Source organism: Bos taurus, chromosome 3 (genome assembly GCF_002263795.3).
Source record: "Bos taurus isolate L1 Dominette 01449 registration number 42190680 breed Hereford chromosome 3, ARS-UCD2.0, whole genome shotgun sequence".
NCBI lineage: Eukaryota > Metazoa > Chordata > Mammalia > Artiodactyla > Bovidae > Bos > Bos taurus.
The window spans coordinates 45,207,716-45,279,804 of NC_037330.1; the positions used below are offsets into that span (position 1 = coordinate 45,207,716).

The 72,089-nt window shown below is 36.9% G+C and overlaps 1 non-coding gene and 1 pseudogene across 1 annotated transcript; one reads left to right on the plus strand and one right to left on the minus strand.

The window, feature by feature from the left end:
* Positions 1-33,374: 33,374 nt before the first annotated feature.
* Positions 33,375-33,476, plus strand: MIR137 (microRNA mir-137). The gene has a single exon (NR_030862.1). It is a non-coding gene; the product is annotated as a microRNA mir-137 (primary transcript).
* A 21,224-nt stretch (positions 33,477-54,700) lies between these two features.
* Positions 54,701-55,976, minus strand: LOC112445874 (zinc finger CCHC domain-containing protein 17-like; annotated as a pseudogene).
* Positions 55,977-72,089: the final 16,113 nt, after the last annotated feature.

A 72,089-nucleotide genomic window follows, 5' to 3' on the forward strand; every position in this document is an offset into this window, starting at 1 on the left:
CTCTTGTTTCTATGCACATGCCTCTTTGCAGTATCACTTTGCTGTTCCTTCCAGCAAAAGGTAGGGTCGATTTCTCTCCCTGCATATAGGCTTAGTGACTCATCTTGATCAGAAAAATGTGATGAGCTTTATGTTATGGGGAGTTCCAAGTCTATGCCTCAGGAAGGCTTACAGCTTCCATTGTCACCTCTTTGGAAACCAACCACCATAAAAAGAAGCCTGAGCTAGACTTCTTGATATTTACAGGCTACAAAGAGAGGAGTGGAAGGAGTCCTATCAGCAGCCAGCTGTAAGACCATCTTAGGTCATTTCTTCTGTTAAGCCTCCATATTACTTCATTCACAAGAATGACCTCAAGTGAGACAGCAGAAAAGCCACCCAGCTGATCCCAGCTAAAGTTTCTGAACAAGACAATGAGGAGCAAATAAAATGATTATTTCAGGCTACTAAGGTTTTTGCTTTAAGTTTTTCTGGAAAAAAAAGTGGCATATTTTAATGATTCTCAAAAAAATTCTCCCAAAGATTAATACTACAAGTTTAATATACATTATGAGCAATTATAACTTTTATACACAAGGAAAGCCAGGCTGTATGAAAATGAGTCAGCATCTTCTGATTCATCATCCATAATTAGCTGTACATCTTCTACTTCTGCTGGGGCATGTTTTGAATTCTATTTTTCTGAGTAACGATTGGACAAGGGTAACTAGCAAAGAACTTTGGCATTTCAGGGATACAATGCCTTCTTCAAATTTTCTAGAGGTTCTTCTCCCTCTTCTTATAGAGTTGGCCATACTCTAGTTTCTAACAATTCCTTATTGTGGTCATAACTTCATGTCTTATTTTGTTCTATTTTTTCTGATCCTACTTCAGAAGAGTCTTCTTCATAAAATACAAAAGAAGCCCAAAACTGTTGCCTAAATATCTGGTTTCTTTAAATTCCAGTCTACATCTTTACTTTCATTTGTGAAAGCAATCAAATATGAACTAAAGAAAATATTTCTGATTCCTTTAATGCTAAATATCTGCTTTACCAGACAGAAATAAAATGCCACAGCTGGTGGGGGAAAACATTAGGTCCTTCTCTCTAAAACTGATTTTAATAACTTCAGATTGGTAGGGTTCAGGGTATTTTATGTTTGAATAAACATATTGATATGTAGTTCCAGCTAATTAATGTTGAATCATTTCCTTGGTGAAACAGAAATTGAAACTTACCAATCATAAATTTTACTTATTTGTTGTTGTTCAATCCCTAAGTCATGCCTGACCCCATGAACGGCAGTGTACCAGGCTCTCCTGTCCTTCACTAGCTCCCCGAGTTTGTTATAATTCATGTGTCACCTAGTGACTTAGAGACCAGGCAGACAATAGAAAAGAAGTCTTTACACAAACTGAAAAAGTTTTTTTTCCATTGGTATGCAAACTTATCATTGTGACAGAATCACTGACATAGCTTACAACAATGGGCACAGCTTCCCCAAGCCACCATCATATTGGGTGATGTGTTATATAGCAGGCTGCTGCTGCTGCTGCTAAGTCGCTTCAGTCATGTCCGACCCCGTGCGACCCCATAGACGGCGGCCCACCAGGCTCCCCCATCCCTGGGATTCTCCAGGCAAGAACACTGGAGTGGGTTGCCATTTCCTTCTCCAAGGCATGAAAGTGGAAAGTCAAAGGGAAGCCACTCAGTCATGTCCGACTCTTAGCGACCCCATGGACTGCAGCCCACCAGGCTCCTCCGTCCATGGGATTCTCCAGGCAAGAGTACTAGAGTTGGGTGCCATTGCCTTCTCCTATATAGCAAGAGACAACTGATATTAATCCACTAAGATGGAGTCACCAGATTTCAGAGAAAGAATGCTAAATAGAAAGACGGTACTCTGGCTTCAAGTCCTGGTTGCACCATGGATTAACCGTGTAAAACTGGATGAGCCTCTTAACCTCTCCAGACCACAGGGTCTTCTTGTGCAAACAGATTTCAATAGATTTATCTTTTAAGTCACCTGAGCTATAAAGTTTATGCTTCTAAATTACTATAGCTGACAGCAATTCTACAATTCAGCAATTACAAATTAATGGAAGCTTTGGTTTCAGAATACTGCTCATAACTGACTAGAGAGCCCAGATTCTCACCTGCTAAAGGAAGATGACATCTGTTATCTCTTTGAAAGCAATGATTCTGCCAAAAGTCTAAGGGAATTTTCTATTTTTGGAGATAGTTTTCTTTTATGAGTTGAATAAATGTAGTGTGATCAGGTGAATAGTACTCACCTGTATCTGCAAACCTAACACAAAAGGTGAACTTACAGAACTTCGTAAATTGTCCCTATTTCAAAGCAAAGTTTTTTCTAAAAATCCTTAGCCACAGCAATAAATCTAAGCTAGAGGAATCTTCAGAAATACAGAAATATTTGACTGAAAAATGCTGTACCAAATTTTCAGAGTTCTCATTTCTTAACGTTCTCATATCATTTATGCAGCAAGAATCAAAAATGAAAATTTTGTACTATCCAAAATTCAATTCAACTGTAGACAGACATCATTGAATCTACTTATTCATAGCCAGCTAAACATGAATCTAGTGTTTTAAGTGTAAACATTTTTCAAATAGACAAAATATTTGTAACTAGCCTCAGGAAAGCCTACAGTATCAGTAAAAGTGTGTCCTTAATCTGGAGCCAGATAGTCACAGCTCAGTCTACAATCTGTCTCTTAGTTATGTTACTCTGGACAAACCACTAACCTCTCTGAGGTATAGTTTCTTCATCTGTACAAAAGCAATGATGATACACCCAAATTGACCATTTCGTAAAGATACGGTGAGAACCAAATCAGACGCTTCAGTGAAAAGGCTTTTCAAAATGCTCTATGGCTAATCCCCAGAGGAAAGGAAAAGTGAGAGGCCCAGGCAATTCTCAATTCAGTGCAATGCCTGAGGTCTGCTGCGTGTACACAAAGCTGTACAGTTTTGGATAGAAATGATTAACACCAGAAGGAGATTCTGTGTTTTCTATTTTACGATCATTTTCTCTTGTCATTGATTTTTTTTTTCCCCCATCTTCATTCTCTGCCCTTTTGCTTTTCATACGATGTGGCCTTCTCACTAGCATTCAGTAACTCAACCAACAAACATTTACTGAGCTCCTAGGGAACATGGAAGGCAAAGATGGTCAAGATTCGACCCCTAGTTTCAAGAAGCTGACATTCAAATGGAATGTCACACAAACAACTCATCTCGAGGCACTAAAAACTGTAATAAATACATGGCCTAAACACTAAGAGAGCACAGAGGAAGAACAGGTATCCTTTCTGAGGTGTAGAGGAAGGACACTCTGGACAGAAAGGATAGAAAGGATACTCTCAAGGGAAGTGGCATTTGAGCCATATCTTGAAAGACGAGAATTTTTCTAGGCAGACAAGGGACATTTGAGGTAAATCATAATATCATAACATATGATAAGAGCTGAAATTAATTATGTTTAAAAAAGTAATTGGGAGAGCTAACATCTATCAAGCATTTGTTACATACTAAGGAAGGAGTTTGGACTTTGTATTTTAAAGGAAAGGGAAGATAACTGTTCATATTGTTTAGAGTATTTCGCACATCAAATATTCAATTCCTGATTTTTTATTTACATAATATTTTGGCAAATTAATGCCTCTAATTGGCACCTCAGTACCATAAAGCCCTCCAATAAAAAGCTACCTCAAGGCTAAGATGCATTTAGTAGTTTTTAAAATGCATCCTTTAGTTCAATGCAAAAAAGAACATAAGTGATGATTAATTATTAACAAACAGAAGTCATAATTAAATAATAATACATTCTAGGAATCTAGTCTGTTTATAAGGTGTTTAATCTTTCAAAAAATTGCTAATAAAACTAGCTGTTGGAACCATATCAATTTAACTTGCTTTTTCTCTGACATCAGTGAAAGGGTATTATTTATCACACTAAGTATATATTATAATCTTCTGTTGATAGTAAAAGATCAAAGATTACCTTGCATCAAACAGAATTATGATGCCATAACATTTTATCTTGTTACAGCTGATATCAATCACTAGGTGACAGTGAGCCGCAGAGCAGAGTTTTCAGTCAATATCCCTGACATGTTCAAACATCTAAAATACAGCAACCAACTTCCATGTGCTTTGGTTGTGAAAGCGAAAAACGGAGCATAAGCAAACAAGTGCCTGATTGCAAATATCATATATGTTGCTCAATACCACTTGGTTTCTGAGCACTTAACTGGTATTTTTACCTAGAATTTCATCAAAGGAGAGAAAAGTCAGTGTCAATAAGAGAAAGTGGAGTGTTGTTTTAAATGGAGACGTAAGAGTGGTAACATCTTCAATCACAAGATTAGGGCAAAGACTCCTCCTGGTGTAACTCTCTGGAGACACATATATTCCCACTCTTTCATCAGAGAGCTATACAAGGCCCTGGCTGAAGTCACAAATCTCCCAAGTAAATCCTCTTTCTCAGGAAGGGTCACAGCCTCTTTCCTGCATCTATTTTGAGTTATATCATGTGCTCACGCAATGGGTAATCTGGGCCAACTTTTCCCCTTCCTTGTGGTTTCGTAACTGTAGACGACTATTCCTCCCTTCTCATTATGTTGGGGCTTTGCTTTTTTAGAAAAAGATAGTGCAGGGTCCTTGAGTTTTTGCAACACTCAGTGTGCATTCAGTGTTATCAAATACTTAAGCTACAGAAAGGAAAACACCACATTTGTAAAATCTTTGTTCATCTTCATGTGTAAATTTTGTAGCTTGCTGATTCGTGTCAAAACTCAATACTATATTTATTCATTAGTCATACCAGCTTCTTAATATTTCTTTAACTGAAATGGCAGAATAAGAAGACACTTATTATAAATACCAAACTTTAACCTTTCCAAGAACCAACTGTATAGTTTACTACATTCTTTAGAATTTAGTATTTTTATATTACTTAACACAGCAGTTGTTTACTCTGTGAATTATAAAATCATTTGCTTGAAAATTTTCTTTTCTCTTTTTTCCTATGTTGAGATGGTCACACACTACATCACAGAGAATACAGCAAAATCCTCCCAAACTTGCAAAATTATTGGATGGGGCATTCATCTTTATGCAAGCTATATGCATATTCATACAAAACAGTCTGAAAAATGTATCAGATATAATTAGCATGTTTATGAATCTATTTGCTCTGCTATTAAGTAACAAATTTGTAGTAACCATGGCAACTGCAACATCACAAGCATAAGTTCTATTTTTGTAATAATATGAGTACCTTACTTAAAGCAACATTCATGCTCAAGCTCTACATTTTAAAATTTTAAAAGAACAGCTTTTAAAATATCACTTCATTTTTCATTATATAACAAAACATTTTGATTTTATTTTAAATTAAAAGCTGTTTCTTTTTTGTTGTGTGTGTGTGTTTGTGTGAGCACCAATAATACCATTTAAGTATAAAGGGAAAAACATGGAATATCAGGGGCAGATTAACACAGGTCATTATAAGATCATTAACTTTTAAAAATTCCACTACATTTTAAACAGTAAAAGTATAACTGTGTTCCAAATTTTTAAACATCATATGTGGATTTCCTATTTGATTTTTATTTAAATTTTCACCAGTACCTGATGGTCTAGTGTTTAGGATTCAGCGCTCTCATCTCTGCGGCCTGGGTTTGATTCTTGGTCAGGCCTTTCTTCTTCCTCTGCCCCTGTCACCTACCAACCTCTGATATGACTATACCACCCTTCAGGCTTCCCTGGTAGCTGAGCTGGTAAAGAATCGGCCCGCAATGCAGGAGACCCCGATTCGAACGCTGGGTCGGGAAGATCTGCTAGAGAAGGGATAGGCTATCCACTCTAGTATTCTTGGGCTTCCCTGGTGGCTCAGATAGTAAAGAATCTGCCCACAGTGCAGGAGTTCTAGGTTCAATCTCTGGGTTGGGAAGATCCCCTGGAGAAGGGAACAGCAACCCACTCCAATATTCTGGCCTGAAGAATTCCATGGACAGAGGAGCCTGGCCCATGGGGCCATGGAGTTGGACACAACTGAGCGACTAACACTTTCATTCAATCTTAATAATTATCTTTTCAAAATGTAAGCAGTAACATTTTTCTCTCTAGCCAATTTGGGGAGGTGTTTTAGCTAACATTTTTGTTCAAAGTACTTAACTGAACTATTATTCATTTTTATCATCTAAGTACTAACACTTCTAGAAATGTCACCTTGGGCCTTTTATGTGATCATTTCAAACCTCATTTTGCTTCCCTATAAAATGGAAACAATAATAATACCAACATTATTGGATTCTTGAGAAGGTAAAAATCTGAAAATGCCAGTATGATGAACATTCTCTGCTGTTCTTTTGAAATTACAATTTCATATTCAGGTATATTTTGTTATAAAAATCAAATTCCAAAATGAACAGTTTCAAATAATACAAACCCTACAAACATTGGATTTCTTCATTTTCTCGAAAAGTGGCAAACATATAACTGATGTCTGAAGAGTTGGGATGGTGGGATTGGGTATAGGGATTGTGTAAAAGCAACTCTTTCCTTTTTAAAACATTTCTGGCATGGGTTTGAGCCCCAACTCAAACCTCCCCAAGCCTCATTTCCCTCAACTATATATGGAAGAGTAATATCTATTTCCTTGTATTTTTACATGCATAAATATAACATAAAGCGGCCATCATAATTTATGACATAATATGTCAATGAAAGTTGTTTTCTTAATCCACATTTCCTTTCAAAATTGTATAGACTTGAGAAAATTTAGAGTGTTAAAGAGAAACTAAGAGTTGAGCCTTTCTAGAAAAAACTGGAAGGGAATTTCTCTCCACAGACCCTGGTGGAGCTAGGATTTAGTTGGCTTTGAGAAGAATGTCTACAATTCCAGCTGAAAAAGTAACACTGTTGCCTGGATGGAAAGGTCCTGCTCACCCCTGAGACAGGGGAGAGGGCTCAGAGTCAAACTAGAAGGTAAGAGGAAAGAGCAAAATGTAAACACACGTCAGTGATTTGGAACTCTGGCTAGCAAGGAAAGGAGAACCCAGCACAGAGAGGGTCTGTACATCTGTAATCGCCCTCATCTTACCTCACCTCCATGTTCAACACCATCATGACGATTCGATTTAAAAATTTCATCCCCTAACAATCCTGTTTCCCCTTACTTTCTTGTTTTCTTCATAGGACTTACCAAATTGAAACAGGCTCTAAAATCATATTCAGTGTCCATCTCCACCCTCTGAGATGTAAACTCCAGAGACTTACAGTTCTTTCTTCACTACTGTGTGCTCAGTACCTGTCAGACCCTCAGAAAATATTTGCTCAATGATTGTTTAGCATGATGTTTGGCACCCCGTCAGCACAGAATAAAGATTTGTCATTACTACTATACTTGTGTGTGTGCTAAGTCGCTTCAGTCCTGTCTGATTCTTTGTGACACTATGGACTGTAGCCCTCCAGGCTCCTCTGTCCATGGGATTCCCCAGGCAAGAATATTGGAGTGGGTTGCCGTGTCCTTCTCCAGGGGATCTTCCTGACCCAGGGATTGACCCACGTCCCTTGTGTCTCCTACACTGGCAGGCAGGTTCTTTACCACAAGCACCACCTGGGAAATCCACTACTATACTTATTCTTTTTTTTTTTTCTCAAAATGCCTAAAAATAGTCTTTCTAAAACTAAAGATATTGGAAATAATGAATATCTACCTTATCCTTTTTATGACAAAGAAACTAATTTTGGTTAGATAAATCACTAACAAAAGATTTTAACATAAATAATTGCCTAATCTTTGAAAAGACTATAGTCCATAGCAGACTGACAACAAATTAATCCATTAGATTATCTGATCAATTTACTTTGTTAAATCAAAAAATTATACCTGATTATCCAAATTGGATGAATCTCATATTTGCCTATTTTTTTGGATACCATATACATTTTATCTCTTTATGATGTGTTCATTTACAAAAAATAAATAATTTGAAGTTTATCCCTTTTGTTGTATAATAACTTCAAGGCTGAGTTGCTTACTCTAGAGTAGGTATACATTTTAACTGATTTGTTATCATTTAGAAATTTAGGGAGAAAATTAATGATGATGGTAAGTGTGATTAAGTCTAATTTATCTCAGCCAATGCAGTAGACATAAATTCTCTCTAGTCAAAGTCAACATTTGTCAAGCTGACCTACCTTGTCTTATTTTCTGTGTGTATTTCAGAGGCATAGAAATAGAAGTAATTTGCTGAGCAATAATGTAGTTAGTGATGTACTAAACAGGACTTATGATCTTCTTAATGACAGAAGATGCAGGCTGTGAATAAAAGGGAGAAGGAGCATTGTCTGTATCTCATGAAGAACTGGAAAAGTGATCCTGTGGCAGGGTGCACTCCTAGCAATTGGTGATACAGTTGAGATCTGATTGTAAGGTCAGTAAAACAACAGGACCATAAACCAATTGGTTGTATTTTAGTAGATTCCTTATAGGAAATTTAGAAAATAAAGTTCTCTCTCTCTCTATATATATATATATAGATAGATAGATATAGATAAATAGATAGATAGATAGATATAGATAAGCAAAGGGAATGGGAAATGCCTGGATGCTTACAGAACTATTTCAATTCAGATAACTCAGTTCAGTCTCAACAGAGTTAGGCACTGGCTACAAACCATATATCATGATGGTTGAAAAGAATTATGTTTGGTTATACTGTATAGTCAGCTGTTCTGATAAAAAAAAATATTTCAAATGCATATGTCTCCACTTAATGTTTATTCCCTCCTTTTAGGAAAAAAAATGTGTTGGTTAAGGTTAAATTAGATAGCAATAATATAAATTATAAACAATCAATGGTTTCAAAAATAAAGTTAACAAATGAAAAATCAGAGTATGAAGGGCCATATAGATAAGGTAGAAAAATTAGTTTTAATTCCTTCTCATGCTGTGTTGAAGGCTGTCCTTAAAAATTTCTACCCAGTAACTCCATTCTATCCTTCCTTTCCCTTGCCTTTAGACTGTGTCTTTTTCTCCTCCATAGAATGTCAGCAAAAATTATTGCTGTGAATAAGATATGCTACTTTCAAGCTTCATCCTTGAAGTTCCCTAAACCAGCCCTCTAAATTCTTCCCTCCATCCTATGGGTAGGAATGACAATGACTTCAGATATCATGCATTTAAGATGGTATCGTTGTTAACAGCCTGGATCCTCAAATGATATTCATTCATTCAACAAATATATATTGAGTACTTCATATGTGCTCTGTACTATATTTTTCTAATAATTTGCAAGATTATATTTATTAATCAAGATGATAAAAATATTTTAATAATTGAATGTCATCCAAAAATGTGATTTTATAACATACTTAAGATGTGAGAAATGAGTGTGATAAAATTTAAACTCAAAAAAATACAAGACACAAAGTTGTCTATATGGTGTAATTCTAACTTTGTTTGATATTAATAAGGGTTGTATAGGCTTTCTCAGTACCCACTCCCTTCAGTGATAGAGGTTCAAAACCTAAAAATGACCTACTCCGTATCTTCCTGTAGCTTGGTTTCTCTTTCATTTGAAAGGAGTTATGAAGTCAGAGGGAGAGGAAGGGTGTGAGGCACCCATTCTGGTTGCAGGTGTGCATCAAGGTAGTAGCAGGGAGATGGTAGAGCCAGCAGCCAAGAGGAAAGCTTCCTTAGTGCGCAGTTTCCTGAACTTGGCACACATAGGAGTTCTCTTGGTTCTCCTCTGGTTTCAAGTCACTTCTGAAAGCTTAGACTAGAGGCTTTTTTTTTAGCCTTCCAAAAATTGTGTGATCTTCCTATACAAAATGTGAAAGCGTATCTGACTCTTTGTCACCCCATGGACTGTAGCCTGTCAGGCTCCTCTGTCCACAGGATCCTCCAGGAAAGAATAATGGAGTGGGTTGTCATTTCCTCCTCCAGGGCATCTTCCAGATCCAGGGATCAAACTCATGCCTTGTGCGTTGCAGGCAGATTCTCCACCAGGAAGACCTTCCTAAGTTCTCTAGTAAAGTATTTCCTGCTTAAACTGCTTAAAATGGCATGAGTGTGTGTGCGTGTGTGTGTGTGTATAGTTATTTATGAATTCTTGGATTAAGGATTTCTTAAAAAAATTTTTTAGCCTAATCCATAAACTCTTGGCATTTATCATTATTTTGATTACATACAAAAGGCTCATTCTAAGTATGTTAACTACAAATTTAATGTCTTCATTGTTTCTGAAATTATTCTTTAACCATATTGTAGTCTTATACCACTATTTTGATAATACGGAATTACTGAAAGTCTAACTTCACAGAAAATGTTGTAACATAAAATATTTATATTCATAACATTAACTACACTCCAAAAACATTTAACTATATGCTTTACACTTTGAAAGTCCTTAACAAAAAGCATTAACACTAACTGTAAACTCCAAAGTCTGGGTCTGGCATTGGTACAGTGAAGTCAAATAAATTGAACACTCTAAATAATTTTATTTTTTATTAAAATGATAATTTTAATAACAATCATCCAGAAACTTTTCCAATCATATGTTTAGATATTATATGTGCATGGTTTTATAATAAATTTATTCTTATTAAACAGACATTTGTAGTGCATAGGTCATTTATACTGTCAACCTAAATTGAAAATGTACTGGCTATCCTAGCACAATTATAGGCAGACTTCTTAATTAACACTTACATCATGCTAATAATATACTCGATTGGTATTTTCATGTTAAAAATTGACAGGTGCCCCAAAGAGTAAATAATAATAACAATAATGATGATGATGATGACCAATTTCTTTTGAATAAGAAACAAAACCTCCAAACTATTTCTATTTCCATAATTCTATCACCAGCTTAAAAGAACTGATGTTTTAGAGGGGAAATGTTATAATTCATGATTATATAAAATATTGTATAACTAGAGTTACAACTATTCTATGTAAATTTATTAGAATAACTGTCATTTGTTTAATCACTGAATATGCATTGATTGTCTATTTTGAACCTGTCATTTTGCCCTGTACAGGTTATACAGTGGTGAAGAAGACAGATACAGATTCATGGAGCTGACAGGCTAGAAGCTGAGATGATAAACTTGTAACAGGTGAATAAGTATCTACTTGCAAGCTCAGAAAATGCAGACATGATGCTGTGATAAAAGGTAACAGGTCAGGATCTACTTAGACAGGGTGACCAGGAAAGAGCCTCTGGGGAGATGAGACATTAGCCTAACAAAGACCTGAAGGATGGGCAGGAGCCAACAGTACAAATATTTGAGGAAATCCTGCAAAGGGAATTGACCTTGTGGATTCTCAGGAATGAGTTAACTTTAAAGGTTTGAAGAAATAAAATGCTATGTTATTAAATTATAAAAACATGTATGGTTATTTTTGTTGTTGCTGTGCTCAGTCATGTTCAACTCTTTTGTGACCCTACAACTGTAGCCCTCCAGGCTCTGCCATCCATGGAATTTCTCAGGCAAGAATACTGGAGTGGGTTGCCATTTTCTACTCTTGGGAATCTTTCATATCAAGGGATCGAACTTGTGTCTCCTGTGTCTCCTGCACTAGCAGGTGGATTCTTTAAGACTGGGCCACCAGGAAAGCCCCTATATGGCTATATATGTATACACAATATACATCATATAATATGAAATGTTTGACCTTTGGTGCAAAATTTTCACCAACTCCAAAATGTTAAACTTGCATGAAGAATCTAACTTTCCTTGCCTATAGGCTTACAGGATAGGTTACTGTAGTAAAAAACAAAATCTCAGTGTTAACTTCTCACTCTACCTGTCATGATTATGTGTAAGAGATGGTAATGGAGGGAGCTGAGGGCCTTGCTCTTCATCTCCCTCACTCCAGGACCCAGGTGAAGAGAAAAGTTTCTCAGGCAAAAAGTGGGCTGCATTGCACTCTGGCTCTTAATGTTTCCATGGAGAAGGACACATAGCACTTTGCTCACGTTTCCTTGACCAACATAGATATCATGGTCACAACTACTCCATGTGCCCAATCAGAATAAGAGATGCTTGGTACACAGCATTGGTAAGTCTGAATAACAGAGAGAAAAAGGGTGGGGAAAGATTGATTTTGATCACATTATCAGGAAGCTCATACTTAAGAAGGCTTTTCCATTTGAGGAGAAATACGTAGCTCTGAAATGAGATGAACAAAAATTCTCAATAATATAAATTTACAGTCTTACATTATCAAATTTTCTAATGGTCAACAGTTTAATTTAATTGTGAATTTGCTAATTTTGTTTTACTTTAATTCTCTAGAACTCTAAAAATGCTCAGAACTCTTAAAACACCAGCAAATCAAGACTGACAGCACCTGGAGGATATCCCCTTTCTTATTTACTTTCAATTTACTTTCATCATGCTCTTTTGAGGGAGAACAATGTCATAATTCTTGTGACACATTTGGAGTAATTATCCAAACATTCTAAATGTGTTTGTAGTCATTGCTGTGCAAATATTTTGCAATATAAAGCTATCTACCTTCAATGAATTTTAGTCATTGCTGTGCAAATATTTTGCAATATAAAGCTATCTACCTTCAATGAATTTTATTTTCTTTCTTCCATAAACATTTCCTTTTCTTTAATCGAAAATGCTTAGAAAAAGAAGAAGGTCACTGATTATTGCAAATGGTTGTGACATACACCCTTTATTGCTCAAACAGGACCTGCTTCATCCAGACACACAAAACCAAAAGGAAAGAGATAAAGTGCATAAGACCAGTAAGAGTAGTCTTGGGAAAGCACCACTTCTGGAAGTAAAGAGGTCCCGCTGGAGCTTTAGGGTGTTGCAAAAGAAGCAAGCAAGAGATGGAGGTTAAAGGGCCTGAACGAAGTTACAAAATCAGAAGACAGAATCATCCACCTCTTCAACAGAAAAAAACATGAAAGAAAATTAATGTTACCATATCAGAAGAAGGAAGTACTCTTGAACTAATAGGTTACCTATCTCCTTTGTCTGCACAAAACTTACCTCTGGTCTAAGAAAATCAAACGCATTTAAAGATGTCCAACAACATTCATACAAAACTACTGTATGGTACAAGGAAAATGGAAAGTTCAAATCAAAGTAATTCAATTTACACTCTCCTTAATGAAACTACAATAAAGCAGAAAGAAACTGAATTAAATAACCTTAAACAAATTTACAAAATTTTTAAAAATTTAAATCATTGTTTATAAACTGTAAAACAAACAGATAAAAAAAAAGTATGAAGTATGAAGTAAAAACTGACAAACTCAAAGAAATGATACTTTCAAAATTAAAAAAATCATCTTATAAGTAAAAAATAAATTACAAGGTTCATAAGGGAGAATGGACAAAACAATAATAATAATCATAAATGATATTAAGAAATACAAACATAAAGCCACATCAATGAAAACAAAAGAAATCAGAAAAAAATGGAGAAAATATAATGATATATAAAATATAAAATATTTAACATAGAAATAATCTAATCCCCAGAGCATTTAAAAAAAATAATGAAATAAAATATATAAAGTGACAATCGAAGGAAGAAATTCTGGTAATAAAAAAAGACCTGACTCTCATATTAACAGGGCCCACTGTAACTGGGAAAACTGACCCAGACAAACTCTAACAAAACTAGTATTTTTTAGACTTTATACTCTAAAGGTGAAGAAAACTCCTCTGGGCCTAAGAAACACACACATATAACACCCACTCACCCACCCAGCCCCTCCCCACACACACCTATCTCTCCATCAATCTAAATAGAAACAGAAAAGTAAATAAACAAAACATTTACATGGAACTTTCCTGGTGGTCCATTGGCTAAGACTCTGAGCTCCCAAAGCAAGGAGCTTGAGTTCAATCCCTGGTCAGGGAACTAGATCCCACATGCTGCAACTAACATCTGACACAGCCAAATAAATAAACAAACATTAAAAACAAGAAAATGTTCACAAAATGTTAATAATCAATGAACCAAGAACAAAAATATATGAGTGTCCACTGAATTATTCTTTCAAATTTTCTTTAGGTTTAATTTAAAAAAAGAGAAAGAGAAATCATCACTAGTAACAGAAAAGAGACAATCAACAGTTTTTATATAAGTAATTTCCTAATTTCCTACATAATATCATTATTTTAATGGTTGCATAATATTTTATAAGAATATTATACTGCTTTTTATAAACCAATAACCCTTGTTTGGAATTTAGGATTTTTTTCAATTGCTGCAAATCTTCAAATTTTGAACATCAGTTAAAATTTTTTAACAAACTAAAAAGAGACCAAAATGTAAAGACTAGCAGAAAGTAATGAGACTGACTTTTAAAACAATTCCAGAGGAGATGATCCTAAAAAGTGTTTTAATGATGTCAGCATGAATAAGATAAATATGATCATCTTGAGAGATAAAATTATATTTGCTGTGCAAATTTCATAGTTTTTTAAATGTTTAAGAAAAGAACAAAAAAGTTAGGAAAGAGAAAACATCACTTTATAGTCACAAAGAAGCAAAAATGATAGAATTATGGGTATATCTCAAACAATATCACTACTTCCTCTCAGCTTGCATTTTTTAAGGAGACAAGTATATATATATGTATACATATTTAAAATATATATAATGTAATACAGGTAACATAGGCATGTACCTAACATCTGTAATACAGGTAATACAGGCATGTATGTAACAGTTATAAAACAGGTAAAGTGCGATATATGCATAATAGCAACCAAGAAAACACTGTGCAATATAATAAAGGGAAGAGAGAGAGTGCTTTAAACTTCTCAGAGGGCTCAAGAACAGTGACAGAAATAGTTTCATAAATGAGGTAAGGCTGGAGACAAGCCTGAGGTGAGAGAAGGGCTTTCCCAGGGAATTACAGAAAAAAGTCAAAAAAGAAAAAAAACAAGGGTCAGAGGTCTTTGAGAATTAGTGGGTGGATGCAAGACAAATATGTGGCAGCAAATATCCATAAAGTTACTGAAAAAATATTTATTGAGACTCCCACATGGTGAGCGTTGGTTGACATGCTCGGGACTTTGAAACTTGTCCTTAGAAAATCAGGACTATTGAAGGCTTTGAAACAGCTTGTAATGGTAATGTGATGGTCATGCAAAGGTTACGTGGCCAATGAGGACCTGGTCTCAAATCAACATAAGATGTCAAACCCTGCCTTGACTTTGTATACTTGATACGCCCGACTAGAGTATCTCTCACACCTGTGGCAATGTGGTTACTGCCTTAAACATTTTCAATCAAAGTCATAACTTTTCCTACTTTATACAATTGTCCCTAAAGGACATTCCAATTAGATAAAAGCTATTAAAATATACAAATGAATGCTGATAAAGGAAATCAACTGTCTTCTAAATAGCCATCTGTTAGTATAGAGTAGATTAATCACAGTGATAGATAAATGGCTCAGTTATTCTTTTTTTTTTCCTGTATGTTTGGCTATAAAATGTGCTCAGGGCCAAAGGTTTCTCCAGGCTGCTCAAACATTCTGGAAAAGCCTGGCAAAGATATTCACTTTGTCTCATATTTCTTTGTCCCTTTCATTCTCAGGAATGAAGACAGTGTACTACGTCAATAATCATGACTTTATTGGAAGTAAACATGATTTCTGGGTCTTCTGAAAAGTACTGTATATTTAGTAGCTGTGTCTACATGATTTCAATTTGAAACCAACCTTTGAATGAATCTTCTCGAGCTGAACTGCTTTTGGTTTAGGCCTCATTTGATTTAGGCAATAAAAGAAAAACCATGTAGAGAAACATAGAGCCAAATATTCTGTGCACAGAAGTAGAGCTGTTGCCCTGTTCTTCCTAAGAATTAAGTGATAAGGTACAACAAACACTGGATTGGATCAGGGACACTTGGGTTGCAATCTTAAGTCTGTCATATTAATTCATTCACTCATTCATTCAATAAATATTTATTGAGCTTCCTACATACAAAACACTGTCCTAGGTCTTGAATAGAATAAGATGGTATTGACTTTAGGGAAAGAACCTAACTTATTCGGAGCCAGTTAAAATTTTTCTGTGTGTGACTATCTGAAGTGATAATCTTAAAATGATCTGAGGAGCTAAGTAGGGAATGTGTGGGAAAAGGATGAGAGTATGGAGGAACTGGTGGTGAGGGTCAATGGTGTTCTAGGCAATCTATGCCCCACCTAAAGGCATTCAAATTCCATTTTTCAAAATAAAATGTAATGGGGAAAAACCACACTGTGGGCCCTATTTGGAGGGACTCTTGTTTCCTACCCTTGAACTATATGATTGATCTCTAGGACATTTTCTGGTCCTCACATCCCTTTCATACTTTAAAACAAATGAATGAATGCGTGAATGAATGCACAACTCTAAGGAATCTATTTCCTTAGAGTTTGACTTCCATTCCATTTTCTAGACTTCTCTACTTAAATTCACATTTTTGGCAGGAGTAACTTCTCCTGATAATTTGTTCTATGGAAATGGGAAACATACTTGGGGGAGGGATAAAAGTAGGAATGAAAAGCCACTGAAAACACACTTGGCCCACTTATTAATAGCATATTTGCTTTAGGTGACCCTACCTACATACTTCCCCACTCAGCCTAAACGCAGAAGTACCTTTTGAGTCAAAATTCTTGTCTTCGATCTAGATTTAGGTTTGGTGCTAAAGAAGATACATTTCACACCCTGTAAATTACTAAGGACAGTGTCTGGCACGTGGTAAATGAGACTGTGAGCATACACACAGCAATGTATATAAGAGCCTTGCCTCCCATGTCAGAACTTGGTTTGAAACCAATTCTCACTTTTTACAGATGGGTGGGCTTGAACAAGTCATTCAGTCTTGTCTCAGTCCCCTCAGAGTACCTCCACATGGGGCTGCTGTAAGACGCAATGGGATATGTCATGTTTCCAGCACAGGGCCTGGTACTTAGCAAAATCCAAAGAAACAGGGGCCATCTTGTCAAGATTCATAAAGATGCTGCTTTCTTTTTTTAATTCTCATTTATCTTTTTGTAAATTGATATATAAAATGATAGCACATTATTAAATATGCTATAAAATTATTCTAAAAGAAGGAAGCCTTATACACTACTTTAAAAATTATTTATACACCACTTGAAAAATTATTACACATTGGATGGCTCTATGAAGAGTTAAATCAAGGCTTTATCTTTCATAAGCCTAGTGAAAACCAAATGGCACAAGGATCAATATGAAACTTAAAAAAAATTTTTTTTCAGAGGGAAAATCTACGACTATAGTTCAGGCACATTTTACACATCAGTGAAAGTTCCAATCAATATTCCTGAAACTTGTTGGCTAGCATAGATTTTCTTTATAGTTGGAAAATTGTGAAATGTTTAAACAAGGGGACAGAAGTTACGCTGGTATAAAAGCAAATAATAACATTTTAAAACTCTGTCACTAGCCAAAGTTCATCATCTTTGTTCTTATCTAAATTTAGGGAAATGAATTTGGTTATTGTAAGTACTATCTGCATGCATTCAGTATTCACATTCTATTCATTTCCTAGAAATCAAGTAAGGATATTTTATCCTTATGTGTGAAGACGTTTTAATCAACAAACATGCATCATACTACCAATATTTTTATAAGTATCAATTTAAAACATAAAATTCTGTATTTGCACATTGTACTTTTATTTACTTCTGTTTTTTAAAGCTTGGTTATGGCAGAGCAAGATTGTGTGTAGCTGATTCCTTTAAGCTGAAGCTTTTCATGATGACACCAAGAGCTGCTCACCCTTTCCTCCACCCTATCCATACCAATCATTGCTGTGCCTCAAAGCGATTTCTTACATGAGTAGCATTTCTTCAACACACTCTTTACCTAAACCTTAAAACTAAACACTGATAGTAAAAATAATCTCTCAACATTAAAAAAAAAATCTTCACAGTGTCATAACAATAAGGGAAGACCTCATCTCACCCTGGATTTTATTTAACTTTATTCTGAGATGATGCTTTTCACAGTAGAAAGCACTTCTCCTTTGGCAATATTCTAAGGAAATGACTTTATTTCAGTTATATAAACCATAAATAAACAGAGATAAAAGAGATTGATGAGCACCAGTACAACTGAGTGACAGTCATTAACTACAGTTTTGCTTTACTGAAAAAACTCTGAGTTTTGCTCCATTAAGGCTATATCCTAATTATCTCAGTTTCATTCTGCATTAATAACTTTATTTTCTTGGAAACAGTACTGATGGAGGAGTTTTAAATCATACTCTCACCAGTAAGGCAGAGTACAATCAAGAAAGGGGTTCCCATGTACAGTTCTGTGGGAATACATGTGAAATGATCACATTTCCTAAATGGTCTTACACATCAGACTTCAGCTAAATGTAGTACTCCATTATAAGGGACAGGGGAAAAAATTGAATGTTGGAGTTCAAATTCATATAATAATTAGAAGGGACATTTATTTCAAAATGTGGAAGACTTGACAGTAAGAAAATGACAGAAATTCAGCTCCACAGTGAATTATAAATGTCAAATTACGGGTACGCATGTAAAAAAGTATGTAGCTATTAGAAACCAGACTCCGCATTCACGTGCAGTGCTTCTGCCTTTATCAGCTTCTTATATTCCTCTAAGGTGTTCTGTCATTCACTGTCATATTTCCAGTGTAAGATTATAAGACATACGTCAGATCAATGTCCAAAGCTTTCCAGGTTCTGGACACACCAATGCAGTCCCATATTTTACAACATATTAAGTACATTAAATAGGAAAGCTGCTCAGTTATTAGAAGTCAGTTACAGAGTGTACTCTAGCATGTGATATCATCTACTCTGAGGAATGCAAAGTGCAGGGGAGGGGGGAGCAGAGCGATTCTATATTGTGTGTGGACTCATGATGCTGTCAGTGTCAGCAGGATGAACAATGAAAAGGATGTTAACTAAATTTTGATGTGCAAGAACATGTGTTTAATTTGCAAGATGCTTTGTTTAATTAAAAGGTAAATACCATTTACAATTCCTCTTGCAGACAAATCTAGAGCAGCAACAACACCTACAGAGTGTTCAAATTGCCGGCAGAATTTCTTGGATGCATCTGATCAATTAAAAGGGTACACATTTGGGGAAAAATAATTATTTTTTCCATGTGTTTTCAAATAGAAATGGCTTTATTTTCTATAAACAGATTATTCCTAGTGTTTAATGCCTAGCTAAGTATGGATTAAAAGATATAAAAACTATATTATTATATACCTAGTGCAGAGAAAATAAACCTGAAGTCTGAAAGTTTCTCTTGTCACTCAACAGCAAGTCAAAGCATTTTTCCCCTTCCTCCCTTTTTGTTTTTCCTTCCTTTACCTTCCCTTTTCCCTTCATCTCTCCATTACTTCCTTCTTCTCTCCTCCCTCCAGCTTTCTTCCTTCCTGTCTTTCTTTCTACAGAGAGGAGGCTCCAAAAGTTGAATGTTTCACAAAGACCTTTTCACCCCTCCAGAAAGATAACCTCAGTCACATCACTTGGGAGTGCCAACATAACTGTTCCATAAGCTTACTCAGATCTCAAAGCAGATAAAAAAGGTCTGAGGTCTCATGTTTTCCTTTATTTAAGATTTGCTACTTTTTCAGTGATCCTAGAAGAGGAGGATGCTATTGCTTCTTCAGCGGGTCTGTGGGCAGAAAGTCAGAGATTCAGAGCTCTTTAGTTCTAACTTCTAATCTCAGTGATAGAGGTAGTAGAGATAAAAATTCAACCATTTATCTCCAACACAACACTTCATGTAGTTGTAGTGTAATCTTGGTTACACTTGGAGGCAGGAAATAGATCAGTGACTCTCTGGAGGATATAATGTAATCATTTCCTTGGTTGATACCAACACATGGCATCCAGGCAACAAGAAAGAGAAATTCTCCAAGAGTTCCTTGACAGTTCACAATACACTGAATTAGATTTGGGTGACCCTAACTACAGGGCTTCCCAGGTGGGGCTGGTGGTAAAGAACTGCCTGCCAATGCCAGAAACGTGAGAGATGCAAATTCAGTCCCTGAATTGGGAAGATCTCCTGAGGAGGGCATGGTAACTCACTCCAATATTCTTGCCTGGAAAATCCCATGGACAGAGGAGCCGGGCAGGCTACAGCCCATAGGGTCACAAAGAGTCAGACACAACTGAAGCAACTTAGTATGCATGCCCAACCCTAACTATGAAATAGTCATCCAATAGTTCATTTTAGTCAGTCTTGCCTATCACATGACTAACACATAGGTTGCTGAAATGTTAAATAGCCAAATTACCCTATTACTAATATATTACACTATATTATTAACTACATTACAACTAATGTGTTATATTATTGCTTTATTGGAACTGAGAACAAATACAAATTAAATTGGCAGGGAAGGGCACAAAAGAATTTTAGTGGATAAATGTACTGTTTCCCCTTGTTTTATCAGACAAAAAACTCTCTTTCCCTACCCCATCTTCACTCCCTCCAATTACTGAAAGCTCAACTCTGCATACCTGTCAAAAAAAAAAAAAAACCTTCATTTCATTACTAAGCAAAATACAGTCAAACCCTGTGGGGGAAAAAAAAAATCTTCCCCTCACTAGTGGTAAATGAATGTGGACATGAGACAATTGGTCATCGGTCCTCAATGTTTAAACTCTGACAAGCAAAATTCTTTCAGGGGAAGCAGCAGGGGAGGGATTTTAGGAAGCTGTTGTATCCTCATCAGTCGGTAAATTTTCATTTCAACATCCAGTGTATGTTTTGTTTGTAATGGTCTGTTCTATTTTCTGAAAAATATTTTTGATGAATCTCACAATGAGATCCAGAATTTTACAGGGTTGAACTTTTTACACCTTTCCCTCCCCAATTATTCCATGGTAGGGTTGAAGGGGCTACTATATATCATATTCTAAAGAGGAAAGTTGAATTTATCACAAAAACCAACCTGAGGCGTCTCAGGTTGCCTCAAGCTAGCACCTCAAGCTAGCACCTTCCTGGCCCTTTGGTTTATCTGCTAGAGCATCTACTATACATCCAAAAATGTATCATTTTTAAAAACATCTTCTGAATAATTTCCTCTTTAATCTCTGTATTATTTCTTTATCCCAGCTCCTGCACAAGTCGATTGGAGAAGGAAATGGCAGCCCACTACAAGTGTTCTTGCCTGGAGAATCCCAGGGACGGTGGAGCCTAGTGGGCTGCCGTCTATGGGGTTGCACAGAGTCGAACACGACTAAGCGACTTCACTTTCACTTTTCACTTTCATGCATTGGAGAAGGAAATGGCAACCCACTCCAGTGCTCTTGTCTGGAGAATCTCAGGGACGGGGGAGCCTGGTGGGCTGCCGTCTATGGGGTCGCACAGAGTCGGACACGACTGAAGTGACTTAGCACCAGCAGCAGGAGCACAAGTCCATGCTATCTCACAGGCAAGGAATCCCAAATCACAAGAAGACTCTGGAAAAGTATTACACTTTACCCGTGAATGGATCACCTGAAAGGGCAGTGCCTACTTGGTTACAGTGTGCTTTGTCCACTTGCCAATTTCTAGTCCATTAATTATTTGGCACAAAGGGTACCCCCAAATTTCTTACACAGGAAATGTGTAAGAATATCAGCATACATTTGCTGCCATACACATGATAACACATTAAAGCTAACTTTAAGAAAAATGTCTTTATAACCATTATTGAGATTGGCATTTGATTCTGCTGCTGCTAAGTCACTTCAGGCGTGTCCGACTCTGTGTGACCCCACAGACGGCAGCCCACCAGGCTCCCTTGTCCCTGGGATTCTCCAGGCAGAAACACTGGAGTGGGTTGCCATTTCCTTCTCCAATGCATGAAAGTGAAAAGTGAAAGTGAAGTCGCTCAGTCGTATCGGACTCTTATCGACCCCATGGACTGCAGCCTACCAGCCTCCTGTGTCCATGGGGTTTTCCAGGCAAGAGTACTGGAGTGGGGTGCCATTGCCTTCTCCAGGCATTTGATTCTACCCACCATTAAAATATAAATTTCAACAAATTTAAGCCTTTTTTCTGGATTGTTTAATTTTTTCTTTTGTTGAATTTCTAATGCCTAGGAAAGCTGCCAAATTCATGGCAATAACTAGTTGTTGAATGAGTGACTGAATCTCTGACAGTCAAATAAAGAAGGAACATGGCAATGTGGGAATGCACTTGCCTTAGAGGCTGAATGCAGAAAACCTGGGTTCCATTTCTCATTCTTCCCTTAACTAGAGAGTTGACCTAGCAAATTCTGAATTGCCTCTCAGGACATCAATTTATCCATCAGTAAAATACAATGATTAGACTAGATAATTTCAAAAAGCCTTTCAAGTCTAAAAATCTGTGAAAGTGTTTATGGTACAAATTCACACAGACAAGCAAGTTTTATTATATAACATAATAGTTCCAAACTGATATTGATAGTAATGGTTTTAATGAGAGGTAGGAGAGAAAAAATTCCCAACTTGACATTAACAATCATATTCAACTAAATTAAACCTTTGGAAAAAAATCACAGATCCCCAATTTGACAGGAGGCCACGCAGCCAAATAATTTGCACACAAATGACTGAGAAAGACGAGACATATGGGCTGCAGTCCAGTCAGTGACTTAAGGCAGTTCATCTGGCTTCTTCTGATACTTTGAGCCCTACTGAAAATGAAGGAACCCTAAGACCATTTTATGAAGCACATTCGGTACTTGAGTTAACTTTACAACACAGAGTAAATCAGTTCTACACAATATACTTCAGTGCATTGTAAGTGTGCCTTAAAATGTGGATGCCAATCTAAAATCTCTTGCGAATTAATTTTATATATGTTTGTCATTAAAGTGGCCACCCTAGAGATTTGTTTTGACATTTTTACTGTAACCATTCACAGAACAAAGAAAAAATACATGAATGGAGATGAAAAGCACCAAAACCTTGTGCGTGTTAAACTCCTTCCTGAACAGAAGCTAGCAGAAATGGAACGTGGAAAGACTTAACTGGGGTAGTAAGATATGTCTTGGGGGGTGGAGAAGACTAAAATTGTACTCAGGTCTTTCTGATATCATTTTAACTGCTTTTCAAGTAAAGCTGATGTAGTTTTTATCTCATTTAATTCACCACTGAGAATGGCACAATTTCTACACTTGCATCCTTTCAAGTCTAAAAAGGTATTCACAATTAAAGTAAAAGAAAGCTTACTCACTAAGATATATGGACTCTGAGCTGTCTATGATTTACTGGTTAGCATTTTGAGAAAAACCAAGGCTCTTGCAGTGTTTAGACAGTGTGGTTAAGCAGAAGAAATTGAGGGGCTGGAATCAGAAAATCTGGTTTCCAGGCCTGGCTGTGCACCTTGCCAGGGTAACTAAGTTGATTCATTCTCTCAGTTTTCTCATCTGACATAGGGATAGGGAATTGAGGACCAGAATTTTTTTTTCAACAAGTACTCCCATTTTATCTAATGTTTTCTTTCCAGAAAAGATTATCTTTTTTAATGAAAGACTAGAATGTAGACTTAAAATATTAGTATATTACCAGCTTGAATTCAACACAACAAGCATCATTTCTCAAGCTATCTCTCCTACTGCCTACTTTTCAGATCCCTGTTCTTCTGATGACCACTTGTTGTCTCCTTAATCAAATAAATAAAACTTTCCAAGCTTTACTTTCCTGTTCTATAAAATGAGAAACTGTAACAGTACCTTATCCATAAGGCTGTAGTGAGAATTAAATGAGATAATGAAGGTAAAGGCTGCAACTTAGCACCTGGTAGTAACTAAACACTCAACAGTTATTCTTTTAATTGTCATTGTTATCTTCCAGAATTCTAGTCCCCTATGACCTGCTCAGATCTTCTGTATTGTTGGCTATAAAAGAGGTACCAGATCCCGGTTCAAATCAGCCTTATTCCCTTTCCTATTAGCAGATCAAACATTCTGTCATCCATCTGAAAATACGAAAACTAAAAAACATGTAGCATTTCAAAAGATACTTTCCTAGATCCTGCCTACTATAAACTAGTCTCCAGAGACAGTCAAAATCCTTAATTCTCTCCTCCAAAGACTGTGTGAAGAAAGAAGCAAACTGATCTTTTACTGGATTTATAACTATTATTTGCTTAAACTTATATAACAAGTTTTTTTAAACTCTGCTCCTTCTCCAAAGACACTAGACATCCGGAGGCAACAGACATTACTGAAAGTCATAGAATAAGACATTATGCCCATCTCTAAGTCAAGGTTGCCTGAATAGAAAGAAACATTGTGATGTCTAATAACCTGTACCTAAGCACAGAAAAATCTGCCACTCAAAGCATAGAGCCTATTTCAAGGTTAAACTAATTTCAAAACACCATACAGAACTAAGTCATGAATTGTCTAGATACACAAAACAAACACTCCCCCCGTTCTCTGGCGAGGAATGGGAACAGGACACAGGAAACCACCCCCCTAGAAATGGCTGAATCTCTCTTCCTCCTCAGTAGAAGGATGAAAACTTTTCTGCCCACGCGAGGACTTGGGACTGAGAATAGTACTCACGTCCAGGTAGGATTAAACTAAGGGGAATCTTTCTTCCTCTTCCCTCCTCTTTCCAATCTATAGAATTACTGGTGTTGTCTATAACCTAAAGAATCAGCAAACGTTTCCTTCAACACCTAATGAAATGTTTCCAGAAACATGCACATCAGTAGCCCTCTTCCGGACTGGTAAGTGTGGGTATGGTAGAGGGTGTGTATGTGTGTGTGTGTGTGTGTGTGTGTGTGTCTGTATGGGTGTGCATGTGTTGTATCTTGTTTAATACTGATGCTTGCAAAACGTGCTTTCAAAAGCAGCCATGATCTTTCGTGGGGGCTGTATGTGTGTGGGGGGGCGGAGGGGGAGAGTCGCCCCTTTGTCTCCCCCAGATCTTAGCCCAGAGGACCAGAGGGAGGGTCAGAGAGGGGCGTGGGAGAGGCTGGACTCACACTTACCTTTAAGCAGTAGACGAGGTGAGAGTGGATTTTGGCGCCGTGTTTGTTTTGTTTTGTTTTCTGTTTCTTTTAACGCGCCCCAGCGCTGGGGGCGCCGAGGGTCGCAGCGGGGCGGGGCGCGGCGGGGCGGCGGGAACCGGGAGCGGGTAGCCGCGCTGCCGCGTCCGGCCAGCAGGGGGCCCCTTCGCTCTGCCTAAAGCCGCTCTACCTTCTCCGCCGGATCTCAGCCCGCGCGGCCGGGGACCCCGGGAGCGCAGAGGACCGGGAGAGAGGAAGAAGACGAGGACTTGACAGAGACCAAACGGGGTGAGCCACATAGTGGCTTTCCCTGAAAGCTCGCCTTCTTGGAGCTTCTTGACACGACAAATTCTGGAGAAGTCGAGCGTTTTCAGGAACGGGGTCCACGCCTCCGCTTTACTCCGGCTCCCAGGCGCCGCGGCGCCGTCTCGCGCAGGCCTCCTGCCCAGGTCGCCTTCGGCCCGGGGCAGCCTTCCCGGCTAGGGTGTGAGGGGGCGAGCCGACGTAGCCGGCCGGGGCACGGGAGGCCCCGGAGAGAAGTGGGAAGGCGGCGAGGGCGGCGATTCCCTACACCCTGGTCCCCGCGCGGATCGCACCTGGCGCTGCTGGGGCTACAAAATGCAGGCCGACTCAACCCAAGAGGCAAAGGTCTGTGTATCGTCCAATGTAACCACACCTTGGTTTGGCTTCCTTTCCTCGATCTGAGAGCCAAAGTGGAGGTGGAGTTTTCGTTCCCTTACCGTCCCCCAGCAGGCCCGGGTCCGAGCCAACGATTCAGGGCCGCAGCTGCAGAAACTAGAGTGGAGGCTGGTAAAACGATGCCCTCGTCCCACTCCGGGGCGTCGGGGAAAGAGAGCCGAGTCCGGGCGGCTGGCCTCCCTCGGCGATGGAGCATCCAGCCTGCCGACCAGCGCTCTGCCCTTCGCCACACGAGAGTTGAGCCCCCGGCCGCCCGCGGGAACTGGCCTCCGGAGGTCTTCGGGACCCTCTCTACAAACAGCGCGAGTAGCTGGCCTCGGTCTAGAGGAGGAAGATACTGTATCTTTCTAAGGGGTCTCTCAGATCTACCTTGTTTTGATCTGCAGCAGAAGTGATGGCCTTGAATTTGTATAAAGTTACTGCCTGAGACACCCTCTCCCCAAATCCCCTCAACCCACACACCGCGCTCCACTACCGCTCCCACCACTCCCACTCCATTTGCATTTGAAAACCTCTGGAAACAAGCCCTTTCAGGATGAACCTACACACACACACACACACACACACACACACACACACACATTCCATCCCGCCAAGTGAAAACTGAGTTGAGTCATAGGATGCAAATAAGTCAGGTTGCCTGGCCTTTCGCTTCTGAGGAAAAGAATGACCAATAACCCAAGATTCCGGCAATAACAGAACATAACAAGGTTTCTAGAACCCTGTTCGGATCCTTTAGAAACAATTAGAATAATAGCCAGTGAAAGTAAGAGGAAAAGAATTGTGTTTTTCAGGGCACTTGCTGGCCATCTGCTGCATCTTGTATGGGGAGAACTAAAAATTAATGCCCTTGATTCAGACCCACAGGTCAAATGACACCATCTCTCTTCGCTGGAGGATAATTAAAATCAACTCTGTCCATAGAAGTTTCATAGACATTTGACTCAAAATAGTTAAAAATTGTTTTACTCAATAGCAATGTGCTTCTACATATAAAATAATGTGTAACATATCAAATATATGAAATGTACTTTTTAAAGAAAGGTGAATTTTCTTTACAAATATCCACTCAAAGACAGCTAGATATATCAGCTGTAGGCAACAAGTCTCTATTTTGACTACAAGTTATGCAATGATAGTCAAACAGTCTAACCCAAATCCTCTCTTTGCTTCAAGAGTATTAAACTATATAGGGAAAGACCTTAATTAAAGATGTAGTGTCCTTTTGAAATTTAACAAGCTTTAAAAATGTAATAAAACATGGATACGTTTTCAGGATTTTTTGTTTTTGTTTTTTTGTTTCTTTAGTTGATTGGTTGGTTGGTTGCTTGATTAGTTGGTTTTGCTGTTAGATTTGTTTAAGATATAACATAGTCATCACCAGTTCCTATCCCATGTTTTTATTCCATAGGGTCTGAAAAAAGTACCAGTGAGTAGAGTAAAAAATTCTCCAAAAAAAGCCCTGAGTCTTGCCACTATCCTCATCTAAATCTTTTGTGTGAATTTCAGAATAGCTCTAAGATAGCAGAATGCATTTCATATTTCTAACTACTTTGACAAAATGTGGAAATAATACTTCTAACATTTGACTAGGTATAATTCTAATTATTGCTAATTTGGCGTTAAAATTAATGATATTTTGCATAATGATATGTCATTGTTCAATAAGACATATATTTAAATAATAGGAAAATACCATTGCAGGGTTCTTTACAACTCAGTGTAAGTAGCTATATCATGACTTCGAAACATAAAAGAATCCTCCCATAAACCTTCTGAAACACTCTCATAAACCCACTCCACTTTCTAACACTATGGAAAAGTTGATTTAATTTAATTTCTATTCTGCTGACATTAAGTTTATTTCATCTTGGAGAGGTGCCTTGTTTGGAAAAAGTTGATTGTAGGAAAGGAGGATAAGGTGGCAGGAGCATGAACACTGAAATAACATTCCATTTTATATCCAAGAAAAACAGTGTAATTGCCCCATCACATCAGTAGTAGGAAGACTCTGAAAGGGTTTGATTCAAAGGCACTTCACTGAGTGTACCAAGAGCACACTGATATCAAGTAGTAAACTACCCAGGATCATTTCTTTATTGCTGAGAAATCATAATTCCAATTCTGTCACCTTTGTTTTTAAGTTTTGCTGGAGCCTGTGCGAAAAGGATAAAGAAAGAGAAAGAAACTACATTGAGTGCATCAGAGTACTGCCTTCCTGTGTGAAAACAAAATAGATAATCTGCTCCACCCAGCACCTCTCAGAAAGAAAACCCAAATCATCTGTCTACAAATATCATTTCAATTTTTCTCAGTTTACTAGCTATTTCTAAACAGTTTAAACTATGGTGTCAACAAACTTAAAGTTAATAAGTGGACTCTACTTAAGTAATGGGAGAGAATGAGTAACATGACTACCATAAATTTACCAGACTTGGCCAAATTCTGCCTGCACTTTCAGCCTAACCTGCAGGGGGCAATAGCTTGACACGAATAAGAACAAAGGCTGCTAAGCTATTAGACTTGGATTTCTGACTGTGACCCTGGAATGTTGTGTAGGTTGGAAAGAGTGCTTAATTAATGTATATTGAAACAAAAGATCAGGTAAATTGTTTGATTTGTCTTCAAGCTATATTTTTAGACTAATCTAATTCATAACTGTTAGGGTTTTTTTTTTTTTCCTTAAAGAGATTGTCAAAGTTTCAGAAGACATTCAGCTATCTCAAGAATTATCCTGAACACTAATTGTTTACTATGAATATATGTAATTTATGTTCTCAAAGGCAGCCAAATCAAAATAAACACAACTTTCAATATTCAAATGGATGACAAAATTAGAGGAAACATAGATTATTTGGATATAGATGATAAAAGAATGTCACATACATAGATAATAAACTCTAGATTCTTTTTTAATTTTAAAATATAAATGGATAAGGGACAATCACTATTGTTTGCACTATTTTCTTTCCAGATATAAGACATTAATTTTGAAAACTGGTTTATATTTAAATATCATGATAAGCAATTAGTAAGTGACCTCTTTTATTGCCATAGATTTTTATTACAGATAAAACTGAATTTACTGGTTATTGATAATCCACAGTCTTCCTCCTCCCTTTCCACACCCTAACCCCATATCTCCACTCCCTCCCCTTCCCTATACCTCCCCCATCAGCTGATCAGGAAAGACTGGAAACCGACCAAAAGGAGTTTCAGCCAGAGGGAATAATTGTAGAATTAAAAAAGAAAACTCTCCCTATCTCCTCACTGCAATCACACTTAACGTTCATTATGTCAATTTTCAATGATGCAAAATGTCTTGCCCAAGAGGCATCCTGCTTTCAGGAAGTCAAAAGGGTACGTGGCATTAAACAACATCCAGTCAATCCTGGTTGGATTAACTGGGCTGAGTTTCTATATACTGCACATGCTATGGATCTACTCTGATCGCAGTAAGGAAAAAATATGATAATAGATTTTTTCTTTTTTTTTTTTTTTTAGAATTGCTGCACGGGAGTGTTCCGTTTCTCTTATAAGGCAGAATTTACTCTTGATAAAAATCTTTTAAAACATCCTTTTTCTTCCACTGTGGTAAAGATATGGTATCTATTTTTGCATTTCTTTAAGGAAAGAAGACCAGGTTACTTATACTGAGAAAGAAAATTTTATTCTCCAACACCCACCCCCCCATTTTACTAAACCATTTTAGTCGACATATGTTTGTTATCAGAGAGAGGTGCTGTGAACACACAGCCATTTTCTTAGCAGCTTTTTTGACTGTATGTTACCATAGTCCCACAAGGCATTGGTCCTTTCCCATTGGGAAGTCATGAATAAGAGACTATGAAGCTTGCACGTCAGATCTTCCTCAATTAATCCACCATTAGCATGTTTGGGATCCACTACTGGATGGCTAACAGCAGCTTTTGTAACTGTACGCCGACCATACCCAATTATGCTCTGCTAAAAATGAACTCTTTGCAGACCAACCCTCTCGGGTTGTCAGTGTTTTCCGTTTTCCTATTTTAACGTTTGTGTATAGTGGCAGGCGACAGATGGTGTAGATCAGATCGATTTGATTGCATTAGATGATTTTTTTTTTCCCCTTCCCCACTCCTTTCTGGAAGCTCGCATCAGCTGAAGGCTACCGCCTGGGACTCCTCGGAAGCGTGAGCAAGCCGCCACCACGCGAAGGCACTGGGGCACAGCCAGCGCAAGGCACCGAGGTCCCTTCCCAGGGCTTGTTAACACTGTAACCCGGCAGTCCGAGGGAAGCAGCTCCCACTGCCCAGAGCTACCTCACTGCTCATCAGATGACTCTGGCTTCTACACACAGTTGGAGTTCCGCTTGAAACCTGGATTTAGAGGGTAAGCACTTCAATCGAGATGGATTTGTGACAGTTACTTTGCTATACTGCAAGACAAATCTCAGCAAACGGTAAAGGATGTAGGGTGTGTGGAACAGGGAGACTATGTTTACATCGATAAATGTGTTTCTTTTTGTCTGAGAATGAGAGTATTATTCAGTAAAGATGTGTATAGTGTTTTTCCATTGATTCTAAGAGTCGATGATCACACTCCTCCCGATTTTTTCCCTCTCCTCCGTGTTTCCCCCTTTCTACTTCAGAAGGAAAGAGAGAGGGAGAGGGAGGGAGGCAAGGGGGAGGAGGGGAGAGAGAAGCATTTCTGCTTTAGCTTAATTGGCTTATTTCCTCAAACCGATTGCTTTGTCGCGTTTCTTTATGTATATTTGGTTGCAAATTACCAAGCGTTTGCCTGGGATGGGTGTTGGAGTGTGGTGGATAGGGTGGGAAAGTAGTGGGGACTGGCAGTCAGTCGCGGTGGCCTTGAGAGATCAAAAGGTGCTGAAAGCCCTTGCCCTCAAAACACACCTCTAGTTATTGGGGAGCTAGGGAAATGTAGATTCTAATAAATATGGCTTGCAGGAGTCGATGAACAAAGGTACTTAATGCAGACCTAAGCCTCCGTTGATATTGCTCCGCTAGCAGTATCTAAATATTCAAAAGCAAAGTGTAAGTTGATCAACAAACGCCCTGGTGGTATTGGGCTCTTTTATTTTTTTTCCTCTCCCCTTTTCCGTTTTTGTGTAGAGGGTGGAGAAGGGGGGGGGTGGTGGATGGGTGGGGGAAATCCGACAGCTTAAGGAGGTTTGAATTGAATATGCACCCAGCGGCAGTGGTCTCGTAGGAAATGGTGTTCTCGTAAGTCAGGCTGCCCCGCTGAAGCACGAGAGAGCTTTGGTTAGAGCTCAGAGTCAGCTCTGCTGCGAGTGCTGCCGGCAATCGGCCCGGGCTGAGCTGTCCACTCGTCCAGGTGCTGAAACTGGCAGAACACTTGGGTAGGTAGGAAAGGGCTGGCACTGGCTACTTGGATAAAAAGAAAGCATATTGACTGCGTTGTTCTAGTTTCTTAAAGCGTATGAGTCTGTGAGTCAGTGTGTGTGTGTGTGTGTGTGTGTGTGTGTGTGTGTGTGTGTGTGTGTGTGTATGTTTTATTTCAATTGTGAGGAAGCAAAACTAAGATTACTAGGAAAGCACTGAAAAGCTGTGTAGGTATTTATGCTGTGATTCTGATATGCCAGGTATTGTTGTGTATGTACGTGTGTATGTATGTATATGTATATATGTACGTGTGTGTTTGTGTGTGTTGTGTATATATGTATATGCCTTGAAAATCCTTTTAATTCAAAAAGAATGTTTATTTACTAAATCAAAATCTGTCTGTATACCGTGTTTCTTATTTTCCTTTTAATGTTAGTTGATTTTAAATGGAAGAGTTCAGGAACAAATGTACACTTTGCTCATAGACTATTGCATTACTTTCCCTAAGGGCTTTTGTTTCTAGGAGTTCAAGCTGAAGAGAACCTGTCAGCTTCCTGTGTGTGTATGTGTGTGTGTGTGTGTGTGTGTGTGCTTGGTTGTAGCACCCCCAGAGAAAAGCTTCACTCTATAGCTATGTTAGGTAATGGCAGAAAATAGCACTTATTAATTTGTTAATTGGCATCTGTCTTTTTGTGAAAGGTGCACTTAAAAGTCATCTGAAAATATTGTAAAATAGGCTACTAATTGGGCAATGCTGCTTTTCTTTTGAGTTATTTTAGGCATCAGACATTATATATTAAACAGTTGTTCCTAAAACCTAGAATTCATGTTGATTTTTCTATTTGTAAGTAACATGTCAGGAAAATGATGAGTTGGTGTGTCTGAAGAAATAATATATTTTTTAAAAAATATTAGTAATAGGAGAAAGCATGACCTAAATGCCTTAAATTGCAACCAGGTCACTTAGAGATGAGTTGTGGTAGTGGGAGAGATTCTGTTATATAATTACCGCTTGATGAAGAGCTATTTGCACTTACATAATTTGAGGAATCATAATGTCTATTGCCATGTTTCCATATCCCCTCCCTATTCCACTCACATGGATGTACTTCCATGTATTTGAGAGTAACGGGGAAAGGAAATTGAGAACTTTCTAAGGAGCTACAAAATGTCTTGGGTAGTGACGTTGCACTTGTTCATTTTATTTAGTGAACAATAAACCCCTATTATCAGAATATTCACTGCAGGATCTTTAGACAAAGCTTTTCCAATAAGAGCCATATTGATCATCAAAGAATCACAGAGGTTCTCTTTCTGGAAGCCAAAATTATAGTCACTTTGCAAATGAGTTTTTATTGTTTTTTTTTTTTTTCTTAAAATAATTTTCAAGAAGACAGAGCTTCAAAGGTATTTCTGTAGAAGTGTTCACAACAACTGCACAGCAATGCATCTAATACTGTATATCTGAAAGGTGGGCTATGGAATTACACATTGTGGTACTACAAAACGATGCCTAAATCATAGAAACTCTACCAGCTTGTCAACTCAGTGAGTTCTGATACTGTGGAAAATGAGTTTAATTATTTTGTGCTTTGAAGCTTTTTTTTTCCTTTAAAAATCATTATGTTATATAGCTCTAAGGCCTTCAAAGGAGAGGTACCTATTTTTGTAGATCTATAAGTATTTGATTTCAAGTAGTAAATTGAAAGAGTGTTTATTTTCTGTGATCTTGGGCTTGAGAAAATGCATTTCCAAAACACACTGCTGAAAATTTCACCCATGCATGACCCTATCTTTATTTGAGCCTCACTTCTTAAAGCCGTCTAGGCAAATACATTTGTAATATTTGTGTGCCTAACTATGCATGTCTCTTACAGGGCTCTCTCGCTGCCATGACACTCAATCAAAGCACCTAGAGTGGGCTGGCCGATACCAGAGGGGGTACCAAGCAGAGCAAGGACAGAGAAAGGCACTGGGAGAGCACCAGGTAAACTAAAGGTTACTTGTCACGCCCACCCTGTGCCCTAAGAGCCTTCCCACATCCTCCTTCCTCACTGGGAAGAGAGCACTCTTCTGTGTTAAGTGCTTGGTTTTGTGATTTGTCTTTCAGAATTGGAAATAGAGCAGCCATTTGGATTTGGGCAGGAAGCAGCCGTGCACAGCTTTGGATCCTTCTTTAGGGAAATCGAGTTATGGATTTATGGTCCCGGTCAAGCTCAGCCCAGCCCCAGCCAGGGGCGGGCTCAGCAGCAAGAGTTCTGGTGGCGGCGGCGGCGGCAGTAGCGGCGGCAGCGGTAGCAGCGGCAGCAGCAGCTTGGTCCTCTGACTCTCTTCGGTGACGGGTATTCTTGGGTGGATAATACGGATTACGTTGTTATTGCTTAAGAATACGCGTAGTCGAGGAGAGTACCAGCGGCAGGCGGGCAGCGGCCGCCCCTCCCAGCCCACCAGCTGGCCTGTAAACGCCTGTGGTTGCCAAGGTAGCACTTTTTTGATCTTTTCCTTTCCTCGGTGTTTTCGCTCCGGGTCGCGTGTTAGGTGATTACAAGACACATCCCACCAGAAAGGCAGTGCGCGCCGCGCCTCTGGTGACCCGGGCTGTAGAATGGGTGCGTGTTGGAGGGCTGCAGTCCAGGCGGAGGGGAGGGGCGGGGAAAGGATGGGGTTCTGTTCCAAGAAGCCTGCGGGGAGTTTCGGGGTCTCTGGCCTTCTAGTGTTCTCGTCTCCTTTCCCCAGTGGGCTCCGGCTGCAGGGAACGACACGGACTGGGCGAATCTGGAAAGTTGGGAGTGATTGAAAGGCCTTGAGCAGTTTGGCAGCGCTGCGAGCGAGGAACTGGCGCTCAGCAGAGGGTCGCTGGGGGCTGCCTGCGCAGAAAGGGCGTGTCCGTGGGCGAAGGTGCCCCCGCAAGCAAGCTGCGGAAGCTTGTGACTTCGCGAATCCCGGGCTGGGGCGGTGCCGGAGCCCCACCCCCAGCCGTACTACTCGGCTGCCAGACCTGGCTGCCGGGTGTGGAGCGGGCGGGAGGCCCGGGCCTGGGTCCCCCGGAACTTCCAGATTGGAAGTGTGGCGGGTCTCTCAGGGCCCTATATTTTCTTTTCGGATTCTCCGCGAAGGGGTGGAGAATCAGGATGGGAACTGGATTGGTTGCCGTGTGGCACAGAACTGGAACCTTCCTGAAAGTGATGGGGCAGGCAGTGACTGTTCAGTCGTCCAGTTTCTTTGGGACATCTCTTCAGCGCTGTCCTCCCTGCCTCTGCCGTTAGGACGAGTATCAAACATCAACAAACCCAAGGCACGTTCCCTCTCTCAGGTCTGCCGCGATGGGACTAAAGGAAGAGCGAGCCTTTCCCTCCTTCTACTTCCAGTTGTTGTTTGTTTGGTTGCTTCAAATATTAATGGAAGATAAAGCCCTACGGATTTGTCTAGGATAGAAGGGATCTTGGCGAAGAGCATTCCACCACTCACCGACCCCCTCCAGCACACCGGGCATCCTGAGGACAACCGGGTGTGTCAGTTGAGATGCCCAAGATGATGCTGGAAAAGATGATCCAGCGAAGAAGGCGCGGGCCAAGGAGGCTCCAGCTCTCAGCTCTTGTGGGCTTAAGACGCGGCTCTGCAACTCTCCTTTCCCTCAAGGGAGGCGCCAGGACCCGCCCAGTGGCGGCGCTTCAAAGGTGGAAGGAGAAAATGCTGGGGACTAGAACTTACCAGGCACCCAGAAGGTTCCACGAGGCTCACCAAGAACCTCCTGGGACCCTAAGACCAAGTTTCCTCCCTGCATGGTGGCTGTTGATTGTGCATGGGCTGTGAAGACTAAATTCCTGAGAAGTCCAAGCTTCGGGGGTAGGGGGATGGGGGCAGTAAGAAGCCTACAAAGCATCTTCCTCGCAGCGCTTCCAAACCGGCTCTAAGCCGAGCGACGCCCCAGACACCTTTTCCCTTTAAAGGATGGGCCTTTCCTGGGCGCGACTACGGTGCATGTACCCCGTTGGCTTCTTGCCCAGGAGAGCAGCTCTGAGCCCTAGAGACGTTGAGAGCAAAGTGCCCCGAAGGAGGCAGGGACATCCTCACACTTCCAGTGTAGAATCTCGCCTTTCTTCCAGTACTTTGGATTCCTAGTGATGGGTACACTGTGCCACTCCTATACCTGTCCCTATTCCTACCACGCCGCATCTGATCCCACAGTTACTTTCAGGGCATCAGCACTCACGGCTTTTGAGCTCAGGGAAGGTGGTTTGCAAGGCAAGTGAGTGGGGGCCCTTCTCAGAAGCTCCCAGGGCTGACAAACCCGTTTTAAGAATGAGTCTAAGTAGAAAAGGAAACACAGATGCTGTCTTTGCACTCGGAATTCTATCACTAGCAAAAGAATTTTGAACCACTGTTCTTTCCTTCCTTGTTTCCCTTTCTCTAGGTAGTCACTATTTGGTGATTAAGGGCTTTTAAAGATTGCGTTTGTTAATGTATTTAACAAAATTCAATATGTCTGCTGGTTCCCTGGTTTCATCTGGAAATTGGCAAAGTAGGGAGAAGCTACATAATCTAGTAATTTGGTGAGCTTTGAAAAGTTGGACTCATGCTGTTTGGCTAAATAAGTGTATGAGATTTTAAAAGCAGAAAAGCAACTGAGAATCCAGTGAGAGTTTGCAAGAAATGAAGGATTTAATACTCTGGCATTTGTTGAGAGAATGAGGGAAACTTCTGAAAAATAAGCTATTTCATTTAGTTCTTTACCACTGGTACTTTAGCTTATCATTATGATCGCTTCATAAGTGAATAATAATTTTTAGAGTGGAATAACTTTAAATGCTAGTGTTGAAATCTAGAGGAAACCTCTATTCATCTCATGGCCAGCAAAAGTATTTGGCGTTCTTGGTTCCAGTGACTTACATACTTATCTCTGCTTTCTTTCCTTTGCAGAATTATCTCTTATAAAAGTTTCCATTAGGTGTCAGTCTGACTGAGCTGGCTCCTATTTAAATTTAGAAAACAAAACAAACAAACAAAAAAAAAACAAAATAAAAAAAATTATGGGTTTTATCATACTTTATCTTTTTAGATAAGGAGGAAAATTCCCAAATTATTAAATTGAAATTACTGTAGTTAATTGTTACTGTTATAAGGCAGCTTTTTCCCCCCCCTCAGAAAACAGAATTTTAAATTACATCAGAACTAGCTTTTGTCTAGTTCAAAAGTTTTCACTTTTGCCATGTTGGTATCATCTATATACACAAGATTAAAGAAGTAGGAAGTGATTGTGTGTTTTTTTCATGCTGGATATAAATGATTGTAAGTAATAATAATTGTTTTTCAATTGATGTCCAAATATTAGAAGCGTATGCATCCTTTTTTCTAAAATTTGGTTTGCTTTGCAAAAGTGACAAAATTATTTTCCCGAGAAAAGCATATGCATACAGCTGTATTTGACAGTAATACCTGAGGCACAGTGGAAGAGAAAGGAGAAAACTTGTGAAAATTGCCTTTGTCTGCTATTTTTACCTTAGTTAAGTCTGCCTAAGTATTCAAAATTTTATGAACACAATTTATGGCTTTTAATAGGGAATTTTTGTTTTCTCATTGAAATTTATATGTCTACGAACACTCAAATTTATATTATAATGTGATATTCATTAATAGGTGTAAGAAATATCATCTTAGTTGATGGTTTACTACTGAGTCTCAGGTAAGGAGATTGACAGAAACTGAATTTTACGAAGAATTTTCTGATTTTATTTTTTGTTTATGAATCACATTCTGATATTTTTGCTCGACTAGAACTGTAGGGAATGGCAGTTTTCAGGGTTAGACATCCATTGAGTATCATGAAAACCTCTATATAAATACAAAAAAATATTATTGTATAGATGATTCTGACCGAGTACATTTTTAAATTAATAATCATGTCCTGGAGCCATTATCTCTCTCCACATCCACTGTTAGCCCTAGAATGACGTGGTTCTTGGTGTCACAGCAGTGCCAGTCTAGAACTAGAATTGTCAATGAATGTCCAGGCAATGAAGTAGCATTTTGATGGGTAGAAAATTCCATAAGTCATATTATCCTTTTTTATTAGATTCCACATCAGCACTGGTAAATTTTCAAGTATAGAAATAGACAATTTTTTGTCAGGGTGCAGATGTTGGGCATATTTGGGAGTATTTTGTGCTTTTATGTAGGACAGAGAAGGACTAAGGACACAAAAGGCAATATAAGATGATCATGATTATTCACCAACTTTTCAATACTGTACAGTGTCAGCTGTCACTGAATCACAGAAATGGCAGGATGACGTTCTTGCTTTTAGACAGTAGTGTAATCTGCATTTTAGACTTGCTATTTGAAAATAAATTTATTTGATGATAAATATTCTCAGTAGAAACAAAACATGACAGAATCCTTAAAGACTTTTATTATTATATTTAGCTATTACATTTAGTTATTGGTAGTTATACAGCCATAAACATAAATGCTCAATATGTTTTAAATGAGTTTTATAGTACAACTTGTTTTTCAAACGTTTTGAGATTTTTTTCCCTCTGGCACCTGTACTTTAAATCATAATGTAGAATGTTTAAATTTAAATTTACAAAACATTTCCTGTGAATATTTATTATAAGCTTTATATTTGAGAAGACATTACAGTTCATCCAAAAAATGTAAGCCAAAGAGATGTGCTGACATTTTTAAGTTTCTTGAAATACGTTTCGTACGGTTGAGTTTGCTGAGTACAGCTTGATGGTAGAACCAATATGTCCCTAATATTTGTATTGTTGTCCCAAAATACAAATATGTGACCACCTAAATCTTTTGCATTCTGAATTCTGTTATAGTTTGGTTAATAATGAGAGCTAAATAAGACAATGGGATCTCTAAAAATCAATGAAAAGTATTATACTATGTATACAAGTGTAAACACATTTTCATTTGCTGTGTTATGTGGAAATGCACTTTGAGGTTTAGTAACAATCCACAGTATCTGAAAATTTATACACATGCTACCTATAGCTGGAACTAAAAGTTTAAAAGGCTAAGAATAAACTATGAATTTTAAAATATTGAAATGATTTTAAATAAGTTTTCTTATACATTATATTAGCTTCAAAACAATACTGAATCTCAATTAAATTTCAAACTAAAAAAAATTTATATTGCTGTAGTCTATTTACTCATACTATGTTTCTGGTTAAACTACAGTTTATATCATAGTACACTTGTTCTCCTGGTGACTCAGACAGTAAAGAATCTGCCTGCAGAGCAGGAGACCTGGGTTCGACCCCTAGGTCAGGAAGATCCCCTGGAGAAGGGAATGGCTACCCAGTCTAGTATTCTTGCCTGGAGAATTCCCTGGACAGAGGAGCCTGGCAGGCTATGGTGCATGGGTTTGCAAACAGTCAGACACGACTGAAGCGACTTAGCACAGCACACAGCACACTTTTTTCAAGTTGACAGTTGTATTAGGATAGCATAATTGCAAACTTTGAAATTAGTGTCTATTTTTTAAACTTCAAATGTGTTGTCTTAAGAGACACTGTTTCTAAAAATCTTTTTGTAACATTGATATAATTAGCTGGAAAACTGATATTAATTGCAACTTAAAGAAATTTATATCCAATACACAAGTAGAAATTGTTTGAGGTCTTTTTTTATCTCAGTGAGCAATTGTGGCCAATTTTAAGAATTGCTTCAAAAAGGCTCAAGATAAACAATAGTTAGTTATTTAAGATTGTTTCCACATATCTGGCAAATATTCCATTCATTTTTTGGACCTCTAGAAGAATGAATGGATGAGTGAGTGTCATGCCTAATATTCTATCAGAAGCATATATGCAAAAATCTCTTTCATAATAGGAACATGTTAGGGTAAAACAACAAATATTCTAGATAATTTTATGCATAAATGTTAGGGAATTAAATTTAAGAATGGTTATTTTATGGGTCGAGTTTCATGCACAGTTTGTTTCCATAAACATTTTTAAAAATATGCTTTCACTGTTTACAAAAACAAAGCAAATTAGAATTGAGGCAGTTATATGGAAAAATTCTGAATCACTTGCTTTCCTCAACTATATGATACTTAATGGAAAAGAGTACATCATATGGTAGAAAAAACTTTGCAATAAAGGCTAGAAAATCTTATTTTGAGTCCAGGTTCCGTTGTGAATTGTGACAGCCACAGGGCTCGGCTGGCACTAAGTGTCTCATTTACAACAAGGAAGGCTGGATTTACATTCTCTCAAGGCCTTCCTACCTCTTAGGAATTCCATTTCCAAAATAACCTTTTTGTTTTGGCCTGAATTCTACTCTTTATTTTAATGTGTAGATTGTGAGAAAATTGATACCACAACTAAGAAAGTAGCTTTTAAGAAATAGAGGAGTCTTCCAGAGGTATTCACCAATGTGTTTTACCTTGATATCAAACAAGAATTGGTCTTTAAGCTTTTACGTTCTTAAAACGAGCACATGGAAACATTTTTGTCACTTCTTTACCCTTCGATTTTTATTTTAAGTTTTAGTAGGAAAGAATAGCACCACCAAAATGACTTACCAGTTCATCTTAATGTGTTTTTGTGGGAATGCATGCATGTGTATGTCTCTATATGTATAATATACGTGAGGCTCTCAAACCCTGGACACATCTTAGAAATATTTCAACTTAAGAACAAGTCACAGACAATTCTTTTCAAAGTCAGTGTATATGATAATAGTGGGTAAAGAATAAAACACTTGGCCTTTTAAAATGTTTATCCTGTGTGTAAATGTTTATGCTATTAAATTTAATTACAATTTTTAGAGGAAAGGGGAAATTACTATTTTTCATTCTGTGAAAAAGAAAAGAATAATACTTGTCTAGGATATTTAATCCTAAAATAGCATAGCAAAGCCTTTTAAAATATCTAGTCCAGTGCCTGGCATGTGATAGGTGCTTAAAAATATTTATTAATTTAGTGAAAGCAACCATATTCTTTCAGGACATATTAATGCAGAATTTTATATTTTTCCATAATTAATGTCATTTTCAAAACTAGCTGTTGAACTGCATGTACTTAAATTTAACTTACTCTTAATGTAAACTCTAATTCTCAAATTTGTTTAATAGTAATTTATTCTGTTTTAAATTGTTTAAATTCAAGTATAGTTGATTCACAACATTGTGTTAATAGTGAGTGCTCTTTTATTCTTTGCAAAGATAAAAATTCATTTTGTCTGATTCTCAGGTGTAACTACTAACTACTTAAAAAATCTATGAGAACATTTAACTTGGTATTCTTAGAACTGCAAATAACTATTTAATCTAGACTCATTTAAGTCCATGTGGATTTTGATGCAGAAAATGCTATCTAGTATATTTTATTTAATATTAAATCTATAAATACCTTAAAAAACCTTAAAAATTTAAACAAATAATATAAGAGAACTCACTTTAGTCAATATAATAATTATTGTGATAGATATGTTTTTTTAAAGTCACGATCTGTGTAATGTATTTCTTTCATTATTTACTAGCAAAGAAAATTTAGACCACAATCAAACTTAATTTATACTTTTATTTGAAAGGTGTGACTCTCCTGGATGTTCCACATATAATAAATATAAAATCACAAAAGGATACACCCATCCTCTTAAAATAATATGACTTGTCAGCTATTGTTTTAACTAGATAACTTACATAAAGTTTCATTCACAGTTTAATGATGGGTATGACACGTCATGTCCATTTAAAACTTTGAGAATAGGTTTAATAAAAGTTCTATAAAGCTTTCAAAAGCAATGATTTCTGGTGATAGGAGTGTGAAGTTCAGAAGCCATAGATTTTACACTTTAATTAAAATTTCTCATATTCCTCTCTTTTGCTGGATGTGGTTGTCCAAAGTAGCTCTGTGATTGTTTAACATTGTATATTAGAACAGAGTCAAAATATGAGGATTCTTGACCCCAAACAGATTTTTGTTAGTTGTGGCTGCTACATTAAGAATCTTTGTTGATGTTAAATTTTTTAGACAGTTTAACATTTAGATCCAGTGATTTGTGCAGATAGCAATTGGATTTGACAAGAGACAAGGGACAGTGATAGCAAGTAACCATATTAAGAATGTGGACTGTGGAGAAGATTGTGCCGTTCTGGGTGATGTGTTAAAGGAACAATAATAAACTTACTTGTGGCTGTTTTATTGGCAGATCTAATAGCTAATACCAATACACATTGAACAAATACCAATTTTTAGGAAACTTTACAAGAAATCTTTTTTATATAGTGTCCTTTTCCCAATATATGGGAAGTTGACAATATTGATTTTATGTAGTGTACTATATTATAGGATTTCTTTCCTAGTACTCAAAAGTTCTTGCTTTTATTTCAATAGAAATTCATGCTCTAGTTTGGAACTGGTACAGAATCAATTAAAATAGAAATAGTGTCTGAGTAGAATGGCCCTAACTTATACGTAGAAAACTGAGAAAGGCATGGAATCTGGATGTTTCAGGGGTCAAAAGAAAAAGCATCAATCTGAAAGACACACTTGTGGAAAATTAAGCCTAAGGGGAACATGGCTTTAAAAGGCCTTTTTAATCCATTTTTCTATTGGAAAAGACATATTATATTTGAATTCTTGCTCTAGAAATAAAGTTACCTAAGGGGGTTTGTTTAAGACTGTATTAGCAGTGTTTGTCAATATAAAATACAGACACTGATGTCTAAGAGTCTGGCTTTTCCTCTTTGCTGCAGTTTAGATATTAGGGAGGAGGACTGTTTGTTAATTAATGATGGTAAAGTTATAGAAGATTAACACACTTGTTATTGTCTGGTTTGGCTCTTAGTGTCCAAAGACGTTCCCATTTGATCGTTGGTTTTCTCTTGATGTAATTATTTTCCAGTCCATATCCACACAGAATACAAAATTTTATGAGTCTTGGATAAGCTTACAGTAAATTCTTACGATATATAGGTGTCATGATAATCTTCTATTTCAGATCCAGTTATTTGGTGTATGGTCATAATTCCACATTTTATACGTGAAATCCTTACAACACAGAGAATCTAAGTAAATTCCCCATAGACACCCAGATAATATTTAGAACCCATTTTCTAAGTCCTCAGGATATTTTCTTTCTAACACATCCACTAAAACTCCAATATTTCAATTTTTCTTATAATTTTACTCTTCCTGGTATCTGACAATACTTATATTATTCTTATCAGGTGAATTCAATGATTCATCTGATTTAAACTTTTTCAAGCTCAAATATTGTAAATATAGACATGAATGTGCAAATAGATCCTAAAGGTCTATAGTGTACTTATACATATGTTTTTCTAAAAAATTAGGACGATTTTATAGGCCAAATTAATGTTAATGCAGAGACAAACATAAATCATAATTAAAGGAATAGCTTGAGCTTTTACCCAAGTTGCAGTGTTTCAGTAAAACAAGGAAGAATTTAATCTCAATTAAGTCAGGTCAATTTAATAAGCTTCCAGATGAAAATATTGGCTAAAAGATTGGAATGACAAATATTTGTCACATAGTACATTCAATGGAAATTTTTAAATAAGATTAGTAAATATTACTGAGTGAGTGATTTTCACACACCAAAGAACAGAAATCAAATCACATCTTTAATATATTTAATACAAATTAGAATTATATTTACTTTCTTTTATTTCAGCTTTTAAGTATTCAAAGCTATCTTGAATACAGAAAGAGAATGACTCTTGAATTAGAATAGAGTCAAAATAAAAGTCTCGAGTTTACTAAACCCTTGTCCACTGCTGTTATGCTTTTTATGAAAATTGCATGTAACACTAGCCCTTTAGGACCCCGAGAGGGTGATTTCTCACTGTGTAGTCACTCCAGTGTTCTTGCCTGGAGAATCCCAGGGGCGGGGGAGCCTGGTAGGCTGACGTCTGTGGGGTCACACAGAGTCGGACATGACTGAAGTGACTTAGCAGTAGCAGCAGCAGCAGTCACCCAGCTTATCAATCAAGGAAATATACTTCTTACACTTGAAGGATGACTGTTCCCAAATCAGACCTCACACACAGCACTGAGTTCCCTTGAAAAATGGTATAAGTAACTATTACGGTCTTAAAATTGACCAATATAGAAACATATCTGTTGACCATTATGTCCTCATCAAAAGGTTTTCCTTTTTCATTAACCATAAACAGTAACTGTAAATAACTGTGCTCATTATTTTCCTCAATTTTTAAAAACAAAATGTAGGAATAACTCTAAAAAAAAATAAAGAGTTGAAACATGGAGGAAGGAAAGTTAAAGAGGGAGAGTGGAAGAAAGGAAGGAGGAGAGGAAGGGAGAAGAGGGAGGAGGAGAAAGAGAAAGAGAGTGAGATTTTCTTCTGATCTATTTTGGTGCGTAATTCAAGGTAATAAATAGAGTGGCGAAATTGACTCTGAGAAGCCACACCTAAAATAATCAGCATTTTGTCCAAGGAAAGATGTCTCATAGATTCACATAATTTGGTCAAGAACAGAAGGCTTTAAAATTTGTAAAGGATAGATTTTAATCCTCAAAGCAGCTAATTAAGCTTCCTCTGTACAACATACAGTTTTAAGTTAACAGTAATTAATATAGCCAGCTTGGAACCTAAGGAAGCTGAAGCCAGCAAGTGCTTTTTGGTTCACTCGAGAGGATGCGGTTTGATTGCTGGCACCAGTAAACAGGTTGGGAATTGTCAACATTGTAATTAGCAGCAAGTTCCTGGATTCTCAGCCTGCCAGACTAGTGGGCTGATGCTTGGAGCAGTTGCCCCAGGGGGGAGAGGGAAAAACAAAGGAAGGGAATTTGAGCAACCTTGCAATGCTCTGCCAGCATATGCCACTGGACCAATGTTTTTCTTGGCAAAGGTCTATTTTAAGACATCTAGCAGTGGTTTCCACAAAATATGAAACTCACCATAGCAACCAAAATGGCAAGTATCTCTAGGAACATTTCTTTGATTGGATATCAGGTCAAAATTGTTTTCAGAGCTACATTGCCTTATGCGCAGTATAGGCTATGCTCTGCAAAATGTGGTTATTATCAGTATGATTAAAAGGGTTAAAATCTGTTTTGGCAGCAATCCTGTAATACTCTGATGTAAAGCAGTCAAAGAATAAAGTTATGTAAACCTTATTAACCCTTCGTGTAGTACAAACAGAAGGAAATGTCAACCTTAATACCACCAAGAATTCAATCTTCAGTACGAAAATGATCATTTAAATGTAGTTTTCTTAGTTCATAGCCACAGGGTTGTTGTGGAGAAAGGTTGTCAGAGATTTAAATATCCAAACAGGGTCTGTTTTCAGGGGCTCTGAGACTAAAAGCTACATTAATAAAATTTATGGGTAATTTATAACCCAAATGAACAAAGATTAGACTAGCTTTTAGAACCTACTTGATAAAAGTTTGTGTGTGTGTGTAAAATTTCACTAATCATACAGCAGAATAGGATTTGAAAAGTGAAAGTGCAAGTCACTCAGTCGTCTTCGACTCTTTGCAACACCATGGACTATAGAGTCCATGAAATTCTCCAGGCCAGAATACTGGAGTAGGTAGCTGTTCCCTTCTCCAGGGGATCTTCCCAACCCAGGGATCGAACCCAGGTCTCCCACATTGGAGGCGGATTCTTTACCAGCTGAGCCACCAGGGAAGCCCATACAAGTAACATACATACTCTGAGTAGCTACAGAATGGGTAATAAATCTATCCATCTACCTATCTTGTGACAAAAGCATAATAACAAACACTTTTACTTTTTCTTTAAAGCAGCTCTGCTGTGTGTTAATTTTACCTTCCAGTTGAAAAAGGTCAAGATTAAAAAAAAAAAAAAAAGAAGAAGGTCAAGGTTGCTGAGTGTTGCTAAAATACACTTTTTAATTTCACCCAAAAAATGCTTGGAATCATATCCGGGATATTTTTACTGTCACTTTCTACCTTTGCCAAAATAGGAGGAGGCTTCAGAGATATAAACAGGATATAGAGAAACAACAAAATAGCTTTCTATACTGTAAAAAAAGTCTCAAATGGATCGATGTGCTATATTAAGCAATTGCCATGTGGCAGTTTCTGCAGGTGGATTATCAAAAGGGCCCAAGAAATGGCTGTGTCTATCTGGCACCCAGGTGTCTGGCGTTACATTTAACAGATCTTTTGTAGAGAGAAGGATTACTCATATTTGTTGGAGAGAGTACAATTCTCTAATCCTCCACGACAGAATCCGTATTGGAGTCAACCAGCAACGTAGTTCTTAGCCACTTTCCTCTAGACTCACAGAAATTTTTCACAATTATTTATTATTTTCAGTGGAATTGGATGCCTACAGGTGGCCCCATCATATACCTCCAGGCAGAGAACCTGCTATAAATTTTTAAGTTACTTTAACTTAGCAGTGTGTTGTCTTACAGCAACAGTTCATTCAGTTTGTGAGGAAAGGGAGAAAGAAGCAGAGTCTTTCGTGTTAAGCAACATTACAGTTCTTCCCCACCTTCGAAGGTGGTAGAGGGAGTTTCCCAGAAGCAGCCCTGCTGGCACTGGCGTGTGCGTGGGGGCCATGTCTCCTGAGAGAGTCAGAGGGAGTGTCGCAGCCAGCAGGCCTCAGTACTGTGTCCGGGGACTGGTGTGTTGAGTGTCAGTTTTAAAAAATAGAAGCAGAGCAGTAGGACTTTTCCTTTTATTTCTTTTTTTCTTTCTTCCTTTAAAGAGAGAAAAAGCCTTGAAATGACCTCTGTTATGAAAGTGTTTTGTCTTCAGTGGTTTCTCATAATGTGTTAGAAAAAATTAGCTCAACCTTATTCAGGCATTTGGGTTTATCAGATGTTATTGCAGTTTCTCCCCTACCACTCATCCTATACGCTTTAATTGTTTTTCCTGGGCTTTTTGGTTACTAGTCAGTGAGAGGAGGACAGAACTCCTTCATAACTCTTTAGTCATTGGGTTTCATGCTCATCTTTTCTTCGCAATGATGTAATTGTCATTTGGTGTATTCAGTTAAATCCCCTTGCATATGTTGGGGTACAATTCTCAGAACTGATGAAAAAACAAAGATAATATCTGTGTTACAATAATTACACTTTAAAAGCAGAAATTATATTAATATTTCAGGGGATATATACAGGTCTATTTAAGCCTGAGAAGTCCTAGTTCTAGGTTATAAAACTCTTTTTCACAACCACAAAATCTGGTTTCCACCATTCTAGTCTTACTAAACCTGTAGCTTATACTACAAGCGGCTTCCCAGGTGGCACAATGGTAAAGAATCCACTTGCCAGTGCAGGAGATGGAAGGGTTTGATCCCTGGGTAAGAAGTTCCCGTGTAGTAGGAAATGGCAGCCTGCTCCAGTATTCTTGCCTGGAAAATCACATGGACAGAGGAGCCTGGCAGTCCAGAGGGCTGCAAAGAGTCAGACACGATTGAGCACATGCACACAGGTACTACAAGTAACAATGATAATATGTTTATTTTGGATATATTTATTTTGCTTGTACAGGGTCATAGATGCAGTGTTAAAATGAGAACTTTTTAAATGTAGAAACAGGTTTTATTGTAATGCTGATAGCGTAGACATGGGCAAAATTAGTAACTGAAAGCTAATTTGACATTTATTAAGTCATCTGCCTTAATGCAAGGATATTTAAACCATCCCACAATTCATTTTACAACTTCTGACAAACACACTGAGATGAAGCAGCTTGTATAGTCAAAAGAGTAGGATGGCTGTCCAAATAAATTGGTAAATAATCTATCATGCATACTCTTCCTGAGGAATGTATTCAGATCTATCAGCATTTATTAAGCATCTACTATTACCTGGCATTCTTCTCAATGTTGAAGTTATGTTGTCCTTAAATCAATCATTCCTTATGGAACATCTCACAGTTCAGGGTATTACGGTCTCTGTGGGGATTCAAAAGAAAGTAAAGTAACATCTTACTTTCAAGAAGTTAAAAGATTGTGGTTGATATAATGAATATTACATTGTGCAAAGGTGAATTGTTGCAATAAGTTGTTACCATTGTATCTATTCACCAGAAGACACTTACCCATCACAATATTAATATAATAATAATAATCCTTTCTAAAAGGATTTTATCCCCTTAGCTTATAGACTAGTTTTTAGAACCAAAAAGACCAAGGAAGCACCTGATAAGAAAAAAATTAAGTACACATTTTTTAACCTCAAAGCAATAGTTACTTTATTGCCATTTCTAAGTTATGATGATACCATTTATAACTACATAATTATATATTATCCTAGGAAAAATTGTTAGTGTGTCTATGGTTACCAGAAAATTTATTTTAGTAACTATTAAAATAATATTGAATACAAGCAATTCCCAAATCCATTAATAATCTTAAGCTTCACAGTCAATAAATGCCTTTTGAGACTGTGATGATAGGCTTTCTCAAAGAAGGTGCTAAAAGTACTCTGCTGCATTCAGATCAGTGGTTCTCAAAATGTGGTCTCTTGGTAGGTTATCTCAGCATCACTTGGGAACTTGTTAGAAGCACAGATTCCCAGATGGCATCACAGGCCCACTGAATCCAAAAATCTGGAGGTGAGGGCGTGCTAGTCTCTGTTTCAACAAGCATAATTCTGATGCCTGCTAGAGCCTGAGAACTACTGCTTCCTATTCCTTAAAAATAATTCACAATTAAAGTCAGGTTCTATGCAACACTGACTCAAACAATTTAGGCTGTGTTGTAGATTTATAGTAATGCTTTATTATTAATTACTGATTATAGCAGATATTTAAATTCAAAATGCAGACTTCACCCCACTGGAAAATTCTGTAACATTTGGGAAATATTTCAGGTTCCCAAATATTCCACTTTATTTGGAGATCTATTTATATGGAGCATACATAGTACTCTTATTAGTCTATATAATTCTCTTAATAATACTCTTATTGCTAATAGATTTATAATTATGATAATACATATTGAATTGAATTTCCCCCAAATTTAAACCTTTCTTTTGATATAAGTTATTAGCATTGTAGTAATTCCAGTAGCTGCCTAAATTTTCCTCTGGTATTAAATTGTGTCTCAGTCCAGAAGCAAGGAGAATCAGCTTCATTTTGTAAAAGACATAAAGCACTGAGTAAGAACTTAAATGCTGTTTGTGTGTGTTATTGTCCCATGGACCATTGCTAACATTTTTTCATTCACCAATGACACAAAGAATTTTTAAATTTTCATGTAAGTGAATTGCGTGATACAAATTCTTTGAGCATTCACAAAACATTCCAGTAAGTAATAAAATAATATAAAATAAATTTCCTAAGTATATTTATTAGAACTGCATTTGTTTACAAATTTACTTAGAATATAGATTATTATATAATAGTAAAAAGAATGTTACTGATTAAACAATTAGATTGTATCAGTTCTCATTATGCCAATTGGAGACTTTCATAAAACTACAATATGTTTTTAGCTTGTCAGACCACAGCTTTTTATTCAAGCTTTCATGGAAATACTAGAAATTTAAAGGCTAAAATAATTCAGCTCTAAAGTGCAAGGAATTTTTTCTGTTTACACTTTAAATTCAAATTAAAAGGACGATGATTCAACTGTATCACTCTGGATTTTAAGAGCTGGAATAGTTCTCTGATACATAAAAGTCAGCTTTTGCATTTAACACAAACAATAATTTCAAACCACCTTTGGGTTAATATTAACTGATTGGTAATAAAACTTGAATTTTTCTCAGTTTAACATCTTCCTTCTATTAATAAGACACTGTACTGGCTTATGACAAAGTATACACTTAGTCATATACATTATAGGATACCAGAATATATGATGAAGAACTGCTGATAATATTTCTTAGTAAAAATACAACCATTACTAATATATAAAGAGAGAAGGTGATAGTTCAAATATCAAAAAAATCACCTAGTGGAGAATATGTATAACATAGTACTTTACTTCATAATTTTAATGCAATAATGTGTTCTATAGTATCCTGTTTTCTCAAAATAATTTTTACAGTTGTTCCATTACTTGATAAAATAATAGAACTTTCTGTCTCTAAAAATACATTCTGACTATAAGCAAAAGACTATAAATTCATTTTAGAACATGATCTTATTTCTTTTTCACAGAAGAGATAAGCAACCCTGTCCAGACTTACACACTGGAGTTAAGAGAATCTTAGTGGTGGAACAATTTATGCACACCCAGTTTAAATAGAATGATTGACGAGATATGTTAGAAATCCAAGTTATTCTTATGGAGGAAAAAAATCCATTATTTTGACAGTTAACATTTTAAAATAAAGCACTTCAGACTAACTAGAAAGGAAAATGAAATCATTTAGTGAGTCTGAAGTTTGATGGATTTCGTTATTAAATTAAATAGGCACTAATTTAAAGGTTAGTACTTTAGTCCTCAAAGAAGTTTTACTGTAAAAAGGATGCAGAGTAAGTACCAAGTAGCCTATATGTAGGCAGAAATGGTACTGACAATACAGAAATGTCAAAACAGTTTATTTTTCTCTTGTATTTTTATTAAATGTTTCAGCTTATTGTTGGTTCTAGTTCTTAAGTTATGGGGTATATTCATAGGTATTCAATTATTACATTGTTGATGTTTCACTCATTCATTTTTTAGGTAGCAAATCTAAACATTTTAAAGGAAAAATCAGTTTGAAAATTTTGTTAAAATTATAAAGCCCATTACAGTCTTTCTCAAATGAGTATACAGATTTATTTTTTAGCCTACATCTCATATGATTTATTGTGGGCCTATGCCGCTGGTAATCTTACCACTGTGCATTTATTCTTAGTATAAATTAATACACTGATAGCTGGAAACTAGCAGTTTAACATCTCTATTCTAAAATGCTTGAATCCTTCTGCAAAACTGACTTAGTCATATCTCTTGACCATTTCATTGAAAACTGCTCTCTGATGCTACTTAGAAAGTTTTTCAATATGCCTACAAAAGTAGGTCTCTGCAGAAAAATTTAAACAATTATCTACCTGAAAATGTGGTTAGTTTTTGAACTCTAATTTTTAAATAACGTATGTGTTAAAGTTTGTAGTAAATAAAATTTCACATTTATAAAAAACTAAATATTTAATATGTTACCATCCAAAAGTGAGTGATGAATTCCATTAAGAACTGTTACTACGATTTTTATTTATAATAGGAAACTATTGCAATTAAAATTATGTGGTAACTATACACTTATAAAGTAATTATTAAGACTGTCTTTAAAATAATTTTAATTTTTAGACACTGGTTTCTAGCATAAGAGTTCACAGTCTTTCTGACATGAATTATGTTTTTTCTCCTAAAATACTCAAATGTTTATGTAACAAAGATTTTCCTTTAAAGAAGGTAATGTGATGTTTTTAGCCATACAGGAAAAGATACTAAAGAAATAAAAATGAAAGTACACTCTGGACATGTATTAAGTCCAGGTATTAAAAATAATATATTAAAATAGGAACTATTAGGTATAATGTGTGTATTAAATTGAATTATTTCTATTACTCATGCTTTCTGTTCTTTATTTTTGATATATTTTGATTTTAATGCCATGACTGGATCACTCACAAGAAGCCAACCAGATCACAATTTTAGCTTTTCCCTCAAATTACTTGAAGATAAGAGTCCAAGAATGACTTACTGCAACATGGTCTATTTTCTTGGATCAAAATGAATTGTTGTGCATTATAAACCATACTCCATGATGCTTTTGTAATGATTCATGAAACTACAGGGCTGACATTTTAGTGCAAATATTGCCACAGAATGCTAATAAAGCAGGAAAACTAATTGCAAAGTACCTCTAGATGATGATAAAGCATTCAGATAATTTAAATTCCTTTCTATCACTATATATAATGCTTCTCAGAAATCTATAAATACAAGCCAAAATATTTTGGTGGCTAAATTAATAAGAATTATTACTAATCAAAGCTAGGCCATTATAAAAGATCATCACATTATAAACTTGGTTTTACATCTCTTTGAAAAACAAAACCACTTACAAAATGTCCAGTCTTTAATATGATTCAGTATCTTAGTCTAATGTAGGAACAATTATAATATACAAAGTTATCATTTATATCCTCTTAAAATTGTGCTTTATTTTTCTTAAAAAAACTTTATATCAAATATAAAATTATGTTCTGATTTATTAATTTTTATCCTAATTAATCTTGGTTTCTTAGTCTTTAAAAAGGAATCCTATATATCTCACAGATATGTCATATTCATTAATTAAATTTATTTAGATACATTTAAAAATGTAAAATAATATTTTAATAATCCTCACTTGTTAGTCATATTCATTTATTTGAAAAAACTAGGCTATTGTGTTGAGGAAGACACTACTTATTTTCAATCAAGAGATAAAAATCAAATTTGACTTAAAAGATTCTGAAATGATTTCCCAAAATGATATTTGGAGAATGGTGATTACTGTTTTCATCTTCCTCTCTTTAACTTTACATGTTGTTTATCAGCAGAAAGAACACTTACGGTAAAAATATGTTTACAAAAATTTGTTTTAAAAGAATTAGCTTCATGCAATTTCTCTCCACTTTTTAGTAGGATGGATATTTATATGGGTTTGGTGTTTTACATTTATTATACTGCAAAATTACACTAATTTAAGAAATAAATGGCTACAGAAATTAATTATTTTGAAAAATACATTAAATTCTGTTTTAATTTCCTTTAGTAGTATATTTTTAATAACTATTTATGAATAATTAAATGTTATACATACATATCTATATATTTGATTTATATTAAATTTTGAAGATTACTATGTTTCCAATTTGTCTTTACTGTATTATTTTATTTTCCCCTAAGATATCTAATTTTAACCAGAAAAGTGATTTGTCATTCTGAATTTCTTGGTATAGCAAATTTAAAATTTAAACTACAAATAGAGGTAGATGGAAGTACATCTACTTCATGTTTAATGTGGTCTTAATTTCTGTGAATTTCATGCTCTCTTATCCCCTTCATCTCTTTCTGCAAGTGACCACTTTGTCACATGCTTAAACTGAAGGAGAATGAAAAACTGTAATAAAAGGCCCACCATCAGCATAAAGTGAGGCATTTTGAGCTCTGTGGTGCAAAGTGAAAGTATAATATTCATTGCAAAGAAGACTTAGAGTTCTATTATCCTGTCATTTATACTTAAAGGCACTTCGATTTCTAGAGTACGTTAAACAAAGGAAGTTTGGAATGGATGTCTCTTTTAAAATTTTGTAGAATTGGAATCCTGAGGCTTGAAAACCACTGAATACTTTCAGCCATGCTCCAAACAACATGGACAAGATGTTCCAGACAAGATGTAAGAAGCTATAAGTGTCAAAATATGTGAGGATAAAACAGGGAGCTGATTTTGTGATTTCGCTTATATCACAGCCACTGAGGGAATGGGTTAGTACGCTGCAACTTACTCCCCAGTTCTGGAGAACTGTGCAGTTCTGCTTCTGGCCTTGAAACTGGGATTTCCTGCTGAAGTGAAAACTAGGTTTATGCTGTCCTAAAGGGTCAGGAACAAACTAGGTTGTAATTATGGAAACAGTATCTCTGGGCTCAGTCCTAAATCCTCTAATAATCTTGGGCATTGATTTAATTGATAACAGGAACCTCACAGGGTGGAACATCTCCCCTCAAGCCTCAGTCCTGATGGACTCTGGGTACATGTACAGGATGAAAGACTCTATCTTTGAATTAACAATAGAATTGTTTTCAGTGGTTAGAGCTGAAAGAGACTTACATGGTCATTTTGTACAATCACTCATTTTAAAGATGAGAAAATGAGTGTTAGAGAAATCACAACTTCCCGTTTTAATACTGTTTTCTCCAAGAAAATTCCTGCCGATAGTAACAACTCCAAAGTCATAGATCAAGTCTAATCAGCACGTATGTGGTTTAACCTGGGTTCTGATCCCTGCTGGCTCAGATGGTAAAGAGTCTGCCTGCAATGCTGGAGACCTATGTCTGATCTCTGGGTTGGGAATATCCCCTGGAGAAGGGAAATGGCTACCCACTCCAGTATTTTTGCCTGGAGAATTCTGTGGACAGGGAAGCCTGGCATGTTACAGTCTTTGGGGTCAAACCTGCATATATATATATTTAGTATCAGGAATTTAATCAGAAACCTGAAATGGAACCAAGTGACTCACAGTGAAATAAATACAAAGTGAAGCAATGATTTCAGCTTGAGCTGTCTTGTTGAGTGGTCTGACAGAATGTCACAAACAAGCTAAGACACTGTGGTTTTCTGGCTGTGACCACTGGCTGTTACTTCTAACATAGCAGAATCGTCTTGGGGGAATGGGAGAAGTAGCACCACTTCTTACCATGTTCTCCCTCATACTGCCAGTCTCCCTCTGCCCCTGTGCTGGATGTAGCAGAGACCATCCACCAATCAGGCCAGGGTGGGTAGGCCAACAGGGAGGGACCAATCACTATTATCAATTACAGCCAGACTCACCCCCCACAGCAGTTCCTGTGGCTCTAGCCTGGACTCCTGTATGGGAATCTGGCAGTGGCAGCTGGAGAGGGTAATAGGACCTTCTGCTGAATGAAGTTGGGTGAATGAATGGGTGAGCTGCAGGGGTCAAAGGAACCAAGAGTGATAAGGAAACAACTCAGTTGAGGCATATGCTTTTAATCAGATCAGATCAGATCAGTCGCTCAGTCGTGTCCGACTCTTTGCGACCCCATGAATCGCAGCACGCCAGGCCTCCCTGTCCGTCACCAACTCCCGGAGTTCACTCAGACTCACGTCCATTGAGTCGGTGATGCCATCTAGTCATCTCATCCTCTGTCGTCCCCTTCTCCTCCTGCCCCCAATCCCTCCCAGCATCAGAGTGTTTTCCAATGAGTCAACACTTCGCATGAGGTGGCCAAAGTACTGGAGTTTCAGCTTTAGCATCATTCCTTCCAAAGAAATCCCAGGGCTGATCTCCTTCAGAATGGACTGGTTAGATCTCCTTGCAGTCCAAGGGACTCTCAAGAGTCTTCTCCAACACCACAGTTCAAAAGCATCAATTCTTCGGCGCTCAGCCTTCTTCACAGTCCAACTCTCACATCCATACATGACCACAGGAAAAGCCATAGCCTTGACTAGACGGACCTTTGTTGGCAAAGTAATATCTCTGCTTTTGAATGTGCTATCTAGGTTGGTCATAACTTTCCTTCCAAGGAGTAAGCATCTTTTAATTTCATGGCTGCAGTCACCATCTGTAGTGATTTTGGAGCCCAGAAAAATAAAGTCTGACACTGTTTCCACTGTTTCCCCATCTATTTCCCATGAAGTGGTGGGACTGGATGCCATGATCTTTGTTTTCTGAATGTTGAGCTTTAAGCCAACTTTTTCACTCTCCACTATTTGGAACCAGTCTGTTGTTCCATGTCCAGTTCTAACTGTTGCTTCCTGACCTGCATACAAATTTCTCAAGAGGCAGATCAGGTGGTCTGGTATTCCCATGTCTTTCAGAATTTTCCACAGTTTATTGTGATCCACACAGTCAAAGGCTTTGGCATAATCAATAAAGCAGAAATAGATGTTTTTCTGGAACTCTCTTGCTTTTTCCATGATCCAGCAGATGTTGGCAATTTGATCTCTGGTTCCTCTGCCTTTTCTAAAACCAGCTTGAACATCTGGAAGTTCACGGTTCACATATTGCTGAAGCCTGGCTTGGAGAATTTTGAGCATTACTTTACTAGCATGTGAGATGAGTGCAATTGTGTGGTAGTTTGAGCATTCTTTGGCATTGCCTTTCTTTGGGATTGGAATGGAAACTGACCTTTTCCAGTCCTGTGGCCACTGCTGAGTTTTCCAAATTTGCTGGCATATTGAGTGCAGCACTTTCACAGCATCATCTTTCAGGATTTGGAATAGCTCAACTGGAATGCTTTTAATACCTGACTCCAAAACTTGCCTGTGGCTTGAGGGATGCCATCTCCCATGGAAGAGAAGAGGGTGGGAGGCCTTATTCTTAGTAGTGAGTCTTTCTAGGAGCCAGGGCTTCAAAGCATAGGCTCCTGGTTCCTTCTCTCAAACACTCTTTCTACTCTCCACCGTCACTCCTTGTGCTTCTTCTTGTGCTTCTTCTTCTTTGCTGCCTTGCTGTCCTTTGACATGTGCCTTTCCCTCTTGCCTGTATCGTTCTCAGAGTCTGAGCTGTCAAGGTTAGATGACTTCCTGTCTCTATGTTTCTTTTACTTCTTTCTTTTTCTAGAAGAATTTCTTGTGGGGTCAGGCTTTTCAAACTGCTGATTTTGCCTCTTCCTTTTCCTCTTCCTCATTGGGTATCAGAGAGTACTTGGTCCCACCTGATGAAACAATCCTTTGCAAAGTCACCTTTACAGCCACACTTCTTGCAGGTAGTGTTCAGGACAGACGAGGGTGATCTGTCCAGTGTAATCCTGGAAGGACAACCTCCGCCTCTCTTCTTGCTCAGTGATAACCTTTTGGGGATCAAGGTCCTTCCCAGTCCCTTGGTTGACAACCTTCAGGGAGAGGGATACTTTAATCCTATCAAATTCCATCTTTTGGCCAATAAGCTTCACCCACACTTTTTCTCCAACATCTACTATCTCAGAGGGCTTATCCACGTGACAGGGTAAGTCTAGTTCAGTGGACTAGACAGCCTGGGATTTTGATTAAGGCTCCATAGTCTGTGACCATAGCAGCCTCTCCTTGGAAAATAGTGTGGAGAGCAGGCAAGTTCTCCACGGTCTTGGGTCTTCCTGAATTCATCCTTAATGTTCTATGGTTCCTCCATTTCTCCCCTGCTAAAGCTAGTTGAATGTTTGAGTGTCAGCCTCTAGTTTCACCTCGCAGCATTGCGCAAAACACCAAAACCCAGTCAGTCAAACCTGCCAATATTTCTATGATCTTTATTGTTATAAAAAATTCCTTCCTCACATAGTTTATCCTAATTATTCCATTCTTTACTCAATCACTCAGTACTTTTCTGAAACTTATTTAGTTTATAAGCTATTTCTATGCCTTTATTTGAAGTGAAAATACTGTTTCAAACATATGACAAATGAACATGGGATTCTTTTCTCTTTATGAAACATAGAGACTAGAAAGACAATCGATGTTTGGTTATTACTCTCAATATTTACCTTAACATTAAAAATAACTGATTTTCACATTCAGCACATCTTCTCATTGGTATTCCCATGATGGAACATCCCCTCCTTTTCTGTGTAAATCTGATTAAGGGGCTGTTCCTGCTGTCAAAACTTCCATTCCATTTCAACAACAATCCTATTTACACAAGGACCTCAAGGTTGAACATTGAAAGTACCTAACCATTACTGAATATTGAATCATTTCTCTCCACATAAAATTGCAAATATGGTCTGAGAGCCAATTTCCCGATTACCTTGGTTGAGTAGGACTAATTACTTCTAAACTGGGTGCAGCCACGGTCTGCCAAAGCAATGCTGGATTCTTCCAATACCAGGAGAGCTCTGCCCACCCAGTGATTGTCTCATACTGAATGCTCTAAGATTACTCATGCTTATAGTAATGCTTCACTTTTAAAATAATGCTAATTGCAAATAATCATAATAGTACAATTTATCTGAATGCCTACCACATGGCAGGCATCATATAAAGTATCTATTATCTCATTTCATTTACTTCCAAAAATGTGGCAGGTATTATTATTGACACTTTACAAACAGGAAAGTTGAGTTTCATAGGGATTGTCACATACCCAAAGCCACAGAGCTAATAAGTTCAAGAGCCTAAGGCTATTTTATATTGATGCTTCACTACCATTTCCATGTTTTCTTAAAATAACCAGTGAAGATAAATGATGCCTGAGAAGAGCATCAGTTTGGAAATTAGTAGAACTGAGCTCTGTTCCTGCTTCAGCCACTAGCTGAAAGGTGATCTTAAACCAGCACTTTATTTCTCATTTCCTTCATTTGTAGAATTAAGTGATAGAACTAGCTTTAGCCTTCTGTGATTTTAAGTAATCTCAGAGAAATTTTGTTTGTTTGTTTGTTTGTTTTAAGAAAGAAAATTGGAGAAAAAAATCATTCACAATAGTAATGCCATTGAACAATATTTCTCTGGTAATTCCAGTTTCTCATCTGACTTCATGGCTTCAATCACAGAACAGTCCTTTTCATATAAAAAGTCCATGTTCTGACCAGATCAGTGAAGCACAAAGAAAGACATGGAATTGACTTATCATGGGTTAGACTCTTACAAAGTTTGAATTTAGCTTCATGCACTTATTATGCAGCATATATAAAAAATTGAATGGATGATATGAAGCAAGGTGGGAATTTAACACAAGCATAAAGGATATTTACAGTATGTGTGATGAAGCATAAAAATACACTTATCTCCCTCCAAAAGCAAAATGTTGGATATATTCATGTGAAACACCTTAGGCTATATCAAGAACACTATACTTAAATACATTTACATACTATTTAAGTACGTATATTGACTTAATCATAGCACCTCTAGGGATTCATGATAAGCTACAGAAATTGTTTTTCAAAGATAAGTGAATAAAAATTAACTATAGCACATCAGCAATTTCAGACATACATGCATACCACTTTGAAAATCTGTGCTCTTGAAATGTTAACAGTTCCTTACGTATTTTTCACAATGATGCATCCATATCACACATACAATTATCTAAACATATTGTATTTTTCTGGGAACATCAAACATCATTATGTCCCATGTCAATTTTGTAATATTTTGAAAGAACAAAATATGGTATAGTTAGCTGACATATTTTCCTTCATTGAAATATTCTTTTGTATGTAAACTCTTTACAGATTTTTCTCACCATTTTATCCTTTTCTGAAGTTGATAAAAATGTAAATGATGGGAAAGTGAAAAGAATTATCATTTCTTTCAGCAGTTATTACTCTGTGCCCTCATATTGGTATTGTGTAAATATAGACAGAATGCTACAATTTTGTATTACAAATAACAATAAATAATTGTTTCAAGAATTTATAACAAATAATTGTTGCAAGAGTTTGTAAGCTCCTAGAACAACTTCTTGGAATATGTGATTTTCACACACAAAAAAATATGTCACTTTAGGCTATTTTGAGTTAGTAGACATTTTCATGAAACTAAAAGTGTGGTTAAGTTGGTTTCACTCATTTATTTATTTGACATGTGTTTATTTGAACTCCTACTATGTGTCAGGCACTGGTGGTAGGGGGTTTTTTGCTAAAAACACAAAGTTGATGCTTACCCGGATCTCCCAGTACAATAAGAGAGACCAATAAACAATTAAACCTGTAGTTCAGTTCAGTCTCTCAGTCATGTCTGACTCTTTGCAACGCCATGAACTGCAGTGTGCCAGGCCTCCCTGTCCATCACCAGTTCCTGGAGTTTACCCAAACTTGTGTCCATTGAGTCAGTGATGACATCCAACCATCTCATCCTCTGTCGTCCCCTTCTCCTCCGGTCCTGAATATTTCCCAGCATCAGGGTCTTTTCCAATAAGTCAGCTCTTCACATCAGGTGGCCAAAGTATTGGAGTTTCAGCTTCAACATCAGTCTTTCCAATGAACACCCAGGGCTGATTTCCTTTAGGATTGACTGGTTGGATCTCCTTACAGTCCAAGGGTCTCTCAAGAGTCTTCTCCAACACCACAGTTCAAAAGCATCAATTCTTTGGTGCTCAGCTTTCTTTATAGTCCAACTCTCACATCCATACATGACTACTGGAAAAGCCATAGCCTTGACTAGACGGACCTTTGTTGGCTAAGTAATGTCTCTGCTTTTGAATATGCTATCTAGGTTGGTCATAACTTTCCTTCCAAGGAGTAAGCGTCTTTTAATTTCATGGCTGCAATCACCATCTGCAGTGATTTTGGAGCCCCCAAAAGTAAAGTTAGCCACTGTTTCCACTGTTACCCCATCTATTTGCCATGAAGTTATGGGACCGGATGCCATGATCTTAATTTTCTGAATGTTGAGCTTTAAGCCAACTTTTTCACTCTCCTCTTTCACTTTCATCAAGAGGCTTTTTAATTCCTCTTCACTTTCTCCCATAAGGGTGGTGTCATCTGCATATCTGAGGATATTGATATTTCTCCCTGAAATCTTGATTCCAGCTTGCGCTTCTTCCAGCCCAGCATTTCTCATGATGTACTCTGCATAGAAGTTAAATAAGCTGGGTGACAATATACAGCCTTGACGTGCTCCTTTTCCTATTTGGAACCAGTCTGCTGTTCCATGTCCAGTTCTAACTGTTGCTTCCTGACCTGCATACAAATTTCTCAAGAGGCAGATCAGGTGGTCTGGTATTCCCATGTCTTTCAGAATTTTCCACAGTTTATTGTGATCCACACAGTCAAAGGCTTTGGCATAGTCAAGAAAGCAGAAATAGATGTTTTTCTGGAACTCTCTTGCTTTTTCAATGATCCAGCGGATGTTGGCAATTTGATCTTTGGTTCTTCTGCCTTTGCTAAAACTAGCTTGAACATCTGGAATTTCATGGTTCAAGTATTGCTGAAGCCTGGCTTGGAGAACTTGAAGCATACTTTACAAGCAATTGTGCAATAGTTTGAGCATTCTTTGGCATTGCCTTTCTTTGGAATTGGAATGAAAACTGACCTTTTCCTGTCCTGTGGCCACTGACAAGCTTTCCATATTTGCTGGGATATTGAGTGCAACACTTTCACAGCATCATCTTTTAAGATTTGACATAGCTCAACTGGAATTCCATCACCTCCACTAGCTTTGTTCATAGTGATGCTTCCGAAGACCCACTTTACTTCACATTCCAGGATGTCTGGCTCTAGGTGAGTGATCACACCATCGTGATTATCTGGGTTGTGAAGGTCTTTTTTGTGCAGTTCTTCTGTGTATTCTTGCCACCTTGTCTTAATATCTTCTGCTTCTGTTAGGTCCATACCATTTCTGTCCTTTAATGAGCCCATAAACCAATAGAGAGAAAAGTAATTACAAATTGTGAAAACTTCCACTGAGGAAATTAACACCTTGAGGAGACAGAGATTAACTGGAGGAAGTCAATTGATATAAGGTGAATTTCTGAGATCATGAAAGCCAGGAATGAAACCAGTGCTTGATGAAGAGTGTTCTAAGCCAAGGCAGGATCAAGTGCAAAGACACTAAGACCTATAAAAATATTTTAGGGATACATTTTCTGCTTTATCCTTCAGTTTCATTAATTACTATGATTCTCAAGAAAATTCCAACTCTCTGCAGAAAGGTTTGCTAAAGGGAGATGTTTTTTAAAAGTTGTAGTAATTTAGAAAAATGAAGAAATTACTCCTAAAAAACAGCTTTAAGTGGGCGGATGAAGTATTGAATACCTAAAATATTATTACTTATTAGATGTTATAGCTTTAAGAAACATATCCCAGAGCAATATTCTCTGCTTGAACTTTCTGCTAACAATAATCTATATGATAGATTTGGGGCTTTCCGGGTGATATGACGTTAAAAGAATCCACCCTCCAATCCAGGAAGTTCAAGGGACACAGGTTCGATTCCTGAGTTAAGAGGATCCCTGGAGTAGGAAATGGCAATACACTCCAGTTGTCTTGCCTGGAAAATTCCATGGACAGAGGATCCTGGTGAGCTACAGCTCATGGGGTCACAGAAGAGTCAGATACAAGTTAGCGACTAAACAATGACAATAAGATAGATTAATGTGCTTTTATAAGACACGAAACTTATTCTGATGATTTTGTGTCCTTAGAGGAGTAGCTGTTCTTATTTGTTTCTTCTTATTTACAATGAATATATTTGGGTCCCAAATACATGCCATATTTGAGGAATACAGAAAAAGCAAAAGGTTTTTGTGAATAACATCTAAAAATATTTTCATGTGTACTTGTTTCAGAATAAATACATGAACTATCTCAAAGATTGGTTTACTACACTATCCTGTCATTATACATGGGTGCTAGAGAGTGTTTTACTTTATTTTGAAATACATGGGACCACCAAAATAATAATTAAATACATTCAATAAAATAAGTATAGGTGTTTTTATGAAAATGAATTTTAATCAATTTTACACACACATTCATGATGATAACATATCTACTCAATGCCAAGACAATTTGATACAAAGTAGCAGAAAAATCAATTAAACTGGTTTTGTGTACAAAATATAAGGACTTGCCTTTTTTGTGATCATTCTGAAATTTGTGTAGGTCCAAATGTTCTTAATTGACTAGTACAAAGTAACAGTAATTAAATAGAAAATTGAATTAATTCACTAATTTTACATTTCTCTATCAAATGATAATGCCATTTATTTAAAATAAATTAAAACTGTTATGTAAATCTTTAGCCTAGTAGTTGAAATAGGCATCATTCAATCTTCAGATTATTTCTGATAATTCTCATTTAAATTAATTGTAAAACATAGATATCAGTTAAATTTTATTATTCAATCAATTTAAAAATTAAAACTTAATAGGGACTAACACATCTTTTCTGATATGAAAGAACAGAATCCAGGTTTGAAGAAGGTAAATTCTAGAGCAAGCCTTTTGTGAAAGTCAAAGATACCAAGAATTTCTCAGAAAAGCTCATAAAATGTGACGTGACAATCTTAACTAGAGGCAGAAGCTTGAAAGTCAAAGTTAAATTCTTGTCCCATTATAATATAAAACTTACCGGAAGAGTGAGTAGATACCAGGCACATGAACATGGAAAAAAAGACACATGAACATGGAAAAGAAAGAGGGAACAATTAATTCAGAAACATTTTACACATATATTACAGACATGAGGCACGTCCGTTGGAAAGTATGTTTCAATTTCAGTTGCAGTTTGCTTGTTAAGGTTTGAAGCCCACTGCAGTTACTTCCTGGAGAAGGCAATGGCACCCCACTCCAGTACTTTTGCTTAGAAAATCCCATGGACGGAGGAGCCTGGTAGACTGCAGTCCATGGGGTCGCTAGAGTCGGACACGACTGAAGCGACACAGCAGCAGCAGCAGCAGCTGCAATTACTTCCATTCATACAACAAATGATGTCATTGAACATGCTTCAGTAAATCTTGTGTGAAAGATAAAATAAAGCAAATACTTAAGCACAGATAGTGACTCAGGAAAACATGAAGATATGTTAATCTGGAATCCAACTATAATAACAATTAAGGGAATTTCTGTGGTTTCACATTTCCTTATGAATACCTCTGGTACTCATCATTCTTTATTGTAATTATTGGTTCACATACCATTTTTTTCCTCCCCACTAAGAACTCCCTGAGTGATTTTCTCTAAATCATCTGTTATCTTTCCTGAATCTTCGGTAGGTATTCAGTCAATGTAAAAGGAAAGGATAAATGAATGAATGAGAAGAGAGAATGATGAATGTAACCAAGATGAAAATCAGCTAAGGTCCAGTGGTTAAGAATCTGCCTTCCAATGTAGGGGACGTGGGTTTGATCCCTGGTCAGGGAACTAAAATCCCACATCAGTTCAGTTCAGTTCAGTTGCTCAGTTGTGTCCGACTCTGCGACCCCATGGACTGCAGCATGCCAGGCTTCCCTGTCCGTCACCAACTCCCAGAGTTCACACAAACTCATGTCCATTGAGTCGGTGATGCCATCCAACCGTCTCATCCTTGTCATCCCCTTCTCCTTCTGCCATCAATCTTTCCCAGCCATCAATCTTTTCCAATGAGTCAGTTCTTCACATCAGGTGGCCAAAGTATTGGAGGTTCAGCTTCAGCATCAGTCCTTCAAATGAATATTCAGGACTGATCTCCTTTAGGATGGACTGGTTGGATCTCCTTGCAGTCCAGGGGACTCTCATGAGTCTTCTCCAACACCACAGTTCAAAAAGCATCAATTCTTTGGTGCTCAGCTTTCTTTATAGACCAACTCTCACATCCATACATGACTACTGGAAAAACCATAGCCTTGACTAGACGGACCTTTGTTGGCAAAATAATGTCTCTGCTTTTTAATATGCAGTCTAGGTTGGTCATAGCTTTTCTTTCAAGGAGCAACCATCTTTTAGTTTCATGGCTACAGTAACCATCTGCAGTGATTTTAGAGCCCAAAGAGATAAAGTCTCTCACTATTTCCACTGTTTTCCCATGTATTTGCCATGAAGTGATGGGACCAGATGCTATGATCTTAGTTTTCTGAATGTTGAGTTTTAAGGCAACATTTTCACTCTCCTCTTTCACTTTCATCAAGAGGCTCTTTAGTTCTTCTTCACTTTCTGTCATCGGCATATTTGAGGTGATAAAGCAGAAGTAGATATTTTTCCAGAACTCTCTTGCTTTTTCATTGATCCAGTGGATGTTGGCAATTTAATCTTTGGTTACTCTGACTTTTCTAAATCCAGCTTGAACATCTGGAAGTTCACGGTTCACGTACTGTTGAAGCCTAGCTTGGAGAATTTTGAGCATTACTTTGCTAGCATGTAAGTAGCTAAAGGCAAAGAAGAAAAGGAAAGATATACCCATTTGAATGCAGAGTTCCAAAGAATAGCAAGGAGAGATAAGAAAGCCTCCCTCAGGGATCAGTGCAAAGAAATAGAGGAAAACAATAGAATGGGAAAGACTAGAGATCTCTTCAAGAAACAGAGTTACCAAGGGAACATTGCATGCAAATATGTGCAAAATAAAGGAAAGAAATGATATGGACCTAACAGAAGCAAAATATATTTAAGAAGAGGTGGCAACAATACACGGAAGAACTGAACAAAAAAGATCTTTATGACCCAGATAGCCACAATGGTGTGATCCCTCACCTAGAGCCAGACATCCTGGAATGTGAAGTCAAGTGGGCCTTAGGGAAGCATCACTACAAATAAAGTTTGTGGAAGTGATGGAATTCCAATTGTGCTATGTCAAATCCTAAAAGATGATGCTGTGAAAGTGCTGCACTCAACATGCCAGCAAATTTGGAAAACTCAGCAGTGGCCACATGACTGGAAAAGGTCCATTTTTATTCAGGTCCCAAAGAAAGACAACGTCAAAGATCTCACACGCCACACCACAACTAGTGAGTCCAAGCACCACAGCTAATACAACTAGTGAGAACCCTATGTGCTACAATGAAGATCCCAAGTGCCATAAGTGAGACTTAACAGAGCCAAAAATAACATTTAAAAATAAATGAATTTTTTTTAGAAACTGTTACAAAATAAATTTGGGAAAAAATATCTAAGGTTTATTTTTTAAAAGATCAGCTAAGCATAAAACAGGAGTTGGTTAGATAGAGGGAAAAGTAATCTTTTTATCTCAGTCCTGTTTACAAAACTATGGAGAAATGGAAAATGTTGAAGAATAAATTAAGAAACTATAATTTTTTGGTGTTTCAAAATGCCTCAAAGATTTTGAATGTTTTGGTAGGGAGACAGAAAAGGAGGCTGACAAACCAGGATCTCCCTTAGGCACATTTGTATTCACATGAGAATATACATCATAATTTCCACACATATTTACACTCTTGCTTCATATCACAACATCATGGTATCATTATGATCTGATTCCATTTCTGTTGATTGATCCTTGTGGTTCTATGGGTCTGCCTTATTGTTGTACAGAAACTTAGTCTCATATGCTTTCTTATTTTAATAGTTGTCCTTCAAGGAATAAAGATGGGCTGTATGTAAGGATGCTGTTTCCACTAAAATGTCATCTTAGCCAGTATAGAAGGGTAAAAATAGAAACGATTTTGGATAACCAACAGTAAGAGTAGCCATCTGTTTCTCACAAAGATATGTGTTTTCCTGTTTCTTTCTTTAAAATAATTCATAAGATTCCATTCCTAAAATCTAAAATTATGATATTTCTCCAGATAAAACTTATAGCTTATAATCAAATAATTAACTTATAAACATCTTGGATAAACTTTAAATAGCTCATCAAATACTGTTGATGTGTACTTTACACAATTGATCCAGCAGCCATTTGAAGAACTGCTGAATGACCGAGCTACTATATTCCAGACTGAGGAAGTGATCAAAATGAGGAAAATGGGAAGAGTACCATACCAAATGGTGTTCCAACTAAACAGTACAAGTTGGTTCACAGCAAATAGTGAATAATTTCACCACTTTTCCAAATCCATATGGACATGGAAAGAGAGATGTAGACATCTGAGGAACAACTATTTCTTTAGAGAAAATGAAAGAAGATAAATTAGGATACTAAAAGCTACTGTGTTAACTGATAGGAAGTTACAACTTAAATTTTACTAAGTTCTCTGTTATCTAAAATAATTTACTTTGGGATATTATAACTATAACAGTGTCCCATAACCTCATAAAGTGAATGAGATAATAGAATAAAAATAGTCTATAGAATATGTTGAAATACATTGAATTGATTTCAACTGCATTTATTCTTTTTTCAGGTCAAAATTAATAAAAATGCAAACACACTCCAGGTATTATCTAGTATTTCTTTATGGTGTAAATCCCACAATTTTATACTGAGGTCACAGTTGCTTTCCAAAATTTCAGTAGAATAGAGAAACCTAAAAATTTATTTAAAGACATAACACTTAGAACTTATTTAAATTATAATATTAGGTCACATACACCTGCTTATATCATTGAGAAAAATTTTAATCTCATAGAAATCTATAGAGAGATTTTGTGAGTATGTGTGTATGTGTGTGTAAAATATAGCAGATGATTTATTTGCTATTATCACAAAAAGTCCTAGCCAATTTCAGACAAAGCAACGTATCATATTCTTGTATGGTTTGGACCTCAGAAACATATGTCAATGCCAAGTTTACTAATTGTGCACCCAGTACAAATATTGGAAAGCTCAGCCAAAACAACAGAAGTACAAAGTAAATGTATGCATAAAGATAAAATATTAGGGCAGGTTTTGATTTTTTTCTTATCTGTGTTACCTACTCGGCATTTTATTGCGAAGCTGCTTGGTGGTCGTGGTGGTGCTTAGTTGCGTCTGACTCTTTGCCATGCCAAGGACTGTAGCCTGCCAGGCTCCTCTGTCCATGGAACTTTGCAGGCAAGAATACTGGAGTGGATTTTCATTACCTACTCCAGGGGATCTTCCCGACCCAGGGATGGAACCCACATCTTTTGCATCTCCTATGTTGGGAAGTGGACTCTTTACCACTAGTGCTAGCTGGGAAGCCCCTGCTTGGAATATATAGTAATATAAATGATACATAGATAGAGATAACTCTGGTGATAATTGAATCAATGCAACTGTTTAAATCCATGCTGACTTTTGCAGAATATTATAGCATGCAATGCTATAACTGTCTCCTGTCTCCTCTACACTGGTGTAGAATACAAGCTACAGGAAACAGAAGAGACTTCTAGACATAATTTTAGAAATAGTATCTTAGAAACATGTATAAGTGGTTGTTCAAGTGCAAGGAAAACAACTGAAATTCCATATTTAAGTTTGCAGGGAAGTCCGAAACATGTTCTGTCCTTAACATTGTCCACATTTCTTAAAACCAACACTCCACAAACAAATTGTAAGTAAAAATGTCAAACTCCAGAGTCTTAAAATTTACCGACCAATTTATTTTTAAACTGAGACTACCTCAATTTTAACAGCATTGCAATAATACTGAAAAGGTATGGGGCATTTTCTATGTGTCAGGCACAGTGCTTAGTTGAAATGAATTCTTTTATTTAGTTCTCACAGCCACCCTGTGAGATAGGCATTATTTTTCCATCTTATGGATAGAAAACGGGCACAGAGAGGTTAAGCCATTTGTCCAAGAGAAAACATTAGCAATGTCAGAAAAGGGCTTTAAGAAAAGCAATCCGACTGAAGAGCCCTTTCTGAAATTTATTACCCTGTTTTGCTGCTTCTCTTAGAATAATCTACCTAAAACATTCTGGTACTTCTTATTTTAAGAAATGAAGAAAACTCACAACATTTAAAAGGAGTTCTCTGGTAGCTAACATCAAGATTTAGTTGCTTCAAATGACTTTTGATATAGCTGTTTTACCCCTAAAGGCTTTGGTAAAAATTAATAGGCCAAGAATTCTTGATTAATGTAAATCATTTTATCAGTTCAGTGAAAATTAGTGTTATTTTTGTTTATAAACTGATCAATACATTTCTAAGGTATTTTACACTTTACTTTTAGCCTTTCTTTGTAGGAGAAGTATTGATAATGCCTTAGCCTGTATGAATAACTCATTTTGAAAATCAGAAAAACCTGTTTCAAGTATCAGTGTCGGTTGAAATCATGAAAATTAATCAAAATATTGGCAATCATGAATATGTAGATGTTTAATTCTTACTTGCTCTAAGTTCAAATGGATGAAATCACTTATTCAAATATTAAATCATCCTTTTCACCTGGAGAGCTAAGTCTCAGCTATGAATGAGAAAGGCATACATAGATTGGGTGTAGTAAAATTATTATTTTTATGCTGAGATATTATTACACTGATGAAATGAAAAATAAATTTATTAGCTACAACTATAAAGTAATATACTTTTTTTAATGTATGGAATCTAGCTTAGGTTGAAAAACTGAAAACCACTGTTTTTTTTTAAAAAAAACTTTTAATTTTATATTGGGGTATAGCAGATTAACAATGTCATAGTTTCAGGTAAACAATGAAGGGACTCAGCCTTACATATACATGTGTCCATTCTCCCCCAGACTCCCCTCCCATCCAGGCTGCCACAAAACACTGACCAGAATTCCATGTGCTAAACAGTAGGTCCTTGTTGGTTATCCATTTTAATTATATAACAGTGTGTATATGTCCATCCCAAAGTCGTCCCCATCTTTCCCCTCATCCTTCCCCCTTATGGCACCCATAAATTTGTTCTCTAAGTTTTAAGTCTCCTGGAAATCATTGTTTCATATCTAAATATTTCACATGGATGTGTCATAGGTCTAATATACTTTACTTCTCTACTTGTGTCTGTGTGCTTATCTGCAATTGTCATTCATGAAAACAATGAGGGCACAAGTGTTAAACCTGATTGCTGTCTCATATCCTCACAGACAATTCATTCTCAGCATGCAAAGTTACATAATGGATGTGTTTAGGGCCTTTATCTCTCTCCCTCAAGTTTCTATTATACCTGGATCTCCCTAAGATCACAAAGGGGAGAAAATTCTTACATGTTATACATAACAGTCCAATTTTCCTAACCTATGAAAATCAGAAGACTGCTTTTCTTTGTAGCTTTTCCCCTTCCACTTCTGGTTGTAAGGTTTATAAAATTAGCCTGTTGGAGATATAAATAATATACTCTAAATTATTCTTGACACCTATTTCCTTTCATGATTAACAAAAAAATGTCATTGTGATGCTTGGCTGCTCTGTTAGGTGGTATATACATGTTAAATAATGCTGTTTACATCATTTACAAAGAATATGAATACATATAACCAACATCTCCTGCGTCAGGTAGATATACTTTGAAAAACTCTGAAATATATATTCACATTTTGAAGGTTTTTCAAATTTTCATAATTATGTATTCCACAGTTACAGTAATTCAAGTTCAATAACTATTTCAGATGACTTGTTTAAAAAAAGCCTTCCTCCCATTCCACTATAATGTTGATTTTAAAATAAATGATCAATTACTTCTATAATGGAGCTTATTTTTTCAAAACAAAAAAAGCAGTTGAATATTTTAAACCCACAGATTTTTAAATTGTGCATGTATATATATACATTCTTTTTCAAAACTGTGGTAAGAAAACTCGACATGAGTTCTACCCCCTTAACACAACTTTACAATACAACATTGTTAACTATAGACACATGTTGTCCAGCAGATTGCTGTGATTTATTTGTTTTACTTACTGGAACTTTATACCCATGGGTTAACAACTCTTCATTTCTCCCTGTTCCCATTACCTGGCAATGACCATCCTACTCTCGGCTTCTGTGGATTTGGCTATTTTAGATACCTTATATATGTAGAGTCATGCAATCCTTGTCCTTCTGTAACTGACTTATTTCACTTGGTATAGGGTTCTTTTATGTTGTCACATATTGCAGAATTTCCTTCCTTTTAAAGCCTAAATAATATTCCGTTGCATGTATACACTTTATTTACTTTAAACATTCATTTTTAAATGGACATTTAGGTTGCTTACACATGTAATGAGCATGAAAGTGCTAGTAACCGTTTGAGACAAGATCCTGATTTCGGTTCTGCTGGATAAATACCCAGGAGTAGAACTGCTGGATCATGTGATAGTTCTATTTTTAACTTTTTGAGGAACTGCCTACAGTTTTCCATAGCAGCTGTACCTTTTTACATTCCAACCAACAATGTATAAGGGTTTCAATTTCTCCACAATCTTCAGCAACATTGTCTTTTTTAAAATAATAACCATTCTAACAGATGTTAGGTGATATCTCATCATGGTTTTGTTCTTCATTTTCCAGATGATTACCTGTGTTGAGTATATTTTAATATCCCTGTTGGCCATTTGCATATCTTCTTTGGAAAAAACATCTATTCAGGTTATTAACCCCTTTTAACAAAATTTCATTATTAGACTTTTTTTGCTATGGAGTTATAGGAATTTCTTATGTATTTTGGAAATTAACTCCTTATCAGATATATATTTTGTAAATATTTACTCCCATTCCAGAGTTGCTTGTTCATTTTCTTATTGTTGTTCCATAAAGACACACACACAAAAACCTGTTAAACTAAGAACAACTTTAGTAAAGTTGTAGGATACCAAATGAACATAAAAACTCAGTCGCATTTCTATACACTAACAATGAACTATCTGAAAAGGAAATTGGGAAAGTAGAAAATACTTAGAAATAAACTTAACTGATGAAATTAAAGAAGTACACTAAAAACTACCAAACATTGATGAAAGAAATTAAGGGATGAAGTCACAAGCAAACGAGGAAATATTTTGTGTTAATGGAGTATAAGATTTAATATTGTTAAAATGTCCATCCTACTCAAAGAAATCTACAGACTCAACACAATCAAAATCCCAATGGCAATTTTTTTGTAGAAATAGAAAAAAAAAAGCAACTCTAAAATTTATGTGGAATCTCAAAGGGTCTACAAGAGCCAAAACAATCTTGAAAAGATTAGCAAAGCTGGAGGCATTGCATTTCCTGATTTCAAAGTACATTATAAAACTACAGTATGGTACTGGCATAAAGACCAATGTATCAACCAAAGTAATAGAACAAAGAGCTCAGAAATGAATCCACATGGTAGTGTATAGATGAATGTGTGCTCAGTATGGCAGTGTAAAGCAGATACCTAATGAGAAGCTGCTGTATAGCACAGGGAGTTCAACTGGGTACTCTAATGACCTACAGGAGTGGGATAGGGCAGGGGATAGCAGGGAGGCTCAAGATGGGGGGGTGGTGTATGCATACATATAGCTGATTCACATTGTTGTACAGCAGAAACTAACACAACATTGTTAAGTAGTTGTTGTTGTTGTTGTTTAGTCACTAAGTCATGTCTGACTCTTTTGCCATCTCATGGACTGTAGACCACCAGGCTCCTCTGTCCATGGGGTTTCCCAGGCAAGAATGCTGGAGTGAGTTGCCATTTCTTTCTCCAGTGGATCTTCTCTACCCAGGGATCGAACCTGAGTCTCCTGCATTGGTAGGCGGATTCTTTACCAGTGAGCCACCAGGGAAACCCTAAAATAATTATATACCAATTAAAAATAAATAAATAAAGAACATATTAGAGATCCAAAAAGAAAGAAAGAAATGATTCCACTTGTTTAGAGTCAACTGATATTCCACAAAGGTACTACGCATGCTTACTAGACATGGGATAGTCTCTTCAATAACGGTGTTAGGAAAACTGAATATCTGTACGCACAGGAACGAAATCAGACCCTTATCTTACACCATGCAAAACAAAGAGAAATCATCTCAAAATGGGCCTAAAGACTTAAATGTAAGACCTGAAACTGTGAAACTTCCTACAAGAAAACAGCAAAATCTTCATGACATTGATCTTAGCAACGATTTCTTTGATATGCCACAAAAAGTACAGGCAACAAAAATATACAAGTGGAAGTACATCAAACTATATATATGTATATTCTGAACATATATATATATAAACATATGTATTGCTAATTTACACTATATATATATATATATTTTTAATGTGATTTAACCTGTAGTTATAGAGCATTAATGCTGTGTTTATGCTTGAAGTTTGGCAAGCAAGTAAAATGATTTAAAATCAAATTATGTTCTCAAATATTTTAAAAGTACATGACCTCTATTACAAGGATTAGAAAAACAGGTCTTATAACTTACCCTATAATCAAATAAAATTGCTGCTTTTTTTTTTATTAACTTGAAGTAATTAACTTCAAGTGTAAGATGTATGGTATGTGATTAATAATTAGCTGGGCCTATTTACAAACACTTGATCACTTTTTCTATTAATATAATTCAAATATTTTCATATATTCTGTATTTAGCATATGTAAAACATTTAGGTAATATGAAAATAAAAATTATACAATATAATTATAAATTTGTAAATATGCATTTCTTGAGAATTTCAAGCAGAACTGCACCAAAGTAAAAGTTATGAAAGTATTGTTTTATAGCAATGAGGTTTATATTTTCATTTCTTAGGGAGCTGAGAAATCCTGGAAATAGTGTAGTTTTATGGAAGTATAACTTCTAGGCCAGAAAAATCTTCAGATTATAGTCATGACTCTATTGCAAGAATAATTAATGAGGGGTGAGTGTGTGTGTGTGTGTGTGTGTGTGTGTGTGTGTTAGTTGCTCAGTCATGTCTGACTCTATGCAACCCCATGGACTATAGCTTGCCAGACTTTTTCTGTCCATGTAATTCTCCATGGAAGAATACTGGAGTGGGTTGCCATTCCCTTCTCCAGGGGATCTTCCTGACTCAGGAATCGAACCCAGGTCTCCTGCATTGCAGGCGGATTCTTTAATGTTTGAGCCACCAGTTCAGTTCAGCCACTCTGTGGTGTCTGACTCTTTGCGACCCCATGGACTGCAGCCCGCCAGGCTACCCTGTCCATCACCAACTCCTGGAGCTTGCTCAAACTCATGTCTATCGAGTCA